The 60948-nt window shown below is 36.5% G+C and overlaps 3 protein-coding genes and 2 pseudogenes across 4 annotated transcripts; 1 reads left to right on the forward strand and 4 right to left on the reverse strand.

The window, feature by feature from the left end:
- Positions 1 to 6753: 6753 nt before the first annotated feature.
- LOC130849448 (olfactory receptor 5B2-like) lies at positions 6754 to 7698 on the forward strand. Its single transcript, XM_057728338.1, has one exon. The coding sequence runs from the start codon at positions 6754 to 6756 to the stop codon at positions 7696 to 7698; it is 945 nt and encodes a 314-aa protein (XP_057584321.1).
- A 5202-nt stretch (positions 7699 to 12900) lies between these two features.
- Positions 12901 to 13856, reverse strand: LOC130849429 (olfactory receptor 5B2-like; annotated as a pseudogene).
- Positions 13857 to 21980: 8124 nt separating this feature from the next.
- Positions 21981 to 24526, reverse strand: LOC130848701 (olfactory receptor 5B12-like). The gene is made up of 2 exons (XM_057727112.1): positions 23618 to 24526; positions 21981 to 22007 (listed from the first exon to the last, which is right to left on the reverse strand). Exons 1-2 carry the CDS (start codon positions 24521 to 24523, stop codon positions 21981 to 21983), a joined length of 933 nt encoding a protein of 310 aa, XP_057583095.1. The 5' UTR covers positions 24524 to 24526.
- Positions 24527 to 36620: 12094 nt separating this feature from the next.
- On the reverse strand, positions 36621 to 43430 carry LOC130849453 (olfactory receptor 5B12-like). 2 transcript variants are annotated; one of them, XM_057728346.1, is made up of 2 exons: positions 43419 to 43430; positions 36621 to 37565 (listed from the first exon to the last, which is right to left on the reverse strand). In XM_057728346.1, the coding sequence occupies exons 1-2, from the start codon at positions 43428 to 43430 to the stop codon at positions 36621 to 36623; spliced, it is 957 nt and encodes a 318-aa protein (XP_057584329.1). The 2 variants fall into 2 exon arrangements, with proteins under 2 accessions (XP_057584329.1, XP_057584328.1); XM_057728345.1 differs by lacking the exon at positions 43419 to 43430 and having other exon boundaries at positions 36621 to 37577.
- A 13513-nt stretch (positions 43431 to 56943) lies between these two features.
- On the reverse strand, positions 56944 to 57893 carry LOC130849551 (olfactory receptor 5B12-like; annotated as a pseudogene).
- Between the last annotated feature and the right edge of the window lie 3055 nt (positions 57894 to 60948).

Consider the following 60948-nt stretch of genomic DNA (forward strand, 5'->3'; position numbering starts at 1 on the left):
GGGAAAGATAATAAGGGGAAAAAAACCCTCATTCATAAAAGAGAATAATGGAACACAAATTAGCCAATTCTGAAATTTTGCTGAGTTGACATCACAAAGACTCTCCCTCCAACACCAACTCTGAGAATAATGACAATTCTTCATTAGATCTTGATTTGTCTCTTGATTAAGAACTCTATTTTTCATTCTTTTTCTTAGAATCTGGTTCAATCTTTTGGGTGATACTTTCTTAATCCATTATTTTTTATGATGACTTCTGAAATGGTGTTGAAGTGTCTTTTCTCCTTGAGGAATATTGTTTTGTGGCTTACTTCTACCCATGCAATTTGGAATTTTTAGAGGTAATTTAATGCTTAAAGACTTTTTTTTTTAAAGTGGAGGCATAGCTTTCTTAGCAGTGCAATTCCTTCAAAAACATGGAGGTTTATTATCTGTTTTCTCCCATATTCTAGTAACCACACCTCAAAATTTTTTCTAGCTATGACTGTCTAGCCTGCTTCATTTATTTTCCTTCATATCCCCATACCTTTCTCTTTTAACTTAATAGCGGCTGTGCAAGTTATACATTGCTGGCAACACACTATTAGTTTATAGCCTTAAAAAATAGCTAGTTTGTTTACGTGATAACCAAAAAAAAAAAAGAAAGAAAAAAGAAAATAAAGAACATTAGTGGAAAAACTGCTGAAGTTTGAATAAACTCCTGACTTTTTAGTTAACCACAAAGTACTGATGTTGAATTCTTTGGAAAAATGCACCACAGTAACATAACATTAAAAAGTTTTAGATGTAAAGTTCTTGAGCAAACTAGGTGATTGGCATTCAGGAATTCTCAATACTACCTTTGAAATTTTGTGTAAATCTGAAATAATTCCAACATTAAAAATTTATTGAAAATAATTTTAGTGGTGGGCCTTCTAGACAACACTGTGAAGAATTCAACAGACCTTCTCTCCATTGAAACAACAATATAACTGGTAAAAATTGTTTTTTTTTTAAAACAGTAATTTGAAGTCCCTTGAACTTCTTCTAAAGTATATGTACCCCTATGTTCATTGCAGTATTATTTACAATAGTCAGGATATGGAAGACACCTAAGTGCCCATTAATAGATGACTGGATAAAGAAAAAGTGGTGTATACGTACATACAATGGAATATTAGAATAAAAAAAAAATTTGCCACTTGTGACAACATGAATGGACCATGAGGGTATTATACTAAGTGAAATAAGGTCAGACAGGGAAAGACAAAAACTTTATGATTTCACATGTATGTGAAATCTGAAAAACAAATGAACAAATATGAAAAACAGAAACAGAGTATTAGATACAAAGAACAAACAAGCAGTTGCTGAAGAGGAAGGGGTGGGGGATTAACGAAATAAGTGAAGGAGATTAAAGGGCACCACCTCCAACTACAAAATAAATGTCATAAGGATGTAATATACAGAATAGATAATATAGTCAATAGCACTGTAATAACTTTAAATTGAGAGAGATGGTAACTAAACTTATTGCGGTAATCATCTGTAATATGTATAAGTATCAAGTCACAATGTTATACACCTGAAACTAATATAACACTGTATGTCAATTATACTCCAACTTTTAAAAAAGGCTGAGGGAGTTCATCATCGGTAGACCTGACTGATAGGAAATGCTAAAGGCAGTCCTTCAAGTTGAAATGAGAAGACGTTAGACAGCAATGCCAAAGCACGTGAAAATATAAAACTCCCTGGTAATGGTAAATATACAGACAAATACAGAATCCTGCAATATGGTAACTGAGGTACGTAAATCACTTTGAATTCTAGTATAGAATATAAAAGATAAACAGATAAAAGTAACTATAGCTATAATTCTGTATTACTGGATACAAAATATAAAAAGATATAAATTGCGACATCAATAACATAAAGAGGAGGGTAGGTAGATAGGAGTAGAGTTTTTGCGATGGGAGTTAAGTTATTATCAGCTGAAAAGAGCTTGTTGTAACTATAAGACATTTTATAGTAAGCCGCATGGTAATCACAAAGAAAGTACCGGTAGAAGATACACAAAAGGAAATGAGAAAGGAATCAAAGTATATCACTACAAAAAATCAACAAAGCACAAAGGAAGGCATCAAGAGAGTAAAAGAGGGAAAAAATAGCTACAAGATAGAAAACAGTAACAAAATAAAAATAACTAGTCCCTCTGTGATGGTTAATTATATGTGTCAACCTGAGTAGGTCAGCGGATGCCCAGATATATGGTTAAACATTAATTCTGAGTGTGTCTGTAAAGGTGTTTGTAGAAGAGATCAGCATTTGAATTAGGGAACTGAGTGAAGCAGACGGCCCTCCCCAATGTGGGCTGGCATCATTCGATTCATGGTGGACCTGAGTAAAACAAAAAGGTAGAAAGTTGAATTCACTCTCTGCTTGGCTACTTGAGCTTAAGACATTGATCATCTTCTGCCCTTGGCACAAAAAGAAGCTCAGGGTTTTTGTTTAGATGATAGAACTCTTCTATATGACAGTTGTGGCAGTGGTTACATGACCAGATAAATTTGACCAAACTCTTAGAATCATACACTAAAAACTATGGATATCGTTTGCAAATTATACTTTAAAGAGAAAATGGGGAAAAAAAAGAAGAGAAAACAATTAATATGAAAACATGTGGGGACTTCCCTGGTGGCACAATGGTTAAGAATTCACCTGCCAATGCAGGGGACACGGGTTTGATCATTGGGCCAGGAAGATCCCACATGCCATGGAGCAACTAAGCCTGTGTGCCACAACTACTGAGCCTGCACTCTAGAGCCCAAGAGCCACAACTACTGAGCCCGTGTGCAACAACTACTGAAGCTCGTGAGCCTAGAGCCTATGCTCTGCAACAAGAGAAGCCACCACAATGAAAAGCCTGTGCACTGCAACGAAGAGTAGCCCCCTCTCACCACAACTAGAGAAAGCCCGTTTGCAAGAATGAAGACCCAAAGCAGCCAAAAATAAAATAAAAATAATTTAAAAAAAGGAAAACATGTGTACACCCTCAACATACCCAGCAGGATCCCACAGGCAATTTAATTCTTTCTTCCCTAAGAGCATGGGATGAGAGCTAAGGATTCCCTCATGGGGAAAAACCCCAGAGAATTCTGGGTTTATATAACACCCTTCTGATTCCCACAAATTAGCCTCTGAAATCCCCACGACTCAATGTTACACCATTTTAGAGGCACCAAACTGGTGCTGAGCCCACCTGGCCATCATTTACTCATCTGATTGTTAGTAGCTGTAAGTACATGCAGGCATCCCCCACCCCCCGACCTGAGGATTTACTATGATGCTGCAGTCATAGCCAGAGAAAATGGCTCAAGATAAAAATCATATTGATTGACTTTGAAATGATAACCTCTCAGCAAGGTGTTTTACAGAGCTTCCCTCACTTGCTAATCACAGGATAGTTCTGTGAAATATATGGAAGAGGTAATTTTATTAATGATTTTCCAAATAAGGAGAAGACAAGTGACTTCTCCAAGAGCATAGTCAAAATTAGTGGTGGATTCAGGACTTTTACTCAGGTTTCTAACTCCATGTTTGGTTCTTTCCTCCATCTTTACTTGTCTTAGAGGTCTTGGAATCTTTTGACCAGTATCTGATAAAGAAAATCTCTAACAGTATACATGCAATATTCCATGACTAAATGTCTGATTTCAGAATCACTCTTCAGGATTGACTGTCTCTTCTTTTCCAGCAGCAAGGTAAGCTTCTATGTTTTATATACATTTTTTAGGGAGAAGTATAATTCATGTAAAATCTATGGGACTGCTATACCTACTATGAGTTATCTGAGCACGGAAGGAGATGATGTGAACCTTTCTTTTCTAAAACAGTGAGTTGAGGCTGGGATTTAAATGTCAAAATTTCCATCAATAGGGAGTTTTAGTGATACTTATGGAATATAATCATGTTGTTTTCCTAAAGACGAATAACAACAAAAAAAGGATAGATGATCCTGTTACTAAGTCTTAGTTTCATCTTAGTTACTATCTCATGTCCTCACATTGGAGCCAAAAGAGAAAAAAAAAAGAACAGAGAAAAATGTAAGAGAGTGAAATAATCCTTCTTTAAACCACAGAAGTGTTCTAATCAAATTAGCAAGATCCTAACTCTATTGTAATCTTTCCCCCATAATCTCATCCTTATTATTACTAGCACATTTACAAATACTGCACAGCCTTCTGATTTGGTCACAGTTGGGTTTAATTCTTGAATCCTGAATCTTCCTCATACGAACTGTGTAATTGTGCAACTTTACGTAGCTTCTCAAGTTTTCAGTTCTCTTAATGGTAAAATGGGAGTAATAATACTATCTACCTCACAATATTACTGAGGAGTAAAGAAAAGGTATGTGTATTTATATACTTGCAAATACATAAACACATGAATAAGTGTATAGGCACAGACATGCATAAATATAATTATAAATGCATATGGCTGTTAATATTGTTTGTAGAAAGTACTACATTCTGCAAGTAGTTATGACTGTCAAAGGTTTACAAACATAAGGACCATAGGGGTTAGGCTTATAAAGTGAAGATGAGAAAGAATTAGGAGTATAATTGTAGAGAATAATGATAGATGGCCTTCTAAAGGACTCAAATACAAGTGAGAAAGATTTAAAGCACTGTTCCTACACAAGAACATATTCAGATACAAAATTTTAACCATGGAACTCACCACCAAAACAGACCTGCAGACTAAAGGCAGCCAACAAATTAGGAACTTTCAACCCTTGATCTCTATGGTTCAACTATGAGATGACAGTAGTGAGAAAGAATGCATTTAAACAAGGAGACTCAACTCATGCTAAAATAAGGATTTTAAGAAAGAAAATAAGCAAACAAATGGCTCATATGGGGTGGCTGGTACAGTCATTCATGCTAGAAGAGGACTGACAGACTGACAAACATTGGAGGACACAAAAATTTCAGTGGATCAAGTGTGCGAGAAAAAGGAAGTCAAAGAGAGAGACTGCAAGACTTCAAAACTCATCCACACCTGAATCCCTGAACTTCATCACCCACCTTTCTCAAACATAGAGCCTATCATTCCATCCTAATAATAACATTATAACTAACACTCATCAGGTAATGTTAAGCACCCAGCGTTTTACTCATTTTTTTAAGCTCTTTATTGGAATATACTTGCTTTACATTTTTGTGCCAGTTTTTGAGGTACACCATAGTGCATCAACTGTATTTATACATATATCCCCATGTCCTTTCCCTCCTGCGACTCCCTCCCACACTCCCTATCCTGGCCCTCTAAGTCATCACCCATCATCCAGTTTATCTCCCTATGTTATGCAGCAACTTCCTACTAGCTATCTATTTTACAGTTGGTAGTGTATGTATGTCAATGCTACTCTCTCACTTCATCCCAGCTTCCCCTTCGCCCCCTCCCAACCTGTGTCCTCAAGTCCGTTCTCTACATCTACATCTTTATTCTTGCCCTGTCCCTGGGTTCATCAGTACCATTTTTTTAGATTCCATACATTACTCATTGTTTTTAACGCATTATTTCATTTAATCCTCTCAATAATACCTTGAGGTTGATCTCATTACGATCTTCATTTTGTATATGGAGAAAATCAGGATCAAGTAGTTAGGTTAGAACCAATGATTCCTAGGTAGTAAATGGTAGGACTTATATGCATCTCTCTCAGAGCACAAGCTTTATACCCAATGCTATGACTTCCCCTTGGAATAGCCTCTTCTTGTTGCACAGACCCCCTACTGTTCCAGTTATCCCACTAGCTCTACTACACATATATGTCTCAGCTACTTAACTGTGAAACCCCAAACACTTGAGTTTGGGCCAACGGAGACAATGAGTAATTATAAAATGAGTAAAACTCAATTTTATTTATTTTTTTAAATTTTTTTGGAGAGGAGTTTCTTTTTTTAAGTTTTATTGAAGTATAGTTGATTTACAATATTGTGTTTAATTTCTGCAATAAAGCAAAGTGACTCAGTTATACATACATACTCTTTTTCATATTCTTTTCCACTATGGTTTATCATAGGATATTGAAGATTGTTCCCTGTGCTATACAGTAGGACTTTGTTGTTTATCTATCTTATGTATAATAGTTTGCATCTGCTAATCTCAAACTCACAGACCAGTATACCAAAGAACAATTCTTCCTGGCTACAAAACTTGGCTTTAACAGTAATAATTTTGTAAACTTAAATACATTACTCAAACTCTGTGCTTCATAAGTTAAATGGGGGTAACAATTAGTCCATCTTATAAGGTTACTGAGAAAAGCAAATCTACGTACATGTAAAGTGTATAGGGCAGTTCCTGTCACAACAGCAACATAGAGGTGTAAGCATTTATTAGGTCAGGGAACAGAAATGGCACATATATCCATTGTAGACATGTCATCTTGATCAAGTTATTATTTTTTCCGCATTTCAGTTTACAAATTTATAAAATTTAGACAGTGGAAGATGAACCATGAAGACCCTTCAGTTTCAACCATGTGTAACTCTAGAACATATGCATTAAATTTTGTTGTCAAAGCCACACTTTAGCTGAATAATATTGAAGTTAGAATTATTACCATAATGAAATCATGCACATCTATCTATTATATAGCTATCTTTCTGTCTGTTCCAATTTTTCTCCATTCAATCTTTGTTACCACTCTGTTCCTTTATTTCTTATTGCTACAGGGCATCCTGTGATTCCCAAACAACACCCATGGAGAACAATACAGAAATAACTGAGTTCATCCTGCTAGGACTCACCAGTGCCCCAGAACTGCAGATCCCCCTCTTTATCACATTCACTCTCATTTACCTCTTCAATGTGGTTGGAAACCTGGGGATGATTGTTTTGATTCTCATGGACTCTCGTCTCCACACTCCCATGTATTTTTTCCTTAGCAACCTGTCTTTGGTGGACTTTTGTTACTCTACAGCTGTCACTCCCAAGGTTATGGCTGGATTCCTTATAAGAGACAAGGTCATTTCCTACAACGCATGTGCTGCTCAGATGTTCTTTTTCGTAGCCTTGGCCACTGTGGAAAATTTCCTGTTGGCATCAATGGCTTATGACCGCTACGCAGCAGTGTGCAAACCCCTGCATTACACCATCACCATGACGACAAGCATGTGTTCTGGTCTGGCCATAGGCTCCTATGTCTACAGTTTTCTGACTGCCTCTATTCACATTAGGGACATATTCAGTCTCTCTTTCTGTATGTCCAATCTAGTACATCACTTTTTCTGCGATGTTCCAGCAGTCATGGCTCTCTCTTGCTCTGATAGACATCATAGTGAGCTGATTCTTGTTTTTGTGACAAGCTTCAATATCTTTTTTGCTCTCCTGGTTATCTTGATTTCCTACCTGTTTATATTTATGACCATCCTGAAAATGCACTCAGCTGAAGGATACCAGAAGGCTTTATCCACCTGTGCATCTCACCTCACTACAGTCTCTGTCTTCTATGGGACAGCCATCTTTGTGTACTCCCAGCCCAGCTCCAGTCACTCCATGGACACAGACAAAATTGCATCTGTGTTCTATACAATGGTCATTCCCACGCTGAACCCCCTGGTCTATAGTTTAAGGAACAAGGAGGTTAAAAGGGCTTTCAAGAAGGTAGTTGAGAAGGTAAAATTGTCTCTAAGCTTCACCTTCTAAAGTTGTAGGATCCCAAATAACCTAGTTTCATTCCTCTCCTATCTTTAACATGCAATGACTCACATTTTAAAGCCTACACTACACCTAAATCATATTTTCACTACCATATGGCAATACAAACTTATAGGTAAAACATTGGACACACAAACCCATGAGTAAAAGCACATTCAAGACAAAATTCCCTGGGAGTCCAGTGGTTAAGACTCCAGGCTTCCCCACTGCCGAGCGCCTGGGTTCAGTCTCTTGTGGGGGAACTAAGATCCCCGCAGGAAGCTCTGAAGATTTTAGTAAGTTTTCTTAGATCAGAAAATTTGGTTGAAATGGGCTTTTTTTCTCTGTAAAACTTGTTCTAATGTTTTTTTTCTCCTAGTTATGTTTTAGAAGCTGTTTGGGGATTGACAAATAAATATTTGTAGAATCAAATTGTATTGTGGACATTTCACAGTGTTTCAAGTCATAATATCCCTCTACTTCCTGTGGACGGCATCCAGATGTCTTCGGGCAATCTCTCTCTGTTAGTTGGTGTAAATAATATTAACTGCTACAGAAGCAAAGTCCAAAATTGCAGTGACTTAACCACAGAGGTTTTTCTTGCTCATGTATTGTTCAGTTTGTTGTGAAACTCAGTAGAACAGATTTTCAAGCTCTTTCATTTAGTGGCCCTGCTATCTCCTGTGGCTTGGATTCTCTATCCAACTGCTGACAACAGAAAGAGAGAATAAACAGAGGGACACAGTGGAAAGTCTCAAGGACCATACTTGAAAGTGACACAAGTGACATATTCACATTTCATTGTCAAGGATACAATCACATGACCACAACTAATTGCATGAAGGCAGAGAATATAAGTGTAGTTATATGCCCAAGAGGAAAAAGAAAATAGTTTGGCACACAACTAACAAGTCTCTTCCATTGTAATGTTTATGAATATCATATATCCGTTCCACTTTTACACATACACACACATACACATGGGAGTCACTCTTGCCTGTTTCCCCTCTTCTCTCTTCCACATACTGGACCACCTCAACACATCTTTGCTCCAAGGGTAAATCAGGTACAGATCCAGAGAGAAAACCACCAAGAACTCTTAAACAAGCAGGACCCAGTTTGGAAAAGTTCAGTGAATATAAAAAAAAAAAAAATTTAAACTCCATTAAAAAATATGTATATTTTCTACCTCCATTAGGGAGACTGCCTAAATCCAACTAATTCCTATGAAAGGTCAATGTCCAGCATATTAAAGGGGTTTAATGATCCTCTCTAGTTAGTGCAAATGTAGCCCCTTGTGGTAAGGAACTTATGAACTAAAATATAAAACAAAACAAAGCAAAAACTTAGCTCATCCTACTTTCACATTCAATATGTGATATTAGAACATGGTAAAAATAGTTGGAAAAAAAAAAAGAGTTCCCTTCTATGAAAGAGAAAAATGGAGAAATACTGGTCCGTTTTGAAATCTTACTGATTAGCATAATGAAGTCTCAGTCTCGGTGATGGGAGATATTTCTTTGTGAGACCCTGATTTTTATCTCCATTTTCCATCATTTTCCTTCGATCCTGGTCTACCTATTGGATGGTGTTTTTTTTCTCTTATCCGTTATTCCTTATGACAATTTCTAAAATGTGTCAAAGACAAAATGAAATCTGAAACAAAATTAACAGGCTGTTTTCTTTTTCTTTTTTTTTTCAGCAATGACTGTCATTACTTGGGTTTTAGCAGAAGTTTAAAGATGTGATAATAGTAAGTTTTGTAAAGCAAAAACTAGGAAATACTGAGATAGTGTAGGATTGGGAAACATTTAATTAAGATGGGATTTTTGGAAAAGGAGGAGACTTTCTATTTGGTCTTCAGGTACCTTTCATAGGCCTCAGTTAGCTGCAGGGCTCAAGTGAACAGTTCTGGGGCATTTCAAAAGAGGAAGAATTGCTCAGTGCTAGGAGAGTGGGTTTTGTCCTGGAATAAGTGGGGATATACTGTGTCCTATGTAATGTTTTATGTAAAAGGATGTTGTATGTAATTTTCTTATGTGAAGCTGATGGCCATGGTAGGCAGTTTAAGTGCGTGATGCAGACTATGAGCTCTTTGAGGACCATTCAGTTTTTTACAGATTACTTCCACAAATGAAATTTTGAATTTCTAGAGTTGTCGTAACATTCAGGCAAAGATTTTTAAAATCAAGGCTCATAGCTTTCTTGCCAATGACATTCCTTCAACAATCTGAAAATTTCTTCTGAATTTGTGCTACTAGGTCCAATGTTACCCACCATATTCAAAATTTTTTCTCAGACGTAACTGTTTAGCCTTCTTTATTTGTCTCCTTACCCCTATGGCTTTCTCTCTCAACTTAATAGAAGCTACATCAGTTGCTTGTAAAACACTGCCCAAAACAATGATGGAAAACAAGAACCATTTTTATTTCCCTGTGTGCTACCATATATGGGATATTGGAATAGAAAAAGGATATTAGAAGGAAAAACTAATGAAATCCAAATAGAGTATGGGATTCAGTTAATAGCAATGTGTGAACGTTGGAGTCTTCATTTTAACACATGTACTAAGGTAATATAGAGTGATGACACTAGGATAAACTGGGATAGAGGTATGTGGGAAATCTTATACTATCTTTGCTCCTCTTCTGTAAATCTAAAAATATTCTAAAAGCTTTTATTAAAAGTAATTTTAAATGCTTCCTGCAAGAAGGTACATCATGATCATCATAAACTTAGAGCCCAAAGAGAATATTTAGATTACAACATTCTGCCCACACAAGCATCAGCATGACCACCTTATCACATCCAAACACAAGCTTACAAATATTCAGAGTGAAAGCTTCTAAATATGTAGAGGCAGAGCAGGGAGTATTAGTGCAAATTCCCATGGGTAGGTCTATTATAGAATTGAGCTCCCCAGGAGATGAAAATAAAATACATAAACATTATTCTACTACGATATTGAAAGCAGATTATGTTTATTATTGATAAGTATTATTATGCTTATGTTATCTATGGATATTTAAAATCACTTGAATAACTGCATTACCAGTGTGTGAAGTAATTTTCCAAACTGAATCAGATATTAAGCTATAAACAGCTTCATACTTTGTCATTTTTTGACTTACTAAATGGAATCGATTTGATGTGCTAATAGTCAATGAGACATCTTTCCTAAGGAATGATGACAAAGTTTCCAGATAATCACTATATCTATAAGTGGGGGTTAAAAATCACTGAGTGAGAATGTAGGCAAAAATATTTCAGCAAAACAGAACACCAGTCGTGCCTCTTGAAATGCTAATTCTACATAGAAGGTGTATTTTACGAATGAATTATAAATATCCATGATTCAAGTATTTAATATTTATATGATTGATCTAAAAGCTTCATTCATTCATTCATTCATTTAAAAAATATTTGTTTAACTCTCCAATGATCCAGAAATTCAAGTACCAGAAATTCATTTAAGTTATGAACAAAGCAGATCAAGCTGCTCCTCATATGGAATTTATGGTCTAGTCTGGAGAAATATATATATATATATATATATGCATATATGTATATATATGTAATATAAATGGGTGAACAAATATGTAATTGATAGATGTTGATGTTGATATGAAATTTTGATCAGGGTGAGAAGAAAATGTCAATTTCCAGCATATAGTTTATAACAGTGGCCAGGGAATACCTCTATGATAGGGTAATATTTAAGCAGTGAACTAAAGAGAGTGAAGGAACATTCCAGGCAGAGGGAGCAGCTAGTGCAAAGGCCCTGAGACATGCTTGGAAATGTCAAGGAATAGCAAGAAAATCAACGTAAACAAAGTGGAGTGAATGAGCAGGAATGTGATAGAGATTTTGTAGTTCAACTAAATTATCAATGAAGGAGTAGCATTAGCCATTTTAAAGTATTTACAGAAATTAAAATTTATAAAATTTATAAAATTTTTATTCTCAGTGCTTTTTCTTTTTACAAAATGTCAACTAATGATAGTCATATATTGATAAATTGGAAAATGCCTTATTGCCTCAGTGCTTTCATGTACTCTTATTCTGCTTTTTTTTTCTTTTTGAAAATTATCATGTGAGTGTGTTTATACCAGGTAATTCAGGAAAGACAAAATATTAATTCATTTAGAAATTATATTTATGTAGCTCTGGAAAAATTATGCCTAAAAAGTACTTATATTTATTTTTAAAAAAAGGTATTTTTTTCTGAAATTAGGACTAATATCAGATTTTCCATTAAAGAAATAACTAAGATTAGATATAAATGTATATATCCTACATCCATTGATTATTTTTTTATTTTCCACTATGGTTTATTACAGGATACTGACTATAGTTCCCTGTGCTATACAATAAGACCTTCTTTTTTATCCATTCTGTATAAATAGTTTACATCTACTAGTCACAGACTCCCAAACCATCCCTCCCCCATCCCGCTCCTCTCTGACAACCACCAGTCTGTTCTTTGTGTCTGTGAGTCTGTTCCTGTTCCGTAGATAGGTCCATTTGAGTCCTGTTTTAGATTCCACATATAAGTGATATTATATGGTATTTGTCTTTCTCTTTCTGACTTACTCTGCTTAGTGTGATAATCTCCAGGTCTATCCATGTAGGTGCAACTGGCATTATTTCATTCCTTTTTTTATGACTGAATAGTATTTCATTGTATATATGTACCACATCTTCTTTATCCACTCATCTATCAATGGACATTTAGGTCATTTCCATGTCTTGGCTCTTGTGAATACTGCTGCTGTGAACATAGGGCTGCATGTATCTTTTCAAATTATAGTTTTGTCCAGATATATGCTCAGGAGTGGGATTGATGGATCACATGGCACCCCAACTGATTGTTTAAAATTATTTTTTTTTCAAAAACCAGCCACACTCCATTTACTGATTTAACAAATTTCCTACTTCTGTTTGTATATGCATACCCAGGACACATGAACGTACTTCCCTGCATTCATGGGGCTTGTGTATGCTCTTGAATCTCATGCATATTTGCATTGACATGTGGTAGAAAGACACATGATAATTAACATTATGTTTGTCTCTACTAGACATCTGACATTGTGCGATGGGGGGGATATCTCCTCAGGAAGGTAAGTGCAGAGTGGGTCCTAACACGTGAGTCACTGAGCAAAGACCATCTTAAAGAGAAGATGCTAACTTATTGTGGATCCTACATTATTAAAGGGCTAATCCTAGAGACAATTTTATCTTCTTGACAACCTTCTTGAATGCACTTTTGACCTCCTTGTTCCTCAGGCTGTAGACCACAGGGTTCAGCATGGGGATAACCATAGAGTAGAACACAGATGCCATTTTGTCTGTGTCCATGGAATGGCTGGAGCTGGGCTGTAAGTACCTGAAGATAATCATTCCATAGAAGACGGAGACTGCAGCGAGGTGGGAGGCACAGGTAGACAAAGCCTTCTGGTGCCCTGCAGAGGACTGCATCTTCAGGATGGTGATAAATATGAACAGGTAGGAAATAAAGATAACCAGGAGAGCAAAAAACACATGGAAGGTACTAATATAAATAAAGACCAACTCACTGATGTGTTTATCTGAGCAAGAAAGAATCATGACTGCTGGAACATCACAGAAAAAGTGATGGACTACATTGGACCTAAAGAAAGAGAGACTGCTAGTTATCTCCAACATTTAAAGAGGCATTCAGAACACCACAAGCATAAGAGCCTGCAGTCAGACAAGCACACACACTTGTTGTCATGGTGGTGGTATAATGCAGGGGTTTACACACTGCTGCATAGTGGTCATAGGCCATTGAGGCCAAGAGGTAACTTTCCACTGTGGCAAAAACTGCAAAAAAAGAACATCTGAGCAGCACATGCATTGTAGGAGATGACTTTACTTCCTGTAAGGAATCCTGCCATCACATTGGGTGTGATTGCTGAGGAGTAACCAAAGTCCACCAGAGAGAGATTACTGAGGAAAAAGTACATGGGAGTGTGAAGATGAAAGTCCAACAGAATCAACATGATCATCCCCAGATTTCCAACTAGAGTGATGAGGTAGATGAGCATAAACATTATGAAGAGTGGAACCTGCAGCTCTGGAGCATCAGTGAGTCCTAGAAGGATGAATTCAGTCACTTCTGTATTGTTCTCCATGGCCATCATTTGGGAATCACAAGATGCCCTGCAACAATGAGAAGTAAAGGAACAGAGGAATGGAAAAGAGGGTACAGTGAAATTGGAATGTATAAATATTCTGTGGATTATTTTAATTACAGCAATAATTTGTTCTCCAGATCTAAAGCATACACATAAAAAATTAGTAAATAAATTATCTGTGGTGCTGTAAATAGTTGAAATTGAGGGGTTTCATGGATCAGTCATCCAGTTTACTAATTTTGTATATGAGAAACTGAAGTATAGAAAGGGGTAGTGACTTGTCCAAGACCACATATCTGGAATGACTCCATCTTCTAAATCATATCTACTGAATCTAGAAACAGCTTACCCCTTGAGCTCTCATTCACTGTCACTTCTTGTGCTCTGCAGACCCCAAACAGGAAGATAGGTACCTTGCATCTCCAACAGAAAGAAGGTTACTACTTTACCACTCCAGCGGGAGGAAGATTTTCTCCTTACCCAGTAACAGCCCCACCAATGAGAAACTACCATCACGCAGCCAATGAGAAACTGTCACCACCCTGAACTCTTCCCTTTCCTCCAATGCACTTTCCTCCAAAGCCACCCCTCCCAATTTCCTCCTTTATCTCTATAATGTTCCTACCCATTGTTTGGCAGACTTGCCTATGGTTTTGCCATAGCGTGCATGGCCTGAATTGCAGTTCTGATGCTGCTCCTGCCTTCCCAAAATGTTCTGCTGATAAAATAACTGGCTGTTTCATTTTAAAGATCAACAGACAAAAAAAAAGAAAAGAAAAGAAAAGAAACAGCTTACCTTCTATGGGGCTCACATTGTAGTATACACATGTGTATATGTGTGTGTGTGTGTGTGTGTGTGTGTCACAATCTATCTTCATCACCTGTAGTAGTTAGATTCTATAAAGTAACAGTGAACAGTGAATTCATGGGTGCTTATTTGCTCCTAGCAAAACTACACAAATAGTTTCCTGCAAGCCTCTGGTCACATTTTCATGAATCAATCAATCCAAAACCTTGTTTATGTATGTTTGTCTTTAAAGACACCTTATTTAATATATACAATTGATTCATTAACATTGATCTCACAGCACTATAACTCAAACCTAAATGAAGCTTATGTAATACACTTATTTTTCCCTTAAGGCACATCATGGTCTTCTTGAGCTCGGGAACACTTGATGGCACTTCAGCACTACACTCAGGGGCTATTTAAATTTAAAAGTCACCAACAAAAAGAATAAAAATCTGAAAAATTGGCACTACAAAGACTGCATAGAACCAATTACAATATGAGAACAGAAACAAGAAGGTAGGGCAATTGTCTTGTTCATCCTCTGCTGGAAATGTGAATGTCAAGCAACATATTTTTCACCACTCTGCACATGTCCCTCAATGATCACAAAAGCACTACAAATATTTATTTTAGGATTAAAATAAATTTTAACTATAGGAAAATTTGCAAATGTGAAATCTGTGAATATGAGGATCGACTGTATGTATATATATTCGTTTCATCCCCTTAACAGTGCTATGAGGTTCATTAGTCATTACCCTCAATGATTTTATGAGATAACTTAGGCTCAAAAAGCTTGCTTAATTTGTTTGAGTTTACATGAGTATTAACTGGCAGAGTCAAGCCTTGTATTCAAGCAGACTAGTTCCCAATTCCCATGATATTAACTGAAATTTGAGTTGCAGTGAACTAATTCAATTCACATTTTTCACTGAATCCATTGGATTAAGCTTAATATTAATTATTAGGAATACTGAAATAACTAGTATACTATCCCTGGATTTGGGACTTACAGTGGAGTAACAGAGACGTATATGTAAGGTAGATGCAGTGGGATGACTGCAACAGCAAATACATCCAACCAGCAAAAGCAATTCTGAAGAGAAAGTAGTGCATTGAGTGTAAGAATTCAAGATCTGGGAAGAAATGAATAGCATCTATCATTTACTATCTGGGAGAAACTGTCCTGACCTAAGTTTTCTGAGCCTCATATTTTTCATTGCTAAAAACAAAGAGGTAATGTGAAGGGGCAAAAGTTAGAGTTAATAAAATAATGCATAAGATACAATAAGTATAGGCCTGATGAGTGTTAGTTTTAATATTAGGATGAAGTGATGGTTTCTACCTTGGTTTGGAAAAAACAGGAATCAATATTCAAGTCTTCAGGTTATGTATTACTTTTGAAGTTTGACAGTGTCTCTCCTTGATTAGTCTTTCCTCACATATTACATCCACTTGGATCTTCTGATCATTCCAATGGGTCTCCCTCTGTCTTTCCTCTGACCATGTCATTGGCTTTACCTGCCATTTGCTCAATTTTTTCCTTGAGATCCATATTTTACCTTGTGTTGCAACAGTTTTTTTTATTCTGCTTCAAACTCATTCTTCCTCTCATGACTGCCACCCATAAGCTGGATCACAAAAATCTAGAGTTGAAATTGTAAGCCCCTCGGTTTGACTAGCTTTCAGATCTGCTTTTGTGGTGAGCTTCATGTCCTAAATTTTTTCATTTAAATTTGAAGCCTATGTCACAGCTTCCACTTATTAACCACTTTTCTCTATCATTTTCCCCTTCACAATTTCACCTTTCATGCCTAGTACCTAAAGAGCTTAGTATTTACTCGCCCTTAACAAACATAATAACTTTTCTTAGCATATACTATGTTCTATGAGCTCTAATAAGAGCCTTTCATATATATGAGTGTGTAGGTATTTAATTTTATCCCCATGAGTTTATAAATTAGGTAGTGCAATATTTATACTATGCTTATGATATTTATTAAGGTAACTAACGAGTTGACAAGAATAACTTAAAAGTTATATTGTCCTACAACTTTATCCTACAATGTTATAAGGTATGAAGTATTATTATCCACCTTTTGTCATTGAGGAAACTGAAGGTTATGAGACTTCATAAAAATCCACACCTAGCAAGAAATAAACTCAAGATTCGTATCCAGGTCAGACAGATTTTAAAGTCTATGCCCTGAGCCATCACTCTTTTAGCTTTTCTAGATGTGCTAGTAATAATATGAGTGAGATTAAGGGGAATAAAAAGCTGAAATAAATAAAGTAAGGGGCTTTGTAATTCATGGTGATCATTTATAATCTAAAGTATCATTTCACCCTATTCTATTTAACTTTCCCTTCAATCACAAGCCTAGAGTTAGTAAAAAAAAATGAAATTACCTAATCATAGCATAGTCTATCCTATGTGGGTTTTTTGTTGTTGTTGTTGTTTTGGTTTTTGTTGTTGTTGTTTGTTTATTCTTATCCTCTTTAGGAAAGCAGCATGGTGTTTCCTGAGTATTACATTGATTTTGACATTTAGTGACCAGTTCCTCCCCACTGTTTGAGAAAAATATTGAAAACATCCATTACTTTGTAAAAATGTCTTATAATAGACATAGCCTCTTTACTGTTTTTCCATGAATTACACTTCTCACTAAAATGTATAAGGAAATATAAAAGCTTACCTTGCTCCTTGACAGAAAGGGAAAGGCAACCATGAATTGTGAGTCTCAAATCAGAAAATCAACCTGTGTAAAATGTATAAATCCTGTAGGAGAAGCTCTCTGGGGTACTGGTAAAAAGATTTTAAAGTCTCTGAGGCATGAATAAATGGAATAAAAATCATTGACATGGAGCTAGGAAACCTGGGTTCAAGTCCTACATCTCCCATGCATTAATTATGATCCTTTGGAATAGTTGTTTACCTCTGTCAGGCTTAATTTTCTTATTTATGAGACAAAAATAATAAAATTACCTCTCCCATGCATCTCACAGAATTTTGTCTGTGAATAACCAATGAAAGATGATCTACAAAACAATTTGGTAAACGGGTTATCATTTTAACCTGAATCAGTGTAATTCTTTTCTTGGAGTGTTTTCCTTGACTCTGGTTTCAGGTTCTAAGTAAATCCCATTTGGAGGGAAACTGACATGTACATTAGAAACTATTACCATTCAGATGAATAAACAAATGAAAAAAGGGTTCTGCACACAGACTGGTCCTCCAAGATGATGTTAAATGGAGTAATTTGGAGATTCTGAAGGATAACATATACGAGCCAGGAGGAAGTTATAGGGACACAGAGTTGTCAGGGGAACGGGATCCCCATTAGAAACTAGGATTCTTAGCTCTTCATCCACAGCTCTTCATCTCACTTATTTAATGAAAAAGCAATTAAACTGTCTGTGGGGAGTTCAAGTGCCTGTTGAATAACTGCACCAGTCCGTTTGCATTACTTGGCTTTTTCTTTTTCATTTTCTAATTAAGGTATACTTTACATAAAGTTACAGCCACACTTTTTAATGTATAGTTCTAACAGTTTTCACAAATGTATGTGGCTGTATAGCCACCACCACATCATGATATACAACAGTTCTAACAACCCCCCAAATTTCCTATACCCTTTATGATTCTACGTCCTAGCAAACATTGATCTGTTTTCAGTGCTTACAGTTGGGGCTTTGTAAGCATGTCATAAGAAAACAAGTCACACTGCAGGTTGTCTTTTGAGTCTGACTTCTTTCCCTTGGCATAATGAATTTGAAATTTATAGAGTTGTGTAGTGGTTCTGTAATTGTTTCCTGTTTATTGCTGAGAGGTCTTGTGTGTATTCAGCACAGATTGTTTATCCATTCCACAGCTGAGAGAAAATTGGGTTGTTTCCAGTTTTTAGCTATTACAAATAAAACATCTATAAACATTCACATACAGAATTTTATGTGAGCGTACGCTTATGTTTCACTTGGGTGGATTCTTAGGAGTGAGATTTCTGGGTTGTATGATACAGTCAACCTGTTTTCCAAAATGGTATACTATTTTGCATTCCTGCCAGCAATGTATGAGAGTTCCGATTGATTCACATCCTTGACAGTATTTGATATTTACATTTTTTTGTTGTTGTTGTTGGTTACTGTAATAGGTTTGTAGTGTATCTCCTTGTTTTAGTTTGTATTTCTCTAATGACTAATGATGTTGAGTATCTTTTCATGTGCTTATTTGCCATGCCTATTATCTTTTGTTAAGTCTCTGTTAAAATCTTTTGCCCATTTTTACTGTATTTTTTTCTTATTTTTGCAATTTAAGAATACTTCATGTATTCCAAAATGCAAGCCCTTTGCTGCTAAGGACAGATATGTGATTTGCAAATACTTTCTCCTGGTTTATGACTTGACTTTTTGAGTTTTTAACAAGTGTTCCAACCACATCAGTTGAAAATACTATACTTTCTCTTTAAAATTGCCTTTGCAAAATTGTCAAATATCAACTGATGATATCAGTATTGGTATATTTCTGGAACTTCTAGCTGCTTCCAGTAATGTTTAATGTAATACAGCTATCCTTTGTCCAATACCACACTGCTTGACTATTGTAGTTTAATGGTGAATCTGGAAAGGAGAAATGTGAGTGCTTCAACTTTGTTGTCCTTCAAAATTGTTTTGGTTATTCTAGTTTATTTGATTTTCCATATAAATATGGCAATGTGCTTGCCAATTTTTATAAAAATTCTTTCTGGGATTTGGGAACACAGACATCTTAAAATTATTTAGTCTTCCAATCCGTGAAAGTGATGAATTTCTTCATTTTTCTATTTGATTTATTTAGTCAATGTTTTATAGTTTTCAGTACATCTTGCACATATATTGCAAGATTTATACCTAAGTACTTCATATGTTTGGTACTATTGAAAATAGTACTGCTTTTAAATTTCAGTTTCTAATTGTTTATTGACATTATGTAGAATTATGATGGATCTTTGAATATTGACCTTGTTTCTTGAGAACTTGCTAAAATCATTAGTTCCATAGCTTTTTGTCATATTCTTTTGGATTTTCTAAGTAGAAAGTCATGTCTTCTCTGAATGATGGGAATTTTATTTATTCTTTTTCAATGAATATGTTTTTTCTTGCCTTACTGTATTGATACCTATCATGATGGATAGAAGTGGTAAGAGGAGATATCCTTGCCTATTTCTAATCTTAGGAAAAAAGCATTCAGTCTTTCATCATAAATAAAGTGTGAAGCTAGCTGTTAGTGTTTCATAGATATCTTTTATCATGTTTAGGAAGTTTCTCACTACTAATATCTTGCTGAGAGTGTTTGGTGTGAATAAATGATGAATTTTTTCTAAGTCTTTTTCTGCATCTATTGAGATGATTATATGGTTTTAGTCTAGTGCTACCATATGAATTCACTCATGTGGAATTTAAAACAAACAAACAGACAAACAAAATAAATGAACAAACCAAACCAAACAAAAGTAAACACACAGATACAGAAAACAGAGTAGTGGTTACCAGAGGGAAAAATGGCAGGAGGGAGGACAAAATTGATAAAGGGAATCAATAGAGTGAATGAATGGAAACTAAATTTTTGGTGGTGAGACTGTTGTAGTGTATGCAGAATTAGAAATACATGCAGTACACATGAAGCTTACATGTTATAAAATAATGTTATGTCAATAAAAAAGTAAATTAAAAAAAAAACCAGAACAGACATAAACAAAAACATCTTAGTACAGTATATTATTTTGAAATCCCACTTTCAATTAATTTGTAATCCCACTTGGTCATGACTTATTAAGCATTTAAATATTGTTGGATTTCATCGTACACAATGATGATATTTCTACATATGCAAATAAATCAATGGTATATATTAACAGCATGAAGGATAAAAATCATCATCTCAATAGGTGTAGAAAAAACATTTGACAAAATTCAACATCTTTTCATGATAAAAACTCTCAACAGGACTTCCCTGGTGGCACAGTGGTTAAGAATCTGCCTGCCAATGCAGGGGACACAGGTTCAAGCCCTGGTCCATAAAGATCCCACATGCTGTGGAGCAACTAAGCCCATGTGCCACAGCTACTGAGCCTGTGCTCTAGAGCCCACGAGCCACAACTACTGAAGCCCACACACCTGGAGCCCATGCTCTGCAACAAAAGAAGCCACTGCAATGAGAATCCTGCACACCACAATAAAGAATAGCTTCTGCTCGCTGCAGCTAGAGAAAGCCCACGTGCAGCAATGAAGACCCAATGCAGCCAAAAATAAAAATAAATAAAATAAATAAATTAATATAAATTTATTTTTTTAAAAACTCAACAAATTACTCATGAAAGGAATGTACTTCAACATAATAAAGACTATGCATGACAAACCCACAGTTATGTCATACTCAGCAGTGAAAAACTGAAAGCTTTTTCTCAAAAATTAGGATAAAGACAAGAGTACCCACTCTAACCACTTCAGGATAGTCATAGATGTTCTAGCCAGACTTCTTCCATGCATTGTGCAGTTGTGTGTGCTGTGCACCCTAGCATTTCCATTTCATTGTTTCTTATGAGTTTTCATTCTTTTCTTAAAATCACCAGTCTGACTGTTAAGTTTTCCAGCTTTTCCTCTAGAATCTTTAACATATTAATCATATATTTATTTTGTATTCCTTCTCTGATAGTTTCAATATTTCTCATATCAGCATCTGATTCTGTTGACTGTTTTGTCTCTCAGCAATGTATTGCCTCTTTTTACTCCTTGTAACTTTTTTGAAAGCTAAACACTGTGTATAAAGCAATAAAGCTTGTGGTAGATAGATTTTATGCCTGAAGATAGGCTTACTTTTTGTTGTTGTTTTATTTGGCTAGAATGTTATTGTGAACAACTGAGTCAATCTAGTTACATACAAGTCAAACTGGATTTGGCTCTTGTTTCTGTACCATCAGTGAACAACATAGGAAGAGGCTTCAGATGGCATGACCATATTTTAGGATGGGGGCTGGTATACAAGATATTTCTCAATATTTGTGACTTTCTCAATTTTAAATCTTTCCTTTGCACTTGAACTTTAGAAAGGATCTCCATGTGTCTTGGCTCTCTCCTAGCTATAGACTGTGTTTCGTTATTACTCAGTGTTGATTAGCATGGTTGTGAATAGCAGAGTCCTTTCTGTACTGTTCTGATACAGCTTTCATGTTACGACAGAAACTTTGTCCCTAGTCTCAGAGATGGGGCCCTTCTCAGCGATCCCGACTTACTCTAGGTATAGTAGACCTCTAGTGGTCTTATCTCAAGACATAAATAAATAAAATAAAGAATAAAATTCACTAAGGTGTATGAGTAGTAGATTTAAGCTGGCAAAAGAAAAAAAATCAGTGAACCTTAAGATAAGTCACTTGAGGATATACAGCCTGAAGAGCAGAAATTAAAAAAGAAAGAAAGAAAAATAAAGTCTTAGGAAATAGTGGGATACTCCAAAATTACCAACATGTGCATAATGGGATTCCCAAAAGGAGAGAGAGAAAGGGACAGAAAAAATATTTGAAGAAACAATGGCAAAAAAACCTTCCCAAATCTGAGGGAAAGAATGGACATATATAGATTCAAACTTTTTAACATGGTGAGACTCAAAATACTAGCGCATTTGGACATTAACAAATTCATAGCATTTATATGCAGAGAAGTTATTAATACTATTATAATCCTTAGTACTTAATTTTAAAAAAATTAAATGTTATATTTTTAAAGTGAATTAAAACATGCCTTTATAATCCTTTTCTTTTTCCTATGTTACTGTATATTTTCTTTATTAAAAATATATAAACATTATTTTTAGATATGACTCACATAAAAACTTGCCTAGGAAAATAAATACCCGTGTAAAGACATGCATTTTTATTAAAAACAAGAATAAACAAAGAATCAGCAACAAATCCACACTCAAGAACTCAAAGTGGAATTTTAGTTCCACGAACGGAGATTGAACCCAGGCCCACCTCAGTGAGAGTGCGGAGTCCTAACCACCGGACTACCAGGGAATTCCCAAGTGAAATATAATTTTTGGAAACCAAACACACATATGTTATTTACATTGTCAAATATTTATATTAAGAATGTGTTCCCAGACACCCGAAAAATTGTTTTAAATTCTACTATAACAATAGACCTATCTCATGTATGTCTTAACTAATTTCTCCTCCTGTAGGTGTATGGGTTTCATGTTTATCATAAATGATGCATGTGTGTGCATATGCTAATACATGCATGTAAATGTACACATTCATGTGGGAGTGTGGGTAATCATGCTTATTAAGAAGAATTTTAAAATAAAAATCCCATGTTCACGGGTGATTCTTCTTATCCCATTATTCTTAGTCATATTTTTTGTGACTTTTGCTTTGCAGACTTAATCAATAGCTGGAGAAATTGCTATAAGAATTTAGAAATGTGTGTGGACTAGACAGGTAAGTATTTTCTCCAAATAGATCTGAGGCGGATAAAGCCACCTTATTGTAGATTTAATGTAATAAAAATACAAATCCTATAGAAGACTTTGCCTTCCCCACGGCGCTTATTTTTAAAGATTTATTGATTTGTTTATTTATTTATTTATGGCTGCATTGGGTCTTCATTGCTGCATGTGAGCTTTCTCTACTTGTGGTGAGCAGCAGCTATTCTTCATTGTGGTGCTAGAACTACTCTTTGTTGTGGTGCACAGGGTTCCCAGGGCAGTGGCATCTCTTGTTATGGAGCATGGCCTCTAGGCACATGGGCTTCAGTAGTTGCAGCACGTGGGCTCAGTGGTTGTGGCTCACAGGCTCTAGAGCTCAGGCTCAGTAGGTGTGGCACACAGGCTTAGTTGCTTCCCAGCATGTGGGATCTTCCCAGACCAGGTATCAAACCGGTGTCCTCTTCATTGGCAGGCAGATTCTTAACCACAGCTCCACCAGGGAAGTCCCCCCACAGCCTTTTTAAAGGCATTCTTGACCTCTTTGTTCCTCAAGCTGTAGACCAGTGGGTTCAGCATGGTGATGACCATAGTATAGAACACAGAGGCCATTTTGTCTGTGTCCATGGAATGTCTGGAGGTGGGCTGCAAGTACATGAAGATGCCTGTCCCGTAGAAGATGGAGACAGCCGTGAGGTGGGAAGCACAGGTGGAAAAGGCCTTCTGGCGTCCTTCAGATGAGCGCATCCTCAGAATGGTGACAAATATAAACAGGTAGGAGACCAGGATGACCAGGACAGAAAAGAGGTCATTGAAGCCCACCACAAAGACAATAACCATCTCACTGATGTAGTTGTCTGAGCACGAGAGAGCCAGGAGAGGAGGAGCATCACAGAAGAAGTGATGGACCACATTGGACCTACAGAAGGAGAGCCTGAAAATGTTCCCAGTGTGGATGGAGGCATTCAGGAAACCACAGAAGCAGCAGCCAATGACCAGACGTGCACACACATTAGTCGTCATGGTGGTGGTGTAATGAAGGGGGTTGCACACTGCTGCGTAGCAGTCATAAGCCATTGTGGCCAACAGGAAACTTTCTACAGTGATAAAGGCTACAAAGAAGAAGAACTGGGTGACACAAGCATTGTAGGAGATGATCTTGTCTCCTGTGAGGAATCCTGCCATCACTTTAGGAGTGACAGCTGAGGAATAACCAAAGTCCACCAGAGAGAGGTGACTGAGGAAAAAGTACATGGGAGTGTGGAGACGAGAGTCCAGCAGGATCAACGCAATCATCCCCAGGTTCCCAACCAGAGTGATGAGGTAGATGAGAGAGAAGATGATGAAAAGTGGGATCTGCAGTTCCGGGTCATCAGATAAACCGACAAGAACGAACCCAGTCACCTCTGTAGTGTTTTCCATGGAGATCAGTTGGGAACTCTGTGGCTGCCCTGTAGCAAAGGGGAAAAACAGAAGCAGAATAATAAATGGAGGGAAGACTCTACTGAAATCAATCAGCATGTTTCCTCTGTGCCTTAATTCAGTATTGCAATAACTTGTTTCCAGGAGTTTTTAGATCTGAAGCATGGCATGACAAAAACATGCAATTTGGAATTATTGATAAATCATAGAATAATCCAGGCAAAGGGATTTGGAGGTAATGCCTCCAATCTCCTAACTTCATAGAACAGTGAATTAAGATAAAAAGAAAAAAAATGATTAAAGCAATATCATCAGATTAGTTGCTCATCAGAGCAACTAAGACAGCCAAGTTAAAGTTTACAAAACAATCACAGATTATTCTTTGTATTAAACTAGAATAGTTTAATAAAATTAATGTGAAATTGAATTAATTTTACTTCAACTGATATGTTTTGCCTTTTTCATTGTGTTGAAACAGTTATATATGGTAGTGAAAGAAAGTTAAATAAAACATGTCCTAGAACCACAATGAGATATCACTTCACATCTGTCAAAGTGGCCATATCATCAAAAAATCTACAAATAACAAATGTTGGAGAGGATGTGGAGAAAGGGGAAGCCTCCTACTCTGTTGGTGGGATTGTAAATTGGTGCAGCCACTACAGAGACCAGTATGGAGGTTTCTCAAAAAACTAAAAATAGAGTTACTATATGATCCAGCAATCCCACTCCTGGGCATATATATCTAAAACAAAAAACGCACTAATTAGAAAAGATATGTGCACCTCAATATTCAGCAGCACTATTTACAATTGCCAAGACATGGAAGAAACCCAAGTGCCCATCAACAGACAAATGGATAAAGAAGATATGCCACATAAATACCACGGAATATTACTCAGCTGTAAAGAAGAATGAAATTCTGTCATTTGCAGCAACACTGATGGAACTAGATAATACTATGCTTAGTGAAATAATACAGAGAAAGACAAATATTGTATGATATCACTTATATGTGGAATCTAAAAAAATAATACAAATGAATGTATATGCAAAAGAGAAAGAAGCAGACTCACAGACAGAGAAAACAAACTAGTGGTTACCAAAGGGGAGAGCGAAGGGGGGAGGGGAAAATTAGGGGTATGGGATTAAGAGATATAAAATACAATGTATAAAATAGATAAGCAACAAGGATATATTGTATAGCACAGGGAATTATACCCATTATCTTGTAACAACTTTTAACAGACTATAATCTATAAAAATACTGAATCACTATGGTGTACACCTGAAACTAATATATTAGAATATTGTAAATCAACTATACTTCAATTAAGTGTGAAAACAAATTAATGTACAAGGAATAAAACATCTATAAAATAACAGTTTTTAACTCTTATTACAATAATACAGTTTCTAACATTTGCATTCAGATGTCCCTGATCTGAAGCTATGTTAGGGATGTGTCAGAAGATGTAAATACCACTCTACCGTGTATAGAATCAATGAACTTTGGTAGTGTGCAATATCAGCTGTCATTTTTTCCCACCAAACTGGGTTGATAATGGAAACTGGAATTATGTAACTGGTTAGATATTATGATTTGGACAGACAGTCTGTCCTATCTGGGGTTAGAGAGGTGGATAATGTAAGATAGAGCATCCAGATGAAGCGTGAAATCAAAGGTTTGAAAACGTAATTAATGACGTTTGCTTTCCTCTCAAACTCCTACTCTCCTACATTTCACATACCCCACATTGGTTTTTCACATATATCTCTCTGCATATAAAATGGCCATTCCAGCTGTGTGAAGTAAGAGTACATTTATTTTCTGAGTCGCCCTGGGCTTTAACTAATATGTTAATATTAGGCCTCAGTTTTCCCATATGTAAAACGGGGATAATAATATTGTCTGACACTTAATAAAGCACTCAATAAATGTATTCATTCTTGGAAAATACAAAGTGCAGGTGAGATTGCCTTTTGCCCCATTATCCCTCCATTTTTAGAACCTGAAAAACCTTGGATTCAGCCATCGCAGATAAAAGCAATACACATTTTGTTACATTATCGCTGATTTTATGAACTATAAAAGGAATTCTTTGAAACCTGCATAAAATCTGGTTGTGGAATCTTCACTTATTTTTCTAAGTCAAAAATCTTCCAAAATGGAATCTAAAAGTGTTACCTACTTTAAAATTTTAGATAAATAGTTGAGAGATTAAAAATTTTTAAAGATTAATTCCTACTGTAGCAACTAGATATTTGATCCAGTGATGCATTTTATTCAATAATTTTTATTGTTTCTATTATAGGCAAAAACACTGCCATATATGTTGGAAATAAAAGGAAGGACAGCAATTTCTATTTTGGAAAAGGCGGTTATAAAAGAAAATGAATAGAAAAATATATAGTATGTGTGGAAATGCTTTTAAAAGCTGAGTGGGAGATCAGTAAAGTTACAGCTACACGGTAAGATTTTAAATATGGTGGTCTGGGATAGACTTATACATGAAATTAGACTTTTGAGCAAATACGTAAAAGGAGCAGGGAAGCAGGTGTTGAGAATATTTGGAGGAAGGGCATTCCAGGCAGAGGAAACAGAAATACATGGTACTGTGGTTTGAGCATGCCAAGATTATCCTGGGCACAGCAAGAAAACCAACAAGGCTGCAGTGGGAAGAAAAGCTCAGGTCAGAGAGATATAGTGGGGTGAAGCTGTAATGACCTCACACACTACTTTAAGTTATTAGGCTTTATTCTAAGTAAGATTGGAAAGTATTGTAGGATTTGGACCAAAAGGTGACATAATCTGACTTCTTTTTTAAAAGATTTATCTAGTAGATCTGTTGATAATTGAATTTGCTAGGATAAAAATGAAAGATGTTAGAAAAATCAGCAGGCCATTATAATATAAAAGATGATGATTGGACCAAGAAGGTAGTGAGTGAGATAAAGAGAAATTAACTACTTTTGGATACATTCCAAAAGTTAGGATGACTGAATTTCCTGATGTATTGAAAAGGGGGCAGGAGAGAAAGAGAGGGGTCAGTGATGACTCCAATTTTGTATAGTGACAAACAGATGAGTGCAAAAGAAGCAGGTGCTTGGGAACAGGGGAAAAAGAGATCACTTCATTGAGCTGAAAATCCCTTTTGGCCATGCGAGCAGAAGCACTGCAAAAACAATTGCATTCACAATCGGGAGTTAAGAGGAGAGAACTGGCTGCCTCAAGTTAAATTAATTTGAACTATGTTGGCAACTTCTAATGGTTCAACATACGTATAAAATCCACAAGACTAAATAACACCACCAAAGGAAAGAGTTTCAAAGGAAAGGCAAAAATCAGAGTATCCTAGTGTTACAAATTCAAAAAGATAAGAAGATTTAGTGGGAAGGGGAATGTGAAAGAGAAACTTGCTACCAGTTGAGGTGGCTACCAGGGAGGCACTATCCCAGCACACAGACAGATTCCAGGTAGACCAAACAGGTAAAGGGAACTTCAGGAGAAGCATTAAGTATATATTGGGTTATGTGGATGACCAACTATAAATTTAACGGAATGATTTCAGAAGTTGGACAGGAATGGAGCTGAGGTCAGTAAAGGGGAGATACAGAGATGTGTGGACATTATTTTGCAGGACTTGAGGGCTGATAAGACAGTCCTCAGCTTCATGCTGAGTGACAGCAATAAATGCAATATTGAGATGAGTCCTATGGGTGTCAAGGTGAGGATAGGGGTTGGAAAGGCGATTAGGCAGGTGAGGGTCACGACAGAAGCATGGAGAGTTCTGGGCAGAGTTCACTCCTGCTATTAGTAGTCTGAGGGCCACTTATACAGAGCAGGGTAACTAGGATACCCTCTTGGTTCCTAAAAACTGCTCACTTGAATGAATAACACAAATACAGATTTCTTAAATTCTGGGGGGAAAAAAGACCAAAGAAGTTCTTGGAATTATTTTAAAACTTTTTACCAACTTTCTTTTCCACATGTGAAATCTGAGGTTTTAATTTAACATCTTCCTGGAAAGAAAAGAGTGTTAAAACTTGTTTTAGTCAATTGAAAAGAAATTAAAAACCTATAACAGTTCTTTGAGACATTTATTGATCTCTCATCATTCTTTGCTCCATAGATGGAAACTTCTCATAGAATGGCCCACCATATAGTTTGTGCCCAGCACAAACTAAAAACTCAGTTGTCTTGACAAAATGCTCTTTGCTCTCATGTATTCTTCAAAAAAATAACACAAGTTCCAAAGATTCTCTGAAGTCCTCCCCAGCTTCTTACTCTTCAGATATAATCATGTCATTCTAATGAGTAGAATTTATCACTTCATTACTCAAAAATATTTTTTAACTTTATATAATTTATTATTTTGTAGAATAGAAGTCATGGTTGATAATGACATAGGCTGTGATAGATATGCTTTATTGAGCATTTGCTAGGCTCCCATCACCAAGCTACAGACTGTGCTACTTTACCTCAGTTAATCCTCACACATCCTGTGAGATATTATCTCCAAATCATGGGTATGGAAACCGAAGATAATTCACATTTAGTTACTTGCTTAAGTCTAAGGAAAGCAGCACAGCTGGGATTTGAGGCCAAATTATTTTGAATCTAAACCTTAGTTCTTTATCATGAAAAAAATACTCCTTTAAACTTTTTACATTTAACCTAAACTGGGCACAACAAAGTAACTCATTTAGTTGACTGACTAATTACATCTGTCATTGGAAGTCAATGTGGATAGTTAAAAAGAATAAACTTGGGAATCAAATATACTTACCAGTTTGTGTGACTTAGTGCAAATAACTTGCCTTTCTGCATCTTAGTTGAATACCAGAGACTGAATTCACAATGTTTATAATCCACCTCAACCCTTCAAACATTGCTCAGCTTGCTAAAAAGGATCATGAGTCTTCAGCAACACCAACCAACAAGCCACATAAGATGCTTAATGCTGTCCGTTTCTCCAGTCTCTCTATCAGCACTAAGTCAGTCCTTGGGGTGCACCAGTCAGTGGGCTGAGTTCCAGGTCTACAGTGATGAACAAGACACATTCCCTGACCTCAGGATTCTTCGTGCACTGAGACAGATATGCAAACTGATGAGTATTATGTACTCTTCTTATTCTTCATCGCCAAGAGAGAGCATTATTTTCTCATTTTCTCAGAACTGTGTGATGGTGCTCATCTTATTTACACCATAATCTTTCCATCAGTCCATGTAATAGTTAATAAATTAGGTGTCCAACTCTAGATAAGTCTTTAGGGGAAGAATTAGAACTTTAAATTACATCTATCTAAGCACATAATTACTTATGTCCTGCATAATTTTACACATCTCCATTAAAGTGCATTTTATAACTGATTCCTAAACCTGATTTTTCACTCATTAGTATTTTCCATTCCTTCTCTTCCTCTGTTTAAAATATCTGATTAGCTTCTAAATTACAATTAAATTTTACATTGATACCCAATTTGGTCCTCTCAACAACTCTGGGATCAGTCAAAATAACTAATATCACATTCCCTGAAAGAGAAAACAGATTGAAATAGTTTAAATAATTTGTTCAAAGTTGAACAAGTTTATACTTGGCAGAGACTTAAGATCTCTTTGTAATTTTCTTCCAAGTTACATAATAAATGTACATGTTCTAATAGGATCTCTATATTGTTTAGACATACAATTCCCGGTTACATGAAACAGATAGAAGAAATCTTCAAAACATTCCAGCCCAAATTCTGAATAAATAAGAGGAGAAACCCATTCCTTGATGCATTTTTCTGATTACCTCTATCCATGCAAATTTATTCAGACAATAGTTTTCATCTAGCAGATTTATAGGTTTACCTTACTCTTGGAACAATTCAACATACAAGTCCAGCACCTTCAAATGTGAGTGAATCTTAAATAAGAAATTCAGTCTGTGAAAAAAACATCACCCTGTCATGATGTTCTTTAGTGCAGTCAAAGTGCTTAAAGTTCTCCAGAGACAGGAGAAAGTGAAGGAAAAAATGTTATTGGCCTTGAAATCAGCTAAGAAACTTCTACTCCTGGATCTGCTGCTTGGGCTCTTCTTAGATACATCACTTTACTTCTTTGAGCCTTGATATCTTCATCTATCAAGTGGAAATAATAGAAAGACAGCCTCAACAACATCCTCCCTGAACAGGATCATCTTTTCTTGTGATAAGAAAATAAGAATATCCTAAAGTACCTCACAGTCCGTAGGGGGTGATCATCGCTGTTATTTGGGGTTGTTTCCCTGGACAATTATGTTGTTCTCAGAAACATCACAGTTTGAGGGAAGGTCGTTGTGCTACTAGACAACTATTAGCAAATTGAAAGAAAAATAAATGGCCTAAGTAACTCTGATTCTTGGGCTGTGCTCTCTAATAGGAGGCCAAATGGAGTCATGTGGGGACTGGAAAGGTTAAAACATGGGAACCAGGAGGCAATTATGCAGCCATGGAACTCTCAGGGGACAAAAACCCTACGAGGGCGCCAAAACTCTCTATGTCACCGCACTAGGGAACAAGTCATGAAAGTGTCCATGGGGACCCAGCTCTGCTAGATGAGGGAGACCATGGGTGTATTCACGCTATTTGCAGCAATGCTCTTTGATGATGCACGAATCCAGCCACAGCACGACCTCCCGGGCTGCAGTTTAACATAAACATCAGGGGATAGAGGAAAGGACTCTGACACTAAACATGACAAGTGGACGCAAGAATTAGTTCTTCACTTAATTTACCTTAAATATTTGTACCAGTGGGAAGAAATATCAATTATTTTTTTAAATTTTTATTGTAGAATAGTTGATTTACAATGTTGTGTTACTTTCAGGTATACAGCAAAGTGAATTAGCCATGCATATATATATATATATACACATATATCCACTCTTTTTAATATTCTTTTCCCATACAGGCCATTACGGAGTACTGAGTAGAGTTGCCTGTGCTATACAGTAGTTTCTTCAATTCATTTAACTGTCTATTGATCCCGGATATGTTTCAACCCTAATGATGAACTCTGAGAATATAGACTCATGTAAAATAAACACCGTTCTTGCATTTGTGGTACTTAAGTTTAATGGAGAAGTAAACACTCTAAGAAGCATATAATTACACGTAGAACAAAATGCTGTGTGTGTGCTTATGTGTAGAAAAAGCATGTACTTATACATAGAAAATGAGAGAGAAAAGAAGAAACTGACTTTACATAGGATGATCAGAATGTTTTCTCAGGAAAGTTAACATGTCAGCCAGACCTAAAATGATAAAGAATCAGTGCAAGGGAAGGTCCTTGCAAGCAAAATTAAAAGTAGGTAGTAGAGGTCCCATATTTCAAGGTAGTCAGCAGAATCTAAAAGAAGACGGTGTGGCTGCAGCATAGCTGACAAGACCTCTTCCTTGGCGGTTTCCATTTTAGCATCCTCCCAGAACAAAACCAGAGTAAAACACAACAGAGACACCCATTCCCAATACCAAAACTATCATCAGGATATTGGTCTGGATCATGGGACTAGAATAGGTGGGTTATAAGCATAGCTCAAATACTGTCTTGCCAGAAGCAATCACAATTAGCTTCAGATTGGAAAAATTTGCCCACAATTTGAGAGAATAAGTCAAGATGGCAGAGTAAAAGGGTGTGCAATTCACACCCCCTCACAGACACATCAAAAATACGTCTATAAATGGAAAGGAAATCCAAAAAGGAGGGGAGATATGTATACGTAGAGCTGATTGACTTTGCTGTATGGCAGAAACTAACACAACACTTTACTGTAAAGCAACTATACTCCAATAAAAAAGATATATATATACATGTGGAGCAATTCTCACTGAAAACTAAGGGAAGACTGGCAGAAAGGCTTTTGTAAAGCAAGGTTGTAAGGAAGGTCCACACGGAATCAGGAAGGAAGGGAAGAGAAACGATCAGGTTGGGACCTGTGCCCCTGGGAAGGGACACAGAAGGGGGGATTACAAGGGCAAAGATCCTCCCTGGGGACTGAGTGGTTGGAGCCACATATTCGGCACCCCAGCTCGGGGACTCTACATCAGGAAGATGAGTCCCCTTAGCTGATTAGAAAAACAGTGGACTAATAGGAGGCCTGCAAGACAGCTAAACTCTGCTAGCAAGGAGTGTGCACACACTTGCTTACTCCTGAAACAGGTGGAAAAAACCTCACAGGATTCTGGCTGGGTTCCCGTGACCACTGCAGTGCACGCCCCAGCCTGACCCAAGCACCCACTACACCCTCCTTGCTTCAAGATGCAGGTCCACCCCCGTGCAGGGGCTACTGCTCAGCTGTGAGATACTGTGCCAGCCTGGAACCAGAGCAGCAGCTGAATGGGGTGGGGGCCGCCATTACTCGTGCTTGTGGAGGCAGAACATCAAAAGCAGTCCAGGACCTGGACTGTGGCCGGGACACCACATGATAAGTGCCTGTATCTGCTCCACTTGCTCCAGCACTGCTCCCCTCTGGACAAGGGTGCTGGGCAGAGGGAGAGCATCCACATATAGGGAACAGAGCCAGAGCAGACTGAACCCTCAGGGATTTTGCTCCAGCAACTTGTGACCCGACCTCATTCCAGTAGGGCCATGTTGACCACTGAGCAGAGGAGAAGCTCCAGCTCACACCTGGCTCTGGATTTGGTCCCTCCACCTGCAGCCCCACCTCCTATCGAGGAGGCAGCTGTCAGCACGCACTGGGGAAGGACGTCACTCATGCTCAGATCGGACACAGCTCTTCCACCAAAGCCAGTGGGCACATGCAGGCTGTGCAGGGACACTCCCACCCAAGGACATCCCTTCAAGACTGGACTAAGTAACTGTTTCAATTAACTTCACAGAGACAGAGGAAGTTAAGCAAATGAGAAGGCAGAGGAATTTGTTTCAATTGAACGAACACCAGAAAACCATTGAAGAAACAACCAATGAAACAGAAATAATTTACCAGATAAAGAGTTCAAAGCATTAGTAAAAAGAACACTAACTGAATTAGAGAAAACAATAGATGGGCACAGTGAGAACTGTAACAAGGAACTAGAAAACATAAAAAAGAACAAATCAGAACTGAAATATACAACAACTGAAATGAGAAACACACTAGAAAAAAATATAACAGCAGACTAGGTAACATTGAAGTGATCTAGAAGATAGAATAATGGGTATAATCCCCTATGCTGTACAATATATCCTAATTGCTTAACTATTTCATACATAGTAGTTTGTATCTCTTAATCCCATACATCTAATTTACACCTCTTCCCTTCCCTCTCCCCTTTGGTAACCATTAGTTTGTTTTCTATATATGTGAGTCTATTTCTGTTTTGCATATACATTCATTGGTATTATTTCTAGGTTCCACATGTAAGTGATACCACACAGTATTTGTCTTTCTCTATATTATTTCACTAAGCACAATATTCTCTATGCCCATGCATTTTGATGCAAATGGCAGAATTCCATGCTTTTTATGGGTGAGTAATATTCCATTGTGTGTGTGTGTGTGTGTGTGTGTGTATTGATTTTCCTTTATCCATTCATCTTTTGATGGGCACTTTTGTTGCTTCCATGTCTTGGTTATTACAAATAGTGCTGCTATGCACATATCCTTTCAAATTAGTGTTTTAATTTTTTTTCCAGATATACACCCAGAAGAGGAATTGCTGAATCATACAGTAGTTCTATTTTTAGTTTTTTGAGGATCCTCTATACTATTCTCCATAGTGGCTGCACCAATTCACATTCCCACCAGCAGTGTACAAGGTTCAATTTTCTCTACATCCTCTCCAACATTTTTTATTTGTAGACTTTTTGATAATAGCCATTTTGACATGTGTGAGGTGTTATCTCACAGTTGTTTTGATTTACATTTCTCTAATAATTATCAATGTTGAGCATCTTTTTATGTTCCTGTTAGCCTTCTGTATGTGTTCTTTGGGAAAATGTCTCTTCAGAGCTTCTGCCCATTTTTTTGTTCGTTTTTAGATTTTATTTATTTATTTTATAAATTTATTTATTGTATAGATTTTACCTACTGAGCATCTTATTTTTAGATTTTATATTCTACTCTTAAAACAATCAATATTCATATCACACAATCTCATAAGCATTGCCTCAATTTCCTAAGACACATATGGAACATTGAAATAACTAATAAATAACAGAAACTATTGATCTGAATGTTCTCTTTTTATATTTTCATTTTTATAAATATGTTTCCCTTATGAATACTTGCCATGAGCACAAAAATTTCAATGAAAATACATTTTTTCTTAAATCCCTTCTTTTTTGCAGGACAAATTTTAGTGATGTATTTCCAAACTGATGACTGCATTCTTAAATTATATTTCATAGTAAAGCCTATATTTTTAAAGTTTTTATGGGAGTATAGTTGGTTTACAATGTTGTGTTAGTTTCAGGTGTAGAGCAAAGCTCTAGGTATACATATATCCACTCTTTTTTTTTTCTGCCCATTTTTTGATTCAGTTGTTTGTTCTTTTGATAATGGGTAGTATGAGCTGTTTGTATATTTTGGATATTAATTCCTTGTTGGTTACATCATTGGCAAATATTTTCTCCAATTCCATAGGTTGTCTTTTTGTTTTGTCAATGGTTTTTTTTGTTGGGCAAAAGCATTTTTCTAACTTGAAAGCTATTTATTTTGAATTACTAAATTTACCTGTTAGTTCTAATAGTTTTGGGGGCAACTTTAGGGTTGTCTAGGTAAAGTATCATATATCATCTGCAAAAGTGACAGCTTTACACTTCCCTTTCAATTTAAATACCTTATGATTTTTTTCTTGTCTGATTGATATGGCTAGGATTTCCGATACTGTGTTAAATAGAAGTGGTGAGAGTGGACATCTTTGTCTTGTTTCTAAATTAAGCTGGAAGGCATTCAGATTTTCACCGTTGAATATTACGTTGGCTGAGGGTTTGTCATAAAATGGACTTTATGTTCCCTCTGTATCCACTTTGATAAGATTTGTTACCATGAGTGGACAATGAATTTTGTCAAATTCTTTTTTTGCATCTATTGAGATTATTATGTGATTTTTATCTTTTGTTAATGTGGTGTACCACATTGATTGATTTCTGTATAGTGAACCATCCCTGTGACCATGGAATAAATCTAACTTGATCATGGTGTTAAATCTTTAGATTACTTTGAAAGATATCTTTACAATTGTTATCATAAGTCCCCATGATTCTTAGTGTTCTAAGATCCCAAAATTTAAAAGCTAGCCTAGGTTATTCTTAGAGATTGGCAAGGAGCAATCAGGTCAGCCTCTAATTTGAGCCTAAATGCCAGTCTATAAGTTGGCAACCTGACTGCATACAAGAAGGAAGAAGCAAAAAAAGGCATCCTAGGCTAAGCACCTGAAGGCAAGGAGTTGCACCTTACTTTAAAATTAAATGTTATTTTTACTTCAGTGAATTAAAATATGCCTTTATTATTATTTTTCTTGTCTTATACTCTGGTCTGATATTTTAAAATTAAATTTGTCATATGAAGATGTAACATCTAGATAATGAGTTGATAAAGATAAAAATTGAGCTAACTAAAGGTGACCATTTAATGATGTTTATTATCGTTGAGACAAGAACAGAAACAAAAACAAAACATTAAGTAATACACCTATACCCAGGATACTTGTCACCAAGTTTCTATTTAGGAATGTATTAAATGATACTATAAAAATAGACTAATCCCATTTATCTATGAACACATTTTTCTGTTCACTCATGGATGTGTGAGTTACATGTGGTTTGCATAAGTGATATTTATTTGGGAATGTACTTAAATATACATTGAGTAAAATATGAGTGGGGATGATCATGTGAAATAATGAAATGTAATGAAGAAGAAATTTTATAAGACTTCTAGGTTAAAGGTTGATACTTCCTAAGCTATTATTCCTGAGATATCATATTTGTAACCCATTCATATCATAGATTTAATAAAGGACTTGAGAAAGTACATCAAAAGTTTACAAAATTGTTGGCCTAGCAAGTCAATATTTTGCTTAGCTTCATTCAAATGTATGAAAATGTCTTATTGTTGTTTCTATATAATTAAATTTTGAGTCTTATAGAAGACTTTGCTTTCTCCACAGCCTTTTTAAAGGCAATCTTGGCCTCTTTGTTCCTCAGGCTATAGATCAGAGGATTCAGCATGGGGACAGCAATAGCACAGAACACAGATGCTATTTTGTCTGTGTCCATAGTATGGCTGGAGCCAGGCTGTAAGTACATGAAGATGCCTGCCCCATAGAAGATGGACATGGCAGTGAGGTGGGAAGCACAGGTGGAAAAGGCCTTCTGATGTCCTTCAGATGACTCCATCCTCAGAATGGTGGCAAATATAAACAGGTAGGAGACCAGGATGACCAGGACAGAAAAGAGGACATTGAAGCCTACCAAAAGAAATAAAACCATCTCACTTCTGTTGTTTTCTGAGCATGAGACAGCCAGGAGAGCGGTAGCATCACAGAAAAAGTGATCAATCACATTGGATTTGCAGAAAGAGAGACTGAACGTGTTCCAAGTGTGCACCAAGGCCTCCAGAAATCCAAGGACGTAGGACCCTATGACCATCCATGCACACACCCTTGCTGTCACGATGTTGCTGTAATGTAGTGGTTTACACACCGCTGCATGATGGTCATAGGCCATTGAGGCCAAGAGCAAAGTTTCCACAGTGAGAAAGACAGCCAAAAAGACAAACTGAGCAGCATGTGCATCGTAGGAAATGACCTTGTCCTCTGTGAGGAATCCTGCCATCCCTTTGGGAGTGACAGCCGTGGAGTAACCAAAGTCCGCCAGAGAGAGGTGACTGAGGAAGAAGTACGTGGGCGTGTGGAGACAAGAGTCCAGCAGGACCAGTGTGATCCCCGCCAAGCTCCCAACCAGAGTGATGAGGCAGATGAGAGCGAACATGAGAAAGCGTGGGAGCTGCAGTTCTGGGGCATCCGTTATCCCGGCAAGAATGAATAGCACAGTCACCTCTGTGCTATTCTCCTTTGGGGTCATATGTGCAATATGCAAATGCCCTGTAGCAAGGAGAAAAGAGGAGTTAGTTACTGAGCTTAGAGCCATCATTATGTCCAGTGTATATCCTATATCAGAATTCTCTACGTTCACGTGGACATAACAACAAAATGTAATTTTTAAATACTGGTAGAAAAATAAAGTGTCCTAGCTTAAAGGATTTTGGAGATAATATAACCCAATCTTCTACCCTAATAAGTGATCAAAATTAAAGTTCGGAGACAGAAGGCAACTTATGAAAAATCACAGGATCTGTTACCAATTAAGATATGTTGGCATCAAAATTCAGATTTTCAAACACTGACACAGAATATGTGTGCAGTAAAATAGGTGACTGTAATTTAATTCATTTCATTTCAGTTACCATCATTGTATCGAGCACTATTATGAGGGTGAGTGAAAAATTATCTGCACTCCGGTTATAATAAAACCTGTAAATTCTACAGCCAGAATGAGGATAATTTTTGACTCACCCTCATATATTCTACTAGAATATAGTTTAATATATCATGTTCTAGCCTTCAATAGTCTCACAAGATAATAGGATACATAGAATGTGTAATTCCCACACAGTCGGATACTATAGAAATTCATGCACAAGAAGTAAACACCCCCAGAGACTAAAAATTGAAAGTAGGAGTCCAGACTAAGAATATCTAGATGCACATTCCTGCTCCATCATGTACTAGAAGACTGACTTTGGTTACTGCACAATATTACTTGGCCATCAGTATTCCCTAAAGGGAACTAACTCTTTATCAAACTTGAGTGATAATGCAAATTGACATTGTAGGCTTTTACACATTATGACTATGACAGAGTTATTGGTCTGTGTATTGATTAGAGGGAAGCATGTTGTAATAAAAATAGAGGAATTCCAGATAACCATAAAATTGAACATCCAATATGCTCACTCATTCCATTTGCTTCTACCCCAAATTTCTTCCACCCTCATACTCCACCTATGCCTTCCTCCAATTTTTCACACAATATTCCTCTTCTACGCAGATAGTGGCTAGCATCCAGAGCTGGCTGGATTTCCTGATATATTGAATGTAGGACGTTAGAGAAACGGGGAACAGTGATGACTCCATTTGTTGGTACAGTCACAGAGGGAATTGGGTAGAAGAAGCAGATGTTTGAGAAAGAACAAGAAAAATGATTTCAGATTAGTCACAGTGAGTTTAAGATCCTTTTGGCCATCTCATTTAGAGGGGTTACGTAAACAACTGAACCACTTGCATCAGATTTTATTATTTCAAAGTATATTGGCAATTTTGGAATGGTTTAACCTTCTTGTATCATATTAAATCCACAAAACTAAATAAGAGCACTAAAGAAAAGACTGTGGAGAAAAAAAAATCAGAGCATTACAATGTTACAAATTCAAGAACACAGAACAATACAGCATTAAGAGGAAAGTGGGAGAGAAAATTGCCACCACTGAGATGGCTGCAAGGGAAGCACTGTCCCTAGGACACATCAGTTGAACCAAGTAGGTAAAGGGAACTTCCAGAGGAAAGGTTAAGAGTCTGTTGGGTTATACTGATGACTGATTATAATTCCAGAGGGAACAGTAGAATGATTTTGGGAGTTGGACAGGAGTGGCTGCTGGGCTTAGAAAGAAGGATATGAAGAGATGTGGATGTTATTTAACAGGGGTTGAGGGCTGACCTGAGATTCCTCAGCTTCATGGTGAGTGACACAGCAATAAAGAGAAGCATGAGATGAGTCCTCAGGTCTCAAGGTAGAAGGTGACGACCAGGCTATGAGGCTGTGGGGTGGAAAAGGGAGGGTGAAGGTCTTGACAGAAGCCTGCAGTTCCCCACTCCCTCTTTACTCCTGCTGTTGGGGGTAGAGAGGACACTGGGGAGGCAATATTGTTCAGAGAACACATGCTCTTGGTTCCTCATCAAACTACTTACCTTAATCAACACACATATTGGACGTCCCTAAATCTGGGGGGAAATGTACTGGAAGAATTTCATTTTATTCTTTACCATCTTTCCTCTCAACAAAGTGAAGTGGGTCTTAATCCAGCATTTTCCTGCAGGAAAGAAAAAACTAATTTCAGGCACATTCTTGTGCTAAAATGAATCTACTGATAACAATAAGAATTATGAAAAGTCTTTAAATCATGTATTGACTTTTTAGCAATCTTTCTTTAAAGATTTTATGGATTAGACCACGACATATTGGGTGTTCCGGACATAATTAAAAAGTGCCCAAGCTCTGTGGTGACCTAAATGGGAAGGAAATCTAAAAAAGAGTGGATATGTGGATATGTGTAACTGATTCACTTTGCCGCACAGCGGAAACTAACACAACACTGTAAAATAACTATACTCCAATAAAAATTGTTTCAAAAAGTGCACAAGATGCTCTGTGCCCTCAGTACAATTCAAATTTATTCTTGAAAAAAATAGCATGAGTCTCAAGGTTCCCAGGAAGTCTTCAAAAATTCCTCCTCTTTAGACACTGCCTTTTCTTTATAACCTATAGAGCACCATTGATACACTTTGTTATTTGCAATGTTTTTTTTCTTAATTTAAGCTTCATTCCCCATATAGATCATCAATACTGTATAAATAGACAAAATCATAAATAATAATTTAAACTATGATAGCTAGAAACTATTGAGCACTTTCTGTTTTCAGGGCACCAGGGTATACTGTGCGTACTATAGCTCCATTGATTTATCACCCCGTGCACCACAATGAAAAGTAGCCCCCACTCGTCGCAATTAGAGAAGAGCCTGCACACAGCAACAAAGACCCAACGCCGCCAATAAATAAATTAATTAATTAAAAATAAATAAAAATAAAAATAATAAAAATAAAATCACAGACACATAATGACATACAAAACCCTCAGTACTGAGTCATTAATAGATCAAGGGGGAAACAAGTGTCTTTATGTGTTTTCCTGATTACCTCTGTCCCTGAAAATTTGTACAGGTTGCAGATTTAATTGGAGACTTACCTGACTCCCTGAACAGGCAAATTCAGCGCTTTCACACATGAGTCTCAAATCAGAAACTCAGTCCGTAAAAGCAGAGAAACATTCTACTGAGAAGTTTTTCTTAGTGTTTGATCAAGACGAAAAACTTCTCCAGACTAAGGAGATGTTAAGAAAAAAATACTTAATTACATTGGAAGTAGCTAACATAAATTCTATGGTAAGATCTGCTGATCTCTCTTCTCTGATAAGTCACCTAATTGCTTGGAGATTCTATACCTTCATTTATCAGGTGTAGATATTAGAAAGGTAGCCCCCAACCACATCCTCCCTAAAAGACTGCTGCTGTCATGAGAAAATAAGAAAATCCCTGTATTGTTCTGAAAAAAAATGGCCATCATCATAATCATAATCAATGTCATGATTATTTGCAGGTATTTTCCCTGGACATTGTTGCATGCTCTCAGTGAATCTCAGTTTGGGGTAAGGCCATTGTAAGTATTACACAACTATTGACAATCGGGTGAATGGATGAATGGTCAAGGGACTCTGGCAATTGGTCTGTTACCTATAATATAAGGTCCAATGGAGTCATATGAGAACTTGAAGAGTGAGAGAGTTACACACCCATGGAATTCCCAGGGGACAAAGCCCCCAGGAGAGCAACGACAAGTCCTTATCTCACACTGGAGAACAAGTGATGAGTGTGTCTATTGGAATCCAGCTCTGCTTGTTGAGGGGGACCATGAGTGTATTAACATAACTTCTGTTAATTCTCTTTGATAATGCTAAAATCAAGTCATATCATTACCTCTAGGGCCCCATATTGACATAAACATGGGGAAACAGGGACAGAGGTCTGTCATTAAGCCAAATGGATCCCAGAAAGAATTGCATCCCTTTATTCACTTGAAACATTTGCATCATTGATAAGAATTAATTATTCATTCAACTGTTTATTGATCCAAAATGAGTTCAGCCACAGTCCAGGCCCTGGGTGTACATACCCATGCAAAATAAGCATGGTTCTTAGTCTCTTGTGTGTAAGTCTATTTTGGAGAAGACAAACATGAAACAAACACACAAATGAGAATGTAAAATTATAAGTAGAACAAGATGCCCATATGAGAGTGAACAGTAAAAAATCTACTTTAAATACAATTGGTCCGAATGTTTTCTCAGAAAAATCAACACTTCAGCCAATACATAAAAGATGAATAGGGGTAGCATGGGGAAGACTGTCCAAATGAAGTGAAAGTTATGGTGAGACTTCAGGCTGTCAAGTTGGCAGAGTAAGTATGTCAATCGAAATCTCCCAACTTATCCCACCCATCATTCCCCCTTGGTAACCATAAGTTTGTTCTCTACATCTGTGACTCAGTGGATATATGTATACATATAACCGATTCACTTTGCTGCACAGCAAAAACTAACACAACATTGTAAAGCAACTATGCTCCAATAAAAATTAATTTTTTAAAATTAATTAATTAATCAAAAAAAATAATTTGGCAGAATCTAAACCAGCCAGAGGGACTTGCAGTTAGCAAGACCTCTTCTTTGGAAGTTTGTTTTCAGTGTCTTTTCCAGGACAAAATCTGTAAACAAATCCAAACAAACAAAAATGCTCATTCCGAACACTGAAACTATCTGGAGGAATGATTGGTGTGGATCACAGGACCAGCATGGACAACTGGTAAGAATAACTCAAGTCTTGTCCAACATGAAGCAAAAACCATTGGGACTGGCGGTTAACTTCACATTGGAATATATTTTATTCCCAATAATTTGGGAACCTGTATCGTTGTATGCCAAGCCATAACCTGTTTCTCAAGGCAAATCCATCACATCTAGAAAGTATTCCTTACAGCCTCTGAGTTTTAAAAGCCCCAGTGGAGTAATTCCTAGGATTTACCTTGTGATTTTTGAGTAATTAATGTCTACTATATCACGGCATGACCAAATGGAATTTGCACAGACCAAGTTATTCAGACTCTGCACATAGCATTCATCACCATTTCACACTATTAATATTTGAGTTCTATTGTTCTCGTCCTGGTAGAAACAGCTGCTGCTTTTATTTCTGGAAATGTAGTAGAATCTTTCTTTCATCTAAATTCATAGAGCTGACAGTATCTATATAGCATGGGAGATATGGGCATATAATGTAAAGACAGACACATCCAGATTTAAATGCCAGACTCCATTTGTACTTATGAAACTGTTAGCAAGCACTTTCAATAAGAGTGACGTGATGGTACTATATACATCATCATATCATAATATGCTTGGAAGGCGATTTTTATATATAATCACACTACAGTGCCTAAAGTGATATCACTCAAAAATTTTGTTAAAATAGTTGTTATTCTTTTATTGACTCACAAATGTTCCTTGAGAACACACAATGTATTAAATCCTTTTCTCCCCCAAGAAATACAAACGCGTACACTCTAAATTGGAATACAAAACATGCACACGAGTAATTATGCTACAAATAAAAAGTGATGATTATAGTCAGAGAAGTACAAGTCAGTTACTACGAGCATTTAGAATGACTGTAATGTTGTCTTTACTAATAATACAATATTTATACATAATGTAATACATAGTATTACACATGTTGATAACAAAAACACATATAATGTAATATTTGGCTGCTAAACATATGTTATATGCCAGGCATTACCTAATATAGTACTCACAAAAGACTCCTATGTAGACGTTATTACTATACTCTTTTAAAAATGAGAAAAAAAATATTTGGAGAAGTTAAGTAACTTGCACAAGACACATAGCAGGTATATGTGAAAATTCAGGCTTTAGAAATCCTAAGTATTATATTTAAACTCTATGCTGTGCTACTAAGAAGGGCATTATATATACAGTACAGAACAGCTGGTATATGGTAGAAAATGGGTCACAATAAGGCCGCTTTTCTCAAAAAATGCTCCACACAATTCTATTTCCGTGAGATGATAATATTTATTCAAATATTTGTAGTATGCTGTATAATCCTTTCATGGAGATTTACTAATATACAATTTTAAATTTAAGTTTATATTTGACAAATCCAGTATTTCCTCAACTTTATTTAATCCTGAACGTACTTTTTTAAGGAACTGCTATTAACGTTTCATAAAGTGAGTTTGATAAAAGAGTAGTAACATCATTCAAAATACTTTTGTGCTCCTCACATTCATCATCACATTTTAATTTAATGAAAGTCAAAAAGCAAATCTCAAAAGCAGCCAGAGGAAAAAAAATAAACATTATTTTCAAAAGTGCAACAGTGAGACTGACAACTGATTTATCAACATAAATAACAAATTCATAATAAAGTGGAATGATTAAAAGTATTAAGGATGAGTAACTAGAATTTTATAACCAGTTATCATATCTTTCAAAAATGAAACAAAATAAAAACCTTTTCACACATCAAAATTGAGAGAACTGATCTATACTGGAAGAAATATTAAAGGAGTTTCTTCCAGGAAAAGAAAAAAAATTTCAAAGGGAAAATACAGGAAATTAGAAAAAGCACTGGAAAGACTAATATGTCAGTAATACAAATAAATATATTAACTGCTTTAGCTCATGTAGCTTAACATCATCAAAACAAACAATCCAATCGAAAGAAAAAAATGGGCAGAAGACATAAATAGACATTTCTCCAAAGAAGACACACAGATGGTCAAGAGGCACATGAGAAGATATTTAAGATTGGTAATTATTAGAGAAATGCAAATCAAAACTACCATGAGATATCACCTCACACCAGTCAGAATGGCCAGCATCAAAAAGTCTACAAACAATAAATGCTGGACAAGGTGTGGAGAAAAGGGAACCCTCCTACACTGTTGGTGGGAATGCATATTGCTACAGTTACTATGGAGAACAGTATGGAGGTTCCTTAAAAAACTAAAAGTAGAGCTACCATATGATCCTGTAATCCCACTACTGGGCTTATATTCAGAGAAAAACATGGTCCAAAAGGATACATGTACCCAATGTTCATTGCAGCACTGTTTACAATAGCCAATACATGGAAACAACCTAAATGTCCATGGACAGAGGAATGGATGAAGAAGATGTGGTACATGTATACAATGGAATATTACTCAGCCATTAAAAAGAATGAAATAACGCCATTTGCAGCAACACAGATGGATCTAGAGATTGTCATACTGAGTGAAATAAGTCAGACAGAGAAAGAGAAATAGTGTATGATATCGCTTATATGCAGAATCTAAAAAAAAAATGATACAAATGAACTTATTTACAAAACAGAAACAAACTCACGGACTTAGAGAACCAACTTATATTTACCGGGGGAAGAGTGGAGGGAAGGGATAGTTTGGGATTGACATGTACACACTGCTATATTTAAAATGGATAACCAATAAGGACCTACTGTATAGCACAGGGACCTGCTCAATGTTATGTGGCAGTCTGGATGGGAGGGGAGTCTCGGGGGGAATGGATACATGTATATGTAAGGCTGAGTTGCTTTGCTGTGCATCTGAAACTATCACAACATTGTTAATCAGCTATACTCCAATATAAAATAAAAAGTTTTTTAAAAAAATAAATATATTAACTGTTTTAAATAATGTTGAAAAAATCTTCTAAAGTTTTAATTATACGTAAATGTAAAATATTTGACAATAAAAGCAAAAAGGGGTGGGAGGCAATCAGAATCAAAATGTTATATAGTCCTTTCATATTAAGGAAAAAATAAAAATATTAAGGTACAATTTAATAAGTGAAGGATGAAAGTTGCAATAGAAGAGACAAAAAAAAATCAAAATTAGCTTAATCTGACATAACTTTTTTCCAAAGGAAGGTAAAAAACAAAACAAAAAGCAGGTGGGTTGAATAGACAACCAAGCTGCAGATTTCAATCCAAATGTATCAGTTACACTTTGAGTGCCAAAGTCCATCAATTTTATTTAAGGATAAATGCTTATTGAGCTGAAATATATTGAACCATGTGTGTGTATATATATATATATATATATATATATATATATATATATAAATCACATGTTTGAGTATAAAACACTCATTTTCTAATTGTTAAAAAAAGAAAAAACACTGAATGGCTTCTACTACCCCTTAAGTTATGCAAAGTTATCATCAATATTTCCTAAAGCTGCCCTAAGAAGATGCAATCCCAATTCCTTTTCTACTAATGTTTCTTCTGCAAGTTGTTACCAAAAATGGGGTCCGGCTGCCCACCACTCAAAAGCCAATAAAGAGGCAAGTTTGGTGGAAAGGAAAGGTTGCTTTATTTCAGAGGCCAGCAACTGGGCGGGGTGGGGGGTGCAGACTCGTGTCCAAAGGCCACTTCCCAAGTGACAATCAGTGGGCAAGACTTTTTAAAGTGGAGTTTGATGGATGTATTGGTGAAGGGAGGGGACTACATGCAGAAACAGCCCAGTCAGCTCTGACAGCCATCTGGAAACTGGTCATGCAGTGGTCTGTGCAGTGTCATCTTGATTGTTTTAATTAATCTTCAGTTCCAGGGTCGGTTTGTTCCCATTTCTTTGAGGCCAGTTCTCAGAACTGTGGCAGCTTATATCATGGTTACAGTCTGGTCATTATGTGGTTAACCACCTGGTGGGTTTTCAGTGCCTAAAAATCAGCTCAAAGGATATGGCTCAAAATATGATCTATAGCCCTTAAGAAGGAACTAAAGGTCCTTGACTTTGTTTAATGACTAAACTATTATTATTTGGTCTCATTTGACTGTTTTCCTTTGTTTCTGCATTTTCTCACTTCTCTGGTTAGACTTACTCTTTGGCTAAAGTTTTTCTACAGACAAAAGGCAGATGGAGGACATGGTGGGGTTTTGATCTATTTCAAAGTCACAACACCATAACCACCACCAACCTTATAACATGAGATTGGATGGTAACTTAATAGGAGAAGCAGGTTATGGCTTCCCCTTTGCACACACTCCTAAATTACCATTTATAAATTGAGGTATAATTGACATATAACATTATGTTAGTTTCAGGTGTACAACCTATTGCAAAATGATCACCACAATATGTCTATTTAACATCCATTCCCACACATAGTTACAATTTTTTTTCCTAAGATGAGGATTTTTAAGATGGACTCAGTAACTTTCAAATATGCTATACAGGAATATTAACTGTAGTTACCATGCCAACATTATACCCTCATGATTTATTTACTTTATACCTGTAAGTCTGTATCTTCTGAATTATCTCATCTGTTTGAATACACCTTTTGGATCATAAGTGGATACCTTGGCACTGCATGTCAAACCTCAGAAGTCCTCACTTCTAGATTTCTTGTTTCGTATGGGATCAAAAATGAATTCCTTTACTTCACTTAGCCTCACTTTTTATGAATTTTTAATGGAATTAGTGACACTCACTCCTGATGTTTTACAGAGTGGTTTAGAGATGAAATAAGACAAAGGATGTGAAACACTTAGTAAATCACTCAGTCTGGATAAAAGAATCCTCTTGTTAGCAGGGAGTGCTATCCAAGGTCATCCTGACTAAGGTACCACAGCAATGTCACTGTGAAGGTAAAGGCCTCCAGCAGAGAGACCCTGAGGACCCCCTTGTAATAAAATAAAATCAAGTGAGCAAGCTTGCTCTGGGCACCAGGTTGTTCTCATGATAGTGACTTTGAAGAAAGCCAGATTGGGATTTAAGGGTCTAGTGACTGATGTCTTGAAGGGGATTATACTGACAAGAGGCTCTCAGGGAACAAGTTCTCCTGTGATCCATCCACAGCTCCTTGTCTCGTGTGCTGATTATTTTAATTAAAATCTTACCTGTAGGCACCAAGTACTTAGAGAACTTGCTAAGGAAAGTCATGGGTGTATGAGTTGTTGTTTCTTCTCCAGTATACCCATCTGTTCTCAAAAATAAAGAAAAAGAGGCTCTTAACATTCTTAGAAGCAGCTGATGTGGAAATCAGAGCAGGAAAAGAAACACGGACTGGGACATCCAACCAGTCACGAAGTCCTCAGACAACATTACTTCCATAAGTCATGTGGAACTCTTTTCCTTCCCTTTGGAAGTAAATATCCTTCTTTGTCTATTGTGCCCCATACCTGACTAGGACTAAAATCTAGCAAATGGCAGGTACTCCAATTTTATCCTCACCCAACACTAATCTTGGTTTCCTTTTCTGCATATTGCAGAAATTTTATTTGTTGGTTTTCTTACAATCAGATACTGGTTGTGTGGTTTTCCAAGTGATTCATCTCTAAATGATAAAGAGAGATCTAGCTTTCTTACAGTTAGCAATAATGACATCTTCCACAAGTGACTCCAAATGTTTCTGTAGGTGGAAAGAGAGAGTGTGGATAAAAGAATGAGATATATATTTATATATATATATATATATATATATATATATTTCATATATATAATCTGGAATCAAGCTGGAATCAAGGAATCAAGCCGTAGAGTCCCAGCATGTTTGCAAGGAAATTTCTGTTTGCCTAAGAAGAAAAATCATATAGCAAGCAAGTACTTGGTCTCTGCCGCAATCTAAAAAGTAAATGTCAATTAAAACTTTATCAATCTGATTGTAAGGGAGCCTGAAATATTATACAGCAACCAAACAGGTAGTGAGAAATAATCCAATCCAACCTCATTCAACTGCAAAGTATAAAGGGAAAATTACTTCCTATTCTGAACTCTGATGAGATTTTTAAGCTTCTTCTAAATAATTGATGTTTTACTTTTATTTTTTCCAGCTTTATTGAAATATAATTGTTGTATAGCATTATATAAGCTTAGTATATATACCAAAATGATTTAATATATGTACGTAGTACTAAATGATTACCACAATAAGTTCAGTTAACACGTTAATCACCTCACATAGTTACAACTTATTTTCTTCTCTTGAGAAATGTTAAGAGCTACTCTCTTAGCAACTTTTAAATATACAATAGAGTATTATTAACTATAAATATTGTGCTCTACATTGCATCCCTAAAACTTATCTTATAACCAGAAGTTTGTACCTTTTGACCACCTCTAACCATTTCTCCCACTCTTTACCCCTCACATCTGGCAACCACCAGTCTATTCTCTGCATCTACGAATTTGGCTTTTTATGTTCTACAGATAGGTAACACTATACAGTATTTGTCTTTCTCTGTCTGACATATTTTACTTAGCATTATGCCTGTAAGGCCCATCCACATTGTTACAAGTGCCAGTTTTTCTTTTAGTAGATGAAAATATTCCATACCATAAAAAATTTAAAACTTTATTCTATGTGATGTGTGTGTGTGTTTGTGTTTGTATCACTTTCTTTTTTATCACAGGCCAGAAGCTAGCTGGGCAAGGACACACCTCTACCCACCAGCAGGCTGGCTGCCATAGAACCCCTAGAACCCCTCACTGCCCTGGGACATGGCCCCACCCAGCAGTGACTCCAGGCCCTGACCCCAACCACCACCAGGCTGAATGGAGGGACACAGTGAGAAATTTAACAGAGTAGAAAATATAATGAAGATCCAACAGAGCTGAAGAATACAAAAACTGAAATTAAAAAATACACCATAAAGGATTAACAGTAGTTCAGATGATACAAAGGAATGGATCAGTGAACTGGAAGACAGAGTAGTGGAAATCACACAAGCAGAACAGAAAAAAGAAAAACAAATGTCAAAAAATGAGAATGGTTTAAGAGACCTCTGAGACAACATCAAGGAAACAAACATTCTCATGATAGGGGTCCCAGAAGGAGAGGAGAGAAAGGGGCAGAGAACATATTTTAAGACATAAAACCTGAAAATTTCCCTAACCTGGGAAACAAAACAGACATCCAAGTCCAGGAAGCACAGAGAGTCCCAAACAGGAACTACCCCAAAAGGTCCACACCAAGACATATTGTAATTAAAATGGCAAAAATTAAAAAGAGAATATTAAAAGCGGCAAAGGAAAAGCAACAAGTTATGTATAAGGGAACTACCAGAGGATATCATCTGACTTTTCAGCAGAAACTCTGCAGGCCAGAAGAGGGTGGCACGGTATATTTAAAGTGATAAAAGGGAAAACCAGGAATACTCTACCTGGCAAGGCTATCATTCATATTTAAAGGGAAAAAATCAAAATTTTTTACAGATGAGCAAAAGCTAGGAATTCAGCACCAGAAAACCAGCTTTAAAAGAAATGCTGTGTGGGGGACTCGAGGGGGTAGTCAAAGAAGGGAGGGAATACGGGGATATGTGTATAAAACAGTTGATTGAACTTGGTGTACCCCCCAAAAAAAATAAATAAATAAATAAAATTTAAAAAAAAGAAATGCTGAAGAGACTTCTCTAAGTGGAAAAGGATAGATGACAAATACAAATATAAAAATTATGAAAGGAAAAATCTCATTAGTAAAGGCAAATATACACTAAAGGTAGTAAATCAACCATTTATAAAGCTAGTAGGAAGGTTAACAGACAAAAGTAATAGAATTACCTATATCCACAATAAGTAGCTAAGGGATATACAAAACAAAAACACAAAATGTGATGTAAGAAGGTATTTGCAAATGATATGTCCTATAAGGGGTTAATATCAAAAACATACAAAGAACTCATAAAACTCAACATTAAAAAACAAACAACCCCACTGAAAACTGTGCAGAAGAACTGAAAGGAAATTTTTCCAAAGACGACATACATATGGCCAATAGGCACATATAGATGCTCAACATCACTAACCATTAAGGAAATGCAAGTCAAAACCACAATGAAATATTACCTCACACCTGTCAGAACGGCTGTTGTCAAAAAGACAACAAATAACAAATGTTGGAGAGGATGTGGAGAGAAGGAAATCCTCACATACTGTTGGGGAGAATGTAAATTAGTGCAAGCATTATGGAAAACAGAATGGAGATTCCTCAAAAAATTAAAAATAGAACTACCATAGGATCCAGGTATTCCACTTCTGGGTATTTACTAAAGAAAACAAAAACAATAAATTGAAAAAAATATGTATCCTTATGTTCATTCCAGCATTATTTACAGTAGCCAAGGTATGGAAGCAACCTAAGCAACCATCTATAGATGAATGGGTAAAGAAGTGGGATATATTTATATTGTATATATATATATATATACAATGTATATATTGTGTGTGTATATATATACACAATATGTATGTATGTATACATATACAATGACTATGTCATAAAAAAAGAATGAAATATTGTTATTTGTGATAACATGGATGGACCTAGAGGATATTACGCTAGGTGAAATAAATCAGACAGAGAAAGGCAAATACTGTGAGATTTTACTTATATGTGGAATCTAAAAAATAAAACAAATAAAAAAAACTAAACAGAAACAAAGTCATAGATACAGAGAATAAGCAAGTGGTTTCCAGAAGGGAGAGGGTTAGGGGAGGAGAGAAATAGGTGAGAGAGATTAAGAGATACAAACTTTCAGTCACAAAAGAAATGAGTCACAGGTATAAAATGTACAGTGTAGAGAATATAGTTAATTGTTATAAAATATCACTGTATGTGAAAGATGACAACTAGACTTATCATGGTAATCATTTTGAAATGTAGAAAAATATTGAATCATTGTGTCATATACTAGGAACTGACATAGTGTTGTGGGTCCATTATACTTCAAAACCAAACAGATAAACTCATAGGAAAAAAGAACAGATTTGTGGTTACCAGAGGCAGGAGGTGGGAGGAGGGGAAATTGGATGAAGGCAGTCAAAAGATAAGAACTTCCAGTTATAAGATAAATACATGCCAAGGATGCAATATAAAACATGAGAAATATAATCAACACTGCTGTATTTTCTATGTGAAAGTTGTTAAAGGAGTAAATTCTGAGTTCTCAGCACAACGAAGAAATTATATAAGATGATGGATGTTCACTAAACTTATTGTGATCATTTCAATGATGTACGCAAGTCAAATCATTATGCTCTACAATTTAAACTCATCCAGTGCTGTATGTCAATTTTATCTCAATAAAACTGGAAGAAAAAAGAGAAGTAGATTGAATATAGGATGTATATACAGTGATCTTAGCTCATTTACAGGTAAGTTTCTGAATAAGAAGAAATTTGGCACATCATTTAGTTAAAAAGACCCTCAGCGATATGTGGAATATAGAAAAATGATACAGATCAACTGGTTTGCAAGACAGAAATAGAGACACAGATGTAAAGAACAAACATGGACACCAAGGGGGGAAAGCGGGGAGGTGGGAGGGGGATGAAGTGGGAGATTGTTATTGCCATATATACATTATTAATAAGAAAAAAATCAAATTGTACACTTTAAATATATGCAGTTTATTGTCTGTCAATTATATCTCAATAAAAGTTCTTAAAAAAAAAAAAAAAAGACTATCAGCGTTTTTAACCATGCAGATGGGAACAGTTTAATCCCGCGAGTACAATTGTAGGAGCTACGAACAGGTATCCTTTGCTTTTTAAAGCACCACTTTGCTTTTATGAAAGACCTACTTTAATACCTGTTTTCACTAAATGAAAGAAATCCGAAGATTTTCGTTTCTGTGAAAAAGGGCAAAATATGAAAAGTGTTCAGCTTTCGTTTTGCAGCAAGCCCTTGTGGAGACAACATATATCTTGAGCATCTAGAGTGGCACCGCCAAGCTCCTTCCCCAGGAACCCCTCTCAACATCCCAGCTTTGAACTGTGTCTGTGAGCATCTGTGCTTTATCTCAATTTATTTTGTGTATCTGTTAGCAGATCCGTCCTGAGGTAGATGCTTCTTCACTCTACATCATTTCAGCTTATGAAAGGTTTAATAGCAATATATTTATATACATATATTTACCCCACTTTATATATATATAAAGTTTTGTAAAGATACTAAAAAACAACTGAGGAAGTCATGAACTGAGGGGTCAAGATACTAGAGTGAAGCGAAATGGATCGAAGTAAAGTCTTCATTTTCTTTCCTGTAATAAGAATGAATACAATTGGGAGATTAGGATTGCCATATATACATTACTAATAAGAAAAAATACCAAATTGTACATTCTAAATATATGCAGTTTATTGTCTGTTAACTGTATCTCAATAAAAGTTCTTTAAAAAAAAAAAAAAGAATGAATTCGATAAGTATCTTAAAAGAACATTAGATACAGGTCCATCCATATCATTGCAAATCGTGGAGGGTATTATGCTTAGTGAAATAAGTCGTACAGATAAAGACAACTATTGTATGTTTTCACTTATATGTGGAATCTAAAAAATAAAACAAAGGAACTAATATAACAAAACAGAAACAGACTCAGATACAGAAAACAAACTAGTAGTTACCTGTAAGCGGGAGGGAAGGGGGCAGGGGCAAGATAGTAGGAGATTAAGAGGTACAAACTACTACGTGTAAAATAAATAACATATGAGGATGTAATGTACAGCACAGGGAAGATAGCCAACATTTTTAACTTTATGAAAAATATCGAATCAGTATGTTGTACACCTGAAATTAATATGTTATTGTAAGTCACCAATATTTCAATTAAAAAAAAGACACAGTACAGAGTAAACTAATAAAGAGCTCGGAAAAAAAACAAAACTAAAACAAAACAAAAACAAAACAAAACAAACAAACAAAAAAAACCCAGACTAAAAAGTGGAGCAAAACACAGATAGAAATTTTAAAAAGAGCATAAGGAATAAGAGGCACATGGTGAAAAGGGACAGGGTGAACACGTATTGGACACTAGAAAAGTAAAGGGGGAGATAATACGGTAGAAAAAATACTTAAAGAGATACCTGCCAAAATTGTTCCAAAGCAAAACAAAACAGAAGATATTTTTATTAAATTATTTCAAGAATAAATTTAACCCTCAATGGGACATTGAGGGACATTAAAATTAAAAACACACCTAAGGACATCAGTAAACATCTTATCATGTCTCTGGATTCGGTATCAGGGTAATTGCTAGCTTCAGAATGAGTTAGGAAGTGTTTCTTCCTGTTGTATATTCTGTGGTATATTTTGTACTAACTCTTCCTTAAAGGTTTGAGAGAACTCACCAGTGAAGCCACTTGGGCTTAAGATTTTTGTTATGGATAAAATATTGATTGTTAATTTAATTTATTTACTTGGTATAAGTCCATTCATATTTTCATTTTGCTTGGGTCAATTTTGGCAGTTTGTGTCTTTTTAGAAATTATATGTTACCTGATTTGTTGTCATATAATTGCTCATAGGAGTCCTTTAAGCCTTTTTTATTTCTGTAAGGTTATTAGAATACTCTCTCTTTTTTCTTGATCAATATAGCTTAAGTTTTGTAAATTTTGTGGATTATTTTTAAGATATACCTCCTGACCCCACATATGTATAACTCCCCCATTATCTACATCACTCACCAGAATGCTGTATTTTTTTCCCAAGGATGAACCTACTTTGACACATCATAGTCACCTGAAGTCAATAGTTTACATTAGGATTCTCTCTTGGCACTGTACATTCTATGAATTTGGACAAACTTTTAATGATATTATCCATCATTATAGTACCGTACCAAGTATTTTCACTGCCCTAAAAATCCTCTGTGCTCCATCTACTCATTCTTTCCAACTTCCTAACTCCTAGTAAATACTGATTTTTCTTACTGTCTTCATAGTTTTGCCTTTTCCAGAATGTCATATAGCAAAATTATACAGTTGGTAGTCTTTTCAGATTGGTACCTTTCACTTAGAAATATGCATTTAGGTTTCCTATGTCTTTTCATAGCCTGATAGTTCATTTCTTTTTCACACTGAATAACATTCTATTGTTTGAATTGCACAGTTTATTAATCCATTCATTTACTGAAGGACATATTGATGGCTTCCAAGCTTTGGCAATAATGAACAAAGCTGCTATAAACATCCTGGTGCTGGTTTTTGTGTGGGCATAAATTTTCAATTCCTTTGGGTAAATACCAAATAGGACAAGTGCTATTGTATGGTAAGAGTATATTTAGTTTTGTAAGAAACTGTCAAACTGCCTTCCAAAGAAGCTGAACTATTTTGCATTTTTATTGACAATGAGAATGAGAGTTCCTGTTGCTCCATGACCTTAGCAGCACTTGGCGCTGTCAGTGTTCTGGACTTTGGCCATTCTAATAAGTGTGCAGTATTATTTCGTTGTTGTTTGAATTTGCATTTTCATGATGACAAAAAATGTGGAGAATACCTTAGTTTTAAATATTAATTGTTTTAAAAGGATCATACCTAAGAAGAGAAGGACTCTTCAGGGCTGGTTTCATGAGCATGAATCCTGTGCAGTCACGCAGTTCCTATGCTTAGAAGGTCCTGCACTGTGTGTAATACTCTGCTCTGGCTAACTTAAAATTATTATACGTCTTTAACAAGGGGCTCCACATTTTTGTTTTTACACTGGGATCTGCAAATTATGTAGCCAAAATGATTCTTTGCACTTCACGTACTCTAGGGAGGTTTCAGCATTTTACAAGCATAACTCATAGAAAATGAAGATCCCAGTTCCTTTTCTCCAAAAGGAAAAACCTTCCCTATCAGGAGAGACAATCTGTTGCTGTGATCTTTCACTTGGTTCTGAGAGATACACATTTAACTATCTCTGTCATTCTATAACAGGACGAGCTGGACTTCAAGTCAAACCACAGGAGCCCTTAATGCTAGATTCCAGACATCACATGAAAAAGGGTATATACTTCATGCTTCCCACGTACAAGCCCATGGTTTCAAAATAAATATACATTTTTGTGTGTTCTACCTCATTTAGCCTGGAAAGAAACTTTCAGACAAAAACCAATATACATGCATTGATAATTCAAAGAAATCCTCTTTAAGCTCAATAAAATTTGTACTATTTTCTTTTTTAAAAGATATCTTTGTAATTATTATCACATCTCTGAATGAGTCTTACTGTGATAATATCCCCAGATTTAAAAGCTAGACTGGGCTATTCTTAGAGACTGGAAAGAACCAGTCAGCTCAACCCCTAATTTGAGCCTGAATGGTGATCCACCAGTTGGTGACCTGACTGTATCCAGGAAGGAAGGAGCATAATGTATGTCCTGGGCTGAGCATCTGAAGACAAAGAGTCAAGCCTAAAGTTAAATGTTGTTATTTTTATTTCAGTGAATTAAAATATGCTTTCATTACTGTTTCCTTTGTCATACTCTGGGCTGCTTTTTTTATTAAAATTGTCACATGAAGATGTCACTTCTGGGTAATGAGTTGACAAAAATGAAAATTGAACTAAATAAAGATCCCCCTATAATGACATTTATTATCACTGAGAAAAGAACAAAACAAAACAAAACAAAAAAGCATTCAGGAATAAACCTATATCCAGGGTATTTGGCACAAATATTAAGTATTAAAATAAAATATTTTCAAATAAAGACTTTTTTAAAAATAAAATTAAAAATCACATGCAAAAGGACTATTACCATTAAAATATATAGGTTTGTATTTTAAAATGTATCATCAGACACAAAAATAATGGTTTTAAATTATACTATAAAAATACACTAATCCTGAATTCCATGTTGGTCCAGTGGTTAGGACTCCAAGCTTCCACTGCAGGGGCCATGAGTTCAATCCCTGGTCAGGGAACTAAGATCCCACAAGTGGTGTGGTGCAGGAAAAAAAAAAAAAAAGACTATTCCCATTCATCTCTTGAACTCATTTTTCTGTCCACACATGGATTAACTGTGAGTTACATGTGATTTGCACGATGAGGTATGTGTGGGCATGTACTTAAATATGGATATGATAGTGTATGGTAGTGTGGATGATCCTGGAAACAAACATGTAACAAAACGTATTTAAGAAGAAATTTTAAAAATATGAATTACAGGTTCATGGTTGATTCCTTCTAAGCTATTATTCCAGAGATCTCATATTTGTCAACACATTTGCTTCATAGACTTAAAGAACTAAGGGGCTTCCCTGGTAGCACAGGGGTTAAGAATCTGCCTGCTGATACAGGGGACACGGGTCAATCCCTGGTCTGGGAAGATCCCACATGCTGCGGAAAAACTAAGCCCATGCGCCACAGCTACTGAACGTGTATGCTAGAGCCCGCAAGCCACAACTAATGAGCCCACACTCCACAACTACTGAAGTCTGCACGCCTAGAGCCTGTGCTCTGCAACAAGAGAAGCCACCGTAATGAGAAGCCCACGCACCACAACGAAGAGTAACTCCCACTCTCCACAACTACAGAAAGCCCACACGCAGCAGCCAATAAAAATAACTAACTAAATAAATAAATTTATTTATTTTAAAAAAAAGAGCTAAGGAAAGTACTTCAGGAATTTATAAAACTGTTGCCCTAACAAGTCAATATTTTTCCTACCTTGATTGAGCTAGGTGGAACAATTACTGTTGATTCTTAATAATTAAAATATGAATAACATAGAAGAATTTGCCTTCCCAATGACCTTTTTAAAGGCACTCTTAAAGTCTTTGTTCCTCAGGCTGTAGATCAGAGGGTTCAGCATGGGGACGACTATGGCATAGAACACAGAGGCCGTTTTGTCTGTGTCCATGGAATGGCTGGAGCCGGGCTCTAAGTACATGAAGATGCCTGCCCTGTAGAAGATGGACACGGCAGTGAGGTGGGACGCACAGGTGGAAAAGGCCTCTGATGTCCTTCAGATGACTCCATCCTCAAAATGGTGATAAATATAAACAGGTAGGAGACCAGGATGACCAGGACAGAAATGATGATATTGAAGCCCCCCAAAACAAAAAACACCATCTCACTTCTGTTGTTTTCTGAGCATGAGACAGCCAGAGAGGAGGAGCACTACAGAAAAAGTCATCAATCACATTGGATTTGCAGAAAGAGAGACTGAATGTGCCCCAAGTGTGCACTGAGGCCTCCAGAAATCCAAGGACGTAGGACCCTATGACCATCCGTGCACACCCTTGCTGTCACGATGTTGCTGTAATGTAGTGGTTTACACACCGCTGCATGATGGTCATAGGCCATTGAGGCCAAGAGCAAAGTTTCCACAGTGAGAAAGACAGCCAAAAAGACAAACTGAGCAGCACGTGCATCGTAGGAAATGACCTTGTCCTCTGTGAGGAATCCTGCCATCCCTTTGGGAGTGACCAAAGTGGAGTAACCAAAGTCCGCCAGAGAGAGGTGACTGAGGAAGAAGTATGTGGACGAGTAGAGACAAGAGTCCAGCAGGACCAGTGTGATCCCCCCCAAGCTCCCAACCAGAGTGATGAGGCAGATGAGAGCGAACATGAGAAAGCGTGGGAGCTGCAGTTCTGGGGCATCCGTTATCCCGGCAAGAATGAATTCAGTCACCTCTGTGCTATTCTCCTTTGGGGTCATATGTGCAATATGCGAATGCCCTGTAGCAACGAGAAAAGAGGAGTTAGTTACTGAGCTTAGAGCCATCATTATGTCCAGTGTATATCCTATATCAGAATTCTCTACGTTCACGTGGACATAACAACAAAATGTAATTTTTAAATACTGGTAGAAAAATAAAGTGTCCTAGCTTAAAGGATTTTGGAGATAATATAACCGAATCTTCTACCCTATGAAATGATCAAATTAAAGTTCAGAGATGGAAAGCGAATTATGCATAAAATCAGAGGATCTGTTACTAAATGAGATATGTTGGCCTCACAATTCAGATTTTCAAACACCAACACAGAATATGCATGCAATACAATAGGTGACTGTAATTTAATTCATTTCGTTTCAGTTATCACTATTGTCTCAACAGCAGTATCATTTTATACTAAAACATAGTTTAATACATCATGTTCTAGCCTTCAATTGTCTCACAGGATAATAGGATACATAGACTGTGTAATTCCCACGGACTGGGATACTGCAGAAATTTCTGCACAAGGAATATACACCCAGAGAATTAAAAGTTAAAGTGTGAGTCCAGACGGGACATCTGGACACACATTCCTGCTCCATCGTGTACTAGAGGATGTCTGACTGTGGGTGTTGCTTAATATCACTTGGCCGTCAGTTTTCCCTTGAACTCATCATCCAACTGGAGTGATAAAGCACACTGGCATGGTAGGCTTCTACACATCACGACTACGACAGAGTTATTGGTCTGTGTGTTGATTAGAGGAGTGGACGTTGTAGGAGAGGAATTCCAGATAACTGTAAAATCGGACGTCCTATATCCTCACTCACTCCATTTGCTTCTGCCCCAAATTTCTTCCACCCTCGTCTTCCATCTATGCCTTCCTCCATTTTCCACAAAACATATCCTCTTCTACTCAGATAGTGGCCGGTCCAGATATGTCAAGTAAGAAAAGATTAATTTATTTTCTGAATCATCTTGTATTAACTAAGATATCTGAGCCTCAGTTGTCCCATCTGTAAAGTAAATATAACACTATAGCCTGGCACTTAACAAGCATTCAGTAAACGTAGATATTCTTACTGATAGAAGATAGTGATGGAATGTATCTAGGGATCCAAAATGTAGGTAAAATTAAGGAAAGCTTCCATGTGAGAATGAAATCTGGGATGCTATTATTTCACCCATTCCACTTTTCTTTGCATTAATCTCATTAACTTATGCAACAGATAATAATAATTTGGACCAGGGTGGTAACGAGAGAGGTAATGAGTAATTTTCCCATTCTGGATAGATTTCAAAAGTAGGGCTGGATGGATTTCCTGATCTATTGAATGTAGGGCACTAGAGAAACAGGGAATAATGATGACTCCATTTGTTGGTACAGTCACAGAGGGAATGGGGTAGAAGAAGCAGATGTTTGAGAAAGAACAGCGAGACCATTTGAGATTAGTCACTCTGAGTCTGAGATTCCTTTTGGCCATCTAATTTGGAAAGGTTGCACAAACAGTTGGACTCGTTGCATCAGATTTTATTAATGCGAACTATATTGGCAAAAGGCTCATGGTTTAACCTTCTCATATCATATTAAATCCACAAAACAAAATAACCACCAAAGGAAAGAAGTTAGAGAAAACAAAAATCTGAGTATTACAATGTTACAAAGTCAAGATCATGAGGCAATATACTGTTAGGAGGAAAATGGGAGAGAAGATTGCCACCACTGAGACGGATGCAAGGGAAGCACTGTCCCTAGGACACAGATATCAGTTGGACCAAGTAGGTAAAGGGAACTTCCAGAGGAGAAGTTAAGTGTCTACTGGGTTATGCTGATGACTGACTGTAATTCCAGAGGGAACAGTAGAATGATTTCAGGAGCTGGGCAGGAGTGGCTGCTGGGCTTAGAAAGAAGGATATGAAGAGATGTGGACACTATTTAACAGGAGTTGAGGGCTGACCTGAGATTCCTCAGCTTCATGGTGAGTGGCACAGCGATAAAGAGAAGCATGAGATGAGTCCTCAGGTCTCAAGGTAGAGGGTGACAACCAGGCTATGAGGCTGTGGGGTGGAAAGGGAGGGTGAAGGTCTTGACAGAAGCCTGCATTTCCCCACTTCCTCTTTACTCTTTTTGTTGACAGTAGGGAGGCCCATGGCAGGCAGTTTTATCCAGAGAACACACCCTCTTGTTTCCTACTTACCTTAATCAATACACTTATTAGATGTCCCTACATCTGGGGGGAAATGTACTAAAAGCATTTCCTTTTATTTTTTTTTACCATCTTTCATCTCAACAAAGTGAAGGAGTGAGACTTAATCCAGCATTTTCCTACAAGTGGAAATAAAAACTAGCTTCAGGTACATTCTTGTGATAAAATTAATCGACTGGTGAGAATAACAATTATAAAAGGTCTTTGAATTATTGATTGACCCTGGGCAATGTTTCTTCAAAGTTTTTGGTGGATTGCACCATTGAACATAGCTGGTGTTCAAGAGATACTTAAGAAGTGCAATCTTCCTGACAAGATGCTCTGTGCCCTAGGTAAAGTTCAAATTGATTCTTCAAAGAATAACACAAGTTTCAAAGCTTCCATGAATTCTTCAGCAACTCCTCCTCTCTAGACACCACCTTTCCGTTATAACCTGTAGAGCACCATTGGTCCGTTTGTTACTCGTAATAATTTGTTTTGTCTTAATTTAAGCTCCATCTCCCATATAAAATCAGCAATACTATATAAGCAGATACACAAACAAATAATGAATTAAACTATGAGGGTGAGGAATTACTAAGCATTTTCTGTTTTCAGGGCACCATGTTATACCATGAATATTATACCTCCATTGATTTATCACCCAACCATGTGAGATATTATCCCCATTTCACATATAAGGAAAATGAAGCTTACTGATAAGGAGTTACACTGAAGTGCATAAAACTAGCAAGTAGCAGAGCTGGTATTTGAAGTCATGTCATTTTGAATCAAAGCTTGAGTTCCTGATCACTAAAAAATATCCTCTTAATATTTTTCACATAATATAAACTCTCTACCCCAGCCC

This window comes from Hippopotamus amphibius, chromosome 3 (genome assembly GCF_030028045.1).
Source record: "Hippopotamus amphibius kiboko isolate mHipAmp2 chromosome 3, mHipAmp2.hap2, whole genome shotgun sequence".
Lineage (NCBI taxonomy): Eukaryota > Metazoa > Chordata > Mammalia > Artiodactyla > Hippopotamidae > Hippopotamus > Hippopotamus amphibius.

Excerpts from the sequence above, each read along its gene's own strand:
- LOC130849448 (XM_057728338.1), top strand. The coding sequence starts at position 6,754 with ATGGAGAACAATACAGAAATAACTGAGTTCATCCTGCTAGGACTCACC.
- LOC130848701 (XM_057727112.1), bottom strand. The coding sequence starts at position 24,523 with ATGGAAAACACTACAGAGGTGACTGGGTTCGTTCTTGTCGGTTTATCT. Across the intron at positions 22,008-23,617 it reads AGAATGCCTTTAAAAAGGCT|CTTAAATCTACTACTCATAC; the intron begins GTGGGGGGACTT and ends TTCTTTTGCCAG.